General features: G+C 42.8%; 5 protein-coding genes across 5 annotated transcripts in view; 1 reads left to right on the forward strand and 4 right to left on the reverse strand.

Annotated features, from left to right (window-relative positions):
- Positions 1-4,068: 4,068 nt before the first annotated feature.
- Positions 4,069-8,106, reverse strand: hapln3 (hyaluronan and proteoglycan link protein 3; the record flags this gene model as incomplete). The annotated part of the gene is made up of 4 exons (XM_079223117.1): positions 4,069-4,911; positions 4,988-5,290; positions 6,130-6,528; positions 7,977-8,106. 4 exons carry the CDS (start codon positions 8,104-8,106, stop codon positions 4,634-4,636), a joined length of 1,110 nt encoding a protein of 369 aa, XP_079079243.1. The 3' UTR covers positions 4,069-4,633.
- Positions 8,107-14,212: 6,106 nt separating this feature from the next.
- mfge8b (milk fat globule EGF and factor V/VIII domain containing b) lies at positions 14,213-37,751 on the reverse strand (the record flags this gene model as incomplete). Its single annotated transcript, XM_079223055.1, has 10 exons — positions 14,213-17,166; positions 17,938-18,093; positions 18,181-18,383; positions 19,553-19,697; positions 20,053-20,208; positions 20,892-21,073; positions 21,643-21,789; positions 28,780-28,911; positions 29,195-29,317; positions 37,682-37,751. The coding sequence occupies 10 exons, from the start codon at positions 37,749-37,751 to the stop codon at positions 17,023-17,025; spliced, it is 1,458 nt and encodes a 485-aa protein (XP_079079181.1). The 3' UTR covers positions 14,213-17,022.
- Positions 37,752-43,626: 5,875 nt separating this feature from the next.
- LOC306740890 (monoacylglycerol lipase ABHD2-like) lies at positions 43,627-53,967 on the forward strand. The gene is made up of 10 exons (XM_079223130.1): positions 43,627-43,693; positions 44,163-44,393; positions 45,243-45,418; positions 45,840-46,007; positions 47,060-47,243; positions 47,375-47,467; positions 47,646-47,747; positions 47,895-47,964; positions 48,651-48,735; positions 51,904-53,967. Exons 2-10 carry the CDS (start codon positions 44,182-44,184, stop codon positions 52,164-52,166), a joined length of 1,353 nt encoding a protein of 450 aa, XP_079079256.1. The 5' UTR covers positions 43,627-43,693; positions 44,163-44,181; the 3' UTR covers positions 52,167-53,967.
- A 1,615-nt stretch (positions 53,968-55,582) lies between these two features.
- Positions 55,583-59,249, reverse strand: rlbp1b (retinaldehyde binding protein 1b; the record flags this gene model as incomplete). The annotated part of the gene is made up of 6 exons (XM_079223908.1): positions 59,121-59,249; positions 58,315-58,519; positions 57,181-57,359; positions 56,862-57,020; positions 56,226-56,336; positions 55,583-55,711 (listed from the first exon to the last, which is right to left on the reverse strand). Exons 1-6 carry the CDS (start codon positions 59,232-59,234, stop codon positions 55,583-55,585), a joined length of 897 nt encoding a protein of 298 aa, XP_079080034.1. The 5' UTR covers positions 59,235-59,249.
- A 5,285-nt stretch (positions 59,250-64,534) lies between these two features.
- The window catches only part of isg20 (interferon stimulated exonuclease gene), a gene marked incomplete at its 5' end in the record, with an annotated part of 2,804 nt that continues 649 nt past the window's right edge, over positions 64,535-66,689 (reverse strand). The window contains 2 exons of the mRNA XM_079223157.1: positions 64,535-65,390; positions 65,970-66,170. Of these exons, the coding sequence (XP_079079283.1) occupies positions 65,190-65,390; positions 65,970-66,170 (402 nt within the window). The 3' untranslated portion in view covers positions 64,535-65,189. The remainder of the gene's footprint in view (positions 65,391-65,969; positions 66,171-66,689) is intronic.

The raw sequence follows: 66,689 nt of genomic DNA on the forward strand, positions 1-66,689 counted from the left end.
CTGGATTCTCTGAAGTCAAACACAATGTTACGCAAACTTTTGCTATATTTTTAGGATATTTTTATAGATGTTTGTTTCTCTGTAGTTTTTATTTCTTTTCTCCGGTCTCTAAAGACTTTAATTGTGTGCTTTCAGACCGGCGAGACAAAACTGTTCCTCGCGGTATCGGCGAAGACGGTGGTTCTCAAACCTTTTGGGTCGTGACCCCTAAAAATACAGCAGCGAGCGCCTCTTCACGTAGAATATGGGGAGTGAAGTCAGGGGGGAAAAGACCTGCCGATGCATTGGTGACATGTATCGCCATCAAGGCCCCAAGTAATCTGGTCACGACCCAAAAGTTTGAGAGCCGCTGGGCATCAACGCCGCAGCAGTATCAGATATACTGAAATGATTGTGCTGTTCCAATCGATGATGAATAAAGAAATCCAAGTTCAAGACGGGATTATAGTCACCTGGATTGAAATAATCAGCACTCACGCACTTTTGGGAGTCTTCGGTCACTTCTGTGCTAATCATTTGAATCCAGTGCACCTTAAACATGAAACAAATAATAAACATTCCTCATCTGTAGTACTGAGAAACAAGTGATATCTACAGGATGACGCTGAGTTGGCACCCAGTTCTGCAGGTTTTGGGTTCGTGACTCAAGATCAACGACTTCTGTCAGCAAGAATCGTGCTTTTATGAGATTCAGCGAGTCTCACTGTACATATTCTCTCTACACAGCAGGATCTGTCGATAACTAACGCAGTCAGACAATTTGATTGTTTGTTTGATTAATTCATCATCCGCCCTGATTTGTTGGTTTAATCCGCCAGCTGAACACAAAGCCTCAGACATCCTGGCGTGCGTTTCATCAACAGAAATGTACTTCTTCAAACTTGAGAAATTACACAATTTTAGGGAGTCGAAATCATTTTAAACACGACGGAAGAAAGAAGATAGAGAAGGTGGAGGTGGAGGTGACGAAATGTTGACCACGACCTTTTAAAAAGGTAGAGATTTGCTTTTCAACTCTGAGAGCAGATACTTGTGTCCGTATCTGATTTCACACACACACACACACACACAGTCAAACTGGTACTCTCATGGACACGCACACACAATTCAGAGAACGTGCTCCAGAATATGAAAGTGGGCGAGTGAGTACATCTTTGTACACGTGAATGCTCCTGGTGTGTGCTGGAATTATTTTTGCTATCACGTTAGAGCGTAAGGACGCCGACATTTGAGTGATTATGTGTTTTGATTCTTCAATAAACCGATTCATCCCTCGACAAATCAACCAAAATATGTGTAACGTTGCACACAGTTGTGACTTTGTTCAGATCCCTGAAATCCTCATGTGAACACAGAGTGTGCTGTACCAAATAAAACTTGGAATCATCTGTCTCTGTGTAGTGAAAGTGTCCGAGTGTGCAAAACCGAGGAGTCATTGCGATTTCACCTTAAGGAACACGATCTAATTTGTGTGCGCTGAGATTTTCGGGGAAAATCATCTTTCCCCCCCCTGGAGCTGTTAAAGTTTGAGGTGAACTCTCTGTGCCGGGGGAACAAACCCGGCATTTAGTTTGTTTTCACCTTCCTGTGGAACCCAACCGTGAAAACACACACAGTAAATAGCTCTTTCATCGGCCTCTACAGCCTCCACCTTCATGCCTTCAGGCACCGCAAACAGATCTGCCCTGGCTGTGTGTTTAGGCCTGTATGTATAGAAGTGTATGCATGCATCTATGTTGTGTGTACATTAATCTGTGAGCGTGTGTGTGTGTGTAGGCATGTAATCCCTGTGTGTGGGTCCACTCATGCTTGACCAGCAGGTGTAAATAGGACGTGTTTATAAAAAAAAACTCCCAGCCTTATGATCACTGGGTCGTCTGTTCACGCCCGGATGCAGGAGGGCGCGTTGGACCCCGCTCATCTAAAAGTGCATCGCGCAGCCAGACAGAGCGACGCTGTGTACACACACACACACACACACACACACACACAGGGGCTGTTTGTGTGGGTCGGTAACCCGTCTCACCTCTCTGCCCCGGCATTCCTGTTTGGACTTGGAGGTGAAGCTGCATCGCACCTCGAGAGCAACGCCGACCAGAGGAGGTTTGTGAAAAGTGTTTCGCAGCTCTGAAGCGAGTCGAGCATATTGTTCATCTGACTGTAAGAGTCTGCTGAGGGTTCTGTCAGCGCAACACGTTTCCATAGAGAGATATCTCAAAAGTTTGTATGACACACTTCAAGGTAAATAAAAGTAAGATCCAAACTGTTCATGTAGCGCCACCAACAGGTCAGTTCTAGTCCGTTTCCAGACCTCCAAGTCAATCACACACATGTCTACGATTTGTACATCGAAAACAGACAATCAGGGTACAATTCATGACAGCCTGCCTCAGAAACTACTCTGAATTCCTGTCAGCTTCGGTTATTTAATAACTTTTGATTCCACCTGACATGTCACTTAAAGCTAAAATTAGTGTTAAATGGTTCAAATTCAGCTCTTCAAACAAGCTGTTTCAGCCCAGTAGCCTCACAGGAGCATTAGCATAGACTTGAAGTAAGTAGTCACCCACTTTGTGGACGACGTTTTTTTTAAGCTTCGAGTTTAGCATTTAAGCCTTCACCATCTTGGTTTTTAGCCGTGGCCATCTTGGCTTTTTGCAGAAGTTCTTCTTCTTCTTCTTTCAGTTTAATGGCGAGTTGCAAATGTTGCTTTTAAGGTGCACACATCCACCTCCTGTACGTATGAGATATTGTCCCGGATTACTATGTATATATTTAGGTAAATAAATTAATATTTAAATGGCAGTAATAATTGTTAAAGAAACCAATATTATATTATATTCGCCAAATATTCTTTAACCACTTTCTGGGTATCCTGCACTCCATCTCATGCTGCTGTAAGAATACCCTGAAGGTCCTTCATGCCTGTTTCCTTTGTGTAATATCTTCTTCGGTTGTTATCCCTGTCCCATCTGTCCTGTCATTTCTTAATTATATCTTTCATGAGCACCGCCTTAATTTCTCCTGTCCATGAAATATTTCAACCTGGTTGCATTTTGGGCTATTTTGTCTCCTTTTATGCCAATGCATGCCTCCATGAGCAGAGACACAGCAGAACCAAACTTCTACCCGCTGCCTATTTAATCTGAATTGAGTTGGGTTTCCAGCATTAAATCTTCCCTATCAGATATCATGACTTGTACACTCAGAAGGACTGCTGCCAAAGAGTTTGGGCTATACAAAATAAATGTAATTGAAACAAATTTAATTCAGGATTTACAGGAACTTTGAAGGTAAAATTGTTCTGTTCCGAAATCATCTGATTTTATTCAACAAATGTGTCTCATGTGAAAACTTCTTAACAGTAATGTTTTTTATTAATTTGTAGAAAATAATACAAATGCATAGACATATGTAAAGAAACAGAAGAAAAACTGAAAAACTGGTACATGTCTGAATGAAACACTGCTTCTTCTTCCACAATGGACGCAAACAAGGTAGTTTATATATTACAACAATACAGATATTCACTCCTTACTTCTGCTTTCCCCATCGCAGAGCCCTACTTCTTAATGAAAAAGAGATGAATGATACTTTATAAAACGGGATACACAGACATTTAAGGAGACCAGCAAAGACTCCAGTATATTTCACATTAAAATATTACATAAAGTTAGTGAGTGGACAGTCGTGGACCAGGTGGAAACATCTGACAGGAACATGATGAGAAACGCTCAAACATCAAAGTGCCCCTTAGCAAGGCACTAAACACAAAAGGTTTGAGCTGAGTTAATTTGAATAGTGAGTCATAAAGAGAAATGAATCATGTGTGAATAATAAAAACAAAAACCTGCTGCAAAATCATTTGAAGCTTGATTTGGTCTGTGAGGAAAAAGGTGCTGAAAACTAACAGAATCTAGGTACAGACTAGAAGATGTTCTCTGTTTCTGCAGGACGCTGTTGTGGTTGAGGCATTATACACCGTATGGCCAATAATATGTGGACACCGCTGTCCAGGCAATTCTAGTCTGTTTAGTTTCTAAGTACGTCCTCCAATTAAGAGTAACCCTTAATGCTACAGCTAAATATATGTGTTCTAGACAATGATGTGCCTCCAACGGTTTTCCTTTCCTGTTTCCACTTGACAATTCACAGTTTGGTGTGGAGGAACTAGACGGGCCTGCAGAGTCCCGACCTCGACACCTTCGGGGTCAACTGTACCGCCGACAGAGCACCGGGCCTCATGGCTGCATCGTCCAGTGCTGTTGTGACTGAATGAGGGCGAATTCATGCAGACTGGTTTTCTTAAATCTTGCAGCAAGCCTGGAGGCTGTTGTAGCAGCGTATTAATGCTTTTTTTTTTTGGAATGAGATGGTCGCGTGCCCACATACTTCTGGCCATAAAGTGTAGACATGTTGTTCGAGTGGCATCACGTGATGGGTGTACGTCGTTGTTGACTGGAAGTTAAGTCTTACGGAGGTGGAATGCGTTTGACCCAAATGGCCTCAAAAACAGCTCAGAAATGAACAAACTGGCTACCTGCTGATTCGCTCTCAGGCTACAGAGACTGGGAACCATCTCCAGCGGCGCTTTGAACGGTGCGTTTGTGTCGCGCGTGGAGCCTGAAAGCGTCTACCGGTAACAGTAGACGCCAAATCTCAGGTACAGCGGGGGGAACCCAAAACTACGCACCCCGGGTTCTGGCGGGCCGCAGTTAGCCCGGGCCTTTGTGACGGGATAACGGACGCTCCCATCGGACAGCCATCCGGCGTCACAGCGGTCCAACCCCATCAGCCTCCAGGCGGCGTACATCTGGCCCGCTTTGGCAATTTGACTCCCATCGCTGGCGCAGGCCTCGACCGCCTCTGTGAAGTTGAGCTTGGTCTGGTGCTTCAGGAAGTACACAGTTCCTAATGAGGAGAGAGTAACAAGTCAAGAGCATGCTCTGATATATGTGTCGTTCATCCCACGCATTCTTAAACTGACCCTTGACAGAGGCGGAGAAGCAGAAGGCGTCGTAGCGGTAGAGGAGGCGGTGCCGCTGCCCGTAGCTGCGCAGACCGGGAGCTAAGTCCACGCCGCCGCAGCCGGCGCGCGGCGCTGTGATTGGATACTGCACCGTGCCGTCGGCCAACCAGCCGGCGTTGCACCAGTCCAAGCCGTCCTCCCACGCGGAGAAGAGCTGCTCAAAGGTGGCCAGAGTGGCCTCCTGATCCCGGCACGCTTGTTGGGCCCCGAAGAAGTTGAAATGGTAGCGTCCTTTCTGGGAATAGTAGGGGAACACCACGCCTGCATAGAGGGGAGGAGAAGTGCATTGTGGTAGCTCGGCTTTTATCGCCATACAAAGAAATATACAGGCAGGCGACCTGGTGGTTAGAGAGATGCATTGAAGAGATGCAGTTGATGTTGCGTCTGAATGCATCTGTGATAAGCATGAGGAAATGTTGAGTCCTTTAAGGTGGGAACCTTCATTATCACCTTGTAGATGATGCACAATCCAAAATACAACAAACAAGTGTTTACACCATGGATATATCATAAAAACTGGATGCCAGACTCCCATCTGATTTATCTGAATGAAAATTCCCTGCACATAAAACTAAAAGGTTGTGATGCTTTCTGCTTTCTGCATTAGTGTTTCTCTCTCACAGGTAAAGACTTTACGATGCATGTATAGAAATAGCTTTTCTGTCTTGCGAACATGAGACCTCCATGGTTTAGAAATTGTATCCTGTCGATAGTTTTATGGACAGAAAATGCGTGACGGGCCAAGAAGGGACCTTCTAGATGCAGTACTGCATCTGGCCACCGGGGAGAATTCGGCGCCGTATAAGGCTTTTATTATACGGCTTTTATTATACGTCAGGGGTCCACAGATGACCTACTTCAAGTATTTAATGATGTATTCAAACTCCAGGAGGAAGCTGTTTTATTCGTGCCTCATCGTATGTAAACATTAAAAAGTACAAAATGAGGATTTAGCGGCGCCATCACAAGACTTTTCAGTAAATCTCTATTTCATCTTCAAAGGGATTTGAAATGACCCCTAGGTCAAGAAAATGTGCCTAAATTCCTCACAGAATTCACCCTTATCAATACACACACACACACACACACACGCCGCTCACCCCGGAGCTCCAGCTCCACCGTCACGCTCTCGTCCTCCAGGCCATCGATCACCTCGCATCGGTACCGGCCCGTGTCGTTGAGCTGCAGCTCGTTGATCACGAGGGACATGTCGCCCGGCGCCTCGCGGCGCAGGCGCACGCGGCCCCGGAAGCTGCCGTAGCTGCGGTGCCGGTTGCCCATGGCGACCATGACCTCGGTTTCCCGGGCGAAGGCCTCGGGGTGGGCGGGGACGCTGGTGGCGCCGGCGGGGACCCAGGACCACTTGACCCGGGTCCTGCGCGGCGCGGCCAGCTCCGGCTCGTAGTGGAAGTGGCAGGGGAGCGTGACGCTGCTCCCCCTGGTGGCCGACACCGAAAGCTGCGGGGATTCCACGTGGAGACGAACGCCGTTGAAATAGACTGAAAGACAAGAAAATACAACAGTTGAGCAGTCGGATCCTGGCTCTGTTCTCGGTGTTTTGTAGCGATGGGATCGGTCGTACTGAAGCAGTCAATGCAGTAGCATGGGATGCGGTTGGTAAATAAATCGGTTGCACTTTATAATAACTATACACTTTTTAGCATTAGTAAAGCATGAATAAACACTGAATTCATCATTTATGAAGCATTATTCCAACATGAATACATTAGTAACTCATCTTATTTTGTGGTTTAATCCATCCCATGATGAATCTTTTTAACAGCAGCCATTATAAATTCTAATAGCAGCCATTAAAACATGTAACCAACATTTATGACGACTCTGTTCCTGTAAACATGTCAGTGAGCCCCGAAGCTAAAACACATAGGATGGATTCTAATGTAAAAGTAAAGAAGTAAAACATGTTATGAGTAACACTTGTGCTTACTATGGTGTTTTAAACTGTCTAATTCTACAGCACATACACACACAACACGTTTTTTTCTTCTGTTTATGAATGATTAACAGCCATTTTGATAATTTCACTGCGGATTGCCACGGTCTGAACCCGTGTTTATTTTCTGTCGGCTTATGTCACTCATACACTGCAACAGGAAATAAACCGGGATGTTTACGTTTACAGCTGTGACACGGACACTGACGTACTGTGCATCGTCCTCACTCCGGCTCACTGCAACACAAACCACATCAATGAGAAGCAGACTTTGTAGTTGACTCTGGACTCCATTAATTATAGCGTCTCCTCCCGACTCATCCAGGTGTTGTGATGAACATGAAACATGAAGACACTTCTGTGTCTCACACGCAGGGTGGATGAAGTGGAATTCAGCTAGTAATGCAGTATAAACGCTGTTGTATAGTGTTTGTTTGTTTGTCTTATTCTATTGTACATTTTCATTGTTTTAATTTGGATTATGTCTCACACTAGTATTTATTGTCTGTGCTAAAATACTTGTTTCTGATTCTGAAAATATAGTAATTGAAAAGAAAACATTACATTCAAAATCTCAAAATATTAGCATCAAAAATATACTTAAAATACAAAAAAGTAAAAGTGCTCGTTATGCAGAATGGCCCATTGCAGGAAAAAACATATTTTATAACTGGATTATAATTAGTGATGCATTCATGTGTAAAATGGTAAATAAGCACATTTCAACTTTATTCAAACGTTATTTATTCTACTGTTGGAAGCCTAATCTATAATAATACATCATAACGTATTTGTTGATTATCTTTTGTAGCCCTATTATCAATTTGAATCTGCAAAGGAACAAGTAACCACAGGCGTCAAATAACTTGTACTTGTAGAAACTGAGTAAATGCACTTGGTCACATTCCACAAACAAACAACAGAGACACACTTCCATTGCCCTCCATGTGACACACACACGCACACGCACACGCGCACGCGCACAGGACCTACTCTCTCCTTCCCCGTTCCCGTTGCTGATGTCCTGGTAGTGGAAGCCGTTGCTGTAGCCGGGCATCCAGCCCTGCGCGCCGGGCAGCAGGTACAGGCAGGCGGCCAGCAGGGGGCGCAGCAGACTGAGCATGGTGCCTGGTGTCCTCTGTCCTCTGTCCTCGGTCCTCTGTCCTCTGATGAGAATAAACACTCTTTATTCTATTTATTCTGTCACGTGGGCCGTGAGGGACGCCGTGAAATCAGAGTCTGGCGGTTGTTTGGATGAAATTAAAAGCTCAACATTATTTGTCGCAGCGATTTTGTTCACGTTAGAAAGAAAGTGATGCATTTATAAATTAATACACACAACACTTCCAAAAAAATAACTACTTTAACTCCAATGTGGCTCGAGGGAGACAAGACGAAATGATGATTATCAAATTTCTCAATTATATTAAAAAAAGTTAGTTATTTAAACTATTGTTTTATCTCACATCTCCTTAGACAAACAGTAACGCATCTTCTTCTTTGTTTAAGTGTCCAACGTCATGCTTCAATAACAGCTGATATTATAATACATATCGTGTGTATTGAATCTTTCTCTCGTGCTGCTTCATGAAGTCTCCCATGAGCTTCATGCCAAGTAAAGTGTTACCGCAGCTCTAACTGAATTATACCGCAAAGCTTTAAAAAGAAGATTAAAAAAACAAGCAAGCAGAATTATCTCCGGTCTAAACGTCTTTCTTTGTGGAAAAAACAAAAGTCTGAAGTCGTAAGAAGTCACTCACAGATCCGCAGTCGTCCGTCGGCGCGTCCTCGGCTCATCTCCTCCTCCTCATCCTCTGCTCCTCTCTGCCGACGCTCGAGAGGAGCGCGCGCGTGACGTCACGGGACGAGGCATCCCGTTTGAAGTGTGAACAGTGACCTCATCGTCCACGAGCCCCAGCAGATGTGCTAAATCACTACTAGAAGACATTGGCAGAAGATTAATTGGCAACTTTTATTGATGATTCAAGTCAGTTTTTGATGCAAAACGATTCATGAATATGAGAATTTGCTGCTTTATTCTTTTGATTATTGGGATAATTTGGGATAATTGTTGGACAAATCAATCATTGTGGAGGTGATCACTTCTCTGGAGGTAACTGTGACGGATTTTAATCACAAACCAAACAAATAATCGATTAATGGGAAAATAATCAGCAGATTAATCCATTATAGAAAAACTATTATTATTATTAATTAGTTCAAGTTAGCTCCACCTCAACTACAAATCTAATAATCTAATGATTTAATCTAATATCTGTTATTATAACATTTTCTCCACTTTTACTTTTGATACTGTTAGAACAATTTACTCGACACCTTGAGGTAAAATCATAGATCAGGACATTTATTATTCGAAGAAGGAACAGAGTCAGAATCACAACATGATATGTCAATTGCGTATCCTGGACTGCTCAATGAATGAGCAGAGAGTTCCCTCTTAAATCCATTAATGACACAATCACAGAAGCTCTCATGACGTCTTCAGATTGGCTTGCATCGGCATGGTCATGATAACAAGGAACACCACGTTCTTCACACAGAGACATGTAGGCACATTAGGAGTAAATATGTTTTTCTTCTAACAGATACTTTACTTACTTACTTTTAATAACTGTGCTATAAGAAACCACGTCGTCACATCTTGCACACAGATGCAGGCTGGACTCTATTTGGGTCATTGTTTAAAATTAAAGGCGGTGCAGGTCAAACCTTTCTCGACCTCGTCTCATCCCACTGAAAGAATGTGGTCAAACCCGACGGATTATCAACCTTTTGTGTGCAATAACAAGACAAAAAAACATACATCTCATTTATCCAAAGTGAAAATATAGAGATTAAACTGATTCATGGAAGCAAGCGATAATTCACTGGTAATATTTACAAGGTTTTAGGTCATAAGAGGAAAGTCCTCATTAACAGTTAACAACGCAGGTGTATTTTACCACCTTTTGTCTGGATGATGCAACCCCGAATGTCTCGACTGCCCTGGATAGAAACGTGATTTAAACTCTTTTTGCAAAACAAAGTGTGAAAAGTGACACTGCCAGAGGCTGCCAACCTCTCTGTATTCCTGGCACGTTGACGCAGAGACAGAATATTCCGTGGCCTCGAGTAACAAAGCAAATATTGTCCCATGAACTCATATTTCAGTCATCACTTGAGATAATAGCGGCCGTGGTGGAAAACGAGAGCCATTCCAGTTGTCCGGCGGGGCGCCGGGAGAATGTGCTGCGTCGCCGCCCGAATATCTGAGTGAAGGCTGGTTATCAGGGTGCAGATGGAAGCTGCCCTCCTGACATCGAGCCCGTTGTGGCCCCCAGAAGAGCCACAACACTCAGAGTCCCCCGAACTCGAGCACGCAACGCTTCCCTCTGTGGCCGGCGGATGTTTTTCTCGTGACTGGACTAAGAAAAGAAAATGACCCAGGGTTACTGCTGCTTCAGCAGATCCCTGTTGTGGTCCAGGCCGGTGGGGCCAGGGCTCTTGGAGGGCCCCACCGGAGACCCACCCAACCCCGTGACCTTAAACACAGTGCGTGGCCTAAATCGCCTGAAGGAAATTGAATGCCGCGGCCCTCAGTGTGCGCAGTGCAAGCCGACCACTAGGGCCCCCTCGGGCCCTGGGGCTTAAAGCGTGATCTGACAAGTAGGGCCACGTGTGTGCACCTATGTGTGAGGGCCCCCGGGCCCCTCAGCACTTAAAGCATAAGCTGAGCACTGGGCGTGGGCCCCTGGTCAACGAAGCGCTTACAATGTGAGGCTTCATTCCTTTCTCCAAACCCGCTTATCCTATTCAGGGACTTGAAGTCCAATAAACAAGTTTCCATCAACAGTTTAATCGTGTGACACGATCGTGATCTCAATATCGACATATTTACCAATTTTAACTTTAATTTTTTTAATTTATTTAACCAGGAAAAGCCTCATTGAGATTAAAAATCTCCTTTACAAGAGTGTCCTGTCCAAGACAGCAGCAGCACATTAAACACAGTTTCAGACATACAACATAAAACAGTGACAGAACATTTTTAGATCACAGCATGAGTAAAACCAAAAAACACCTTTTAAAAACACCTATAATAATGAGGATTATGATTTTTGACAACCAAGCAGCCCTAAATTCAGCTCAGAGCAAATCTCATTTACCCTGAATTAACCCCATTCTGTTGTCCTGCTCCATCTCTGGTTTAAGGCTTTTGAATATTTGCATCTTTACTCATGTTCACGGCCGCAGAATTCCACAAATTCCAGCTTTGTTTCAGCTCCTTCTCTCCCCACTTCCCTGCAATGTCAATGCCAAGAAAACATATCTATAATGGTTTCCTGTTGCCACGACGCCAACATCTACAGACACGGCAAGGTTGGTCAGTCGGTCCACCACTTTGGTCCTCGCCGAAATATTTCAATGACGCATTGGTGGGACATGGAATTTGGTTAAAAAACCTTCATGGTGCAGAGAGGATGAGTTTAATCTGTTGTCTTTCAGCGCATGCAAACACACGTGAGCATGTTAGCAGACTGATGTTAGCAATAGCGCTCGGTTTATACTTGCACTTCTTCTAAAGCATTTTATTACCCACGCATCTCTCAATCAGACCATTAACAGGGCCATTAAACACAAAACCGACTCATATTTTCAATGTAAATAGCATAGTATCACGCAGTTTTCTTGGAAAATAGCTCCCTCCGCTCGGTTTCCTGGTGTGCCGGCTGGGGTTGGGTCAGAGGAGGCAGGAAACTCGAGGCGCTGCAGCGGGTTTTGAAACCGGAAAGATCCGCTCCTGGAAAACAACCGCTATTTTAGATCAGGTATGTCCAACGTCTCAAGGGACGCCATTCCAAAAGAGGGGAAATCCTATGTTATTTCTGCCCAAATAAAAGCTTAGAGCTGCCGATTTGACGGCGTGATGAATGGCTCCCATCGCAACCGCACCCCTTATCGTGGCCTTGTGTACGTTCGGTTGGCGCTGAACTCGCGTCAGCGACGAACATAAAAGGCGTGAAATTGCTGTGCGCGTTTATTATTACGGCTCATTTTTTATCCTCCATCTTTTAATCAAGCTGGAAAGTGTCACTCGGAGCCGGGCAGTTCCCTCTCCTGTTGGTCTGTTTGTCTTGAAGCCTTCGTCTCTAATCATTCTCACACACACACACACACACACACACACACACACCTTCTGTGACTAACACTCCACTAATGACAGCGTGTGACTTCACGCACTGACACGATCACCTGCTCGCCTCTTCAGTCAAAGCACACACACACACACACACACACACACACATCTCTTGGTCTTTCATGTGGTCTCTGGGCTCCCGGTCCGGGCTCCGCCGGCCTCTTCTGGACCCGAGTGTCGTTGCCTTGCAGAAATTACAGCCCTTCCATCGCCTCAGTGCACAGTGGTTCAGAGGGGCTGCTGGTATTTGAGGCCCCGGGCCAAAACCTTTCATCTGGGGCTTTGGGAAGAGCACTGGTCTGGTCTCTTCAAACACACTGGGAGATAATGGTTTAGAGACCCACAGGGAGGGGGACGTCTGTCACACTGGCTGAGAGGAGGAGGGGAAGGGCTGCTGTTAACAGACGCCGACGAGAGGAGGCTTCAGGCTTTTAGGAGCGGTTGATGACTCTTAAATCTTGTGATGTTTGGTTTTATTTGGGAATAAAGCATCGTCTGCTTCACTGTAATCCACAACTCGAGATTTGTTCTCCTTTCCGCCCGCGTGGGCCGGAGCCAGACGCTGTAAACAAACGGGGCTCGGCCCAAAACCCATGCAGGGCCGTCCAGGGGCCCCTCCCCCGCAGAGAGATTCGTTTCTTCCCTTTTATAGCAGCTATGTGCACTGTTTTTCGAGCCATTTTGTTAGAATGCCTAAAAATCTGTACAGTAGTTGGGAAAATCATGATAATTGCCAAAAAAATTATAAAAGAAAACATGTCTTCATCATGTTGAGGATGACTCATTTTCATTCCTGACAACTAAAAAGAGGCAAATATGGTCTGATGTTGGTATGATTATAAGTGACATAACGTGGGAGGAATTTGGCATGAACAGCTTTACTATTCTTGAAACCTATTTTTGTTTTAATAAGCTGGAGAAGACAGCTGACAACGTTGAATTGTATCTTTAAATAGAGCTAAATGGTGTTACTTCCATATTAAATCATCTTGTAGTTTAAGCCCTCCGACACTGGAACAGAAGGTTTGTTGTTTTTAAATCAGGTGTAGTATAAAAGCAGCCTTTTTTTGACAGAGAAAAAAGGGTATTCTTAGTGACTTCAATGTCCATCCAATGACTATCATCTGTTTTTAAAGTGATTTTTTAATTTTTTTTATGACAACTGAAAGCCTCCGAAATGTCAAGTAATACAGACCAAGTACCGATTTTTTCCGAGTCACACACCCCAAGTCTTATGTTCTTGTTCCAACTATTAATTAAATTTATCAGCAGGTGCAAACTTATCTATTCACTCTCGTCCTGTATCCGGCCTTGAGGAGAAAGCATTTAAAAAATAATTGGCTGGGAACCTGGTTTGTGTTTTCACTGGGAGTATTTGGGCCTTACAGTCTTAAACTATGGCAAGATATATTTTGCCATTACAGAAGACAAGATGGAGATTTGGAGTTTTATCAAACAACAAAGGAGAGAAAGAGGAGAAAGCCGTCAGTCGGTCCTCAACACTTTAAACACCAGCACCTCCGTGAGGGCAAACAGCTGATGAGGTCATCATGTCAGACAACAGTTGTCTTACGTCATCATTAGCTGGTATCTAGTCGAGCACAAAAAGGGATATAATCTGTTGGTACGACGGCCTTTTCCCCTCAAATACTGCTGCAAACATGCGGCTCCTCCATCAGTTAACCTTCACAGTGTCACAGTGTGACGGTGGTTCAAACCCAGACAGGAGGATTCCCCCTCTTTAGTGCGACCTTCACAGACTAATGAGGAAGAGGACGTGGCCTCCTCGGGTGAAGATACCTTTGGAAGATAGGATCGTGGCATAAAGAGAGATTAGGCCCCCGGGGTGTTTAAATGCTAAACAGGCGAGACGACCCTCGGTGCTTTTGCTCTTTTGATCCTCCACCTTTTTAAATGGAAAACAGCTCCAATTAATTCAGTGAGATGATATAGTATAATCTAAATATTCAACCCAGCGATATACATAAAAGTGCAGACTACATTTATTCAAGCCATTTAGAGTCCATTACAAATGTCTGTTTTAAGTCTTTATTTATTCTTCATTTTAAAGATACAAACATGAAAAGGAATCCTCTTAGAAACACAACACTGGAAATAAAAAATAAAAAGCTTTAAATCCAGTCAAACATCTATGAGGTCAACAGTCAGTAAAGCAAGAAATCATATAATAATAATAACACAAAAACACATACATTTATTTATCATCAATAGAAAACCTGAAGAGCGGAGAAACAAAAGATATCTACAATACTTTGAATGTTGATGAACATCGAGAAACAAAAGCAATGAAGCCGCGTCGCTAATAAAGTCAATAAATCGCATGCAGACGTGGAGAACGAGCGCGACCGCTTCAGGAATCGTCTGCAACAATAATAAATATTGTACAGTGTTTTGACGCCAACATCCATCCTCCTCGACCTCTCGGCGACGCCGCGATCCCCTCATGCATTTTTTTAATATTCATTGTGATCAAAAACTAAAAACGCGGTGTATTATTGCACGAGCCCATAATTCATAATTCATGGGGGTGGAAAGGTTTTTTTTTGAGGCTACTGTGACGGTGGGGGTACAAGCGGGTCGTGTCACATGTCCAGTGCAACCGTAAAGAATCAGTTTTGATTTGGTTTCCCTCCAACGGGCTTATCAGCGGGGCCTCAGCTTTCAACTGGAGGCTTAATGTTGGACCCTCAATAGACAGATAATAGTTAGTCTGCAGCGAACATTAATATCTACGAATACGGACAGATCTCAGTACAGCGGCACCGGATATACGCACGTCACATGTCACGATACAGCCAAAGCACGGGGTTTCCCTAGAGCTCAGTTTAATACAACAAAGAAACTGAAGTAGTAGCATTTTCATTTTTTTTGCCTTTTGCTTTTATTTCTACGTGTAATAATGAATATGTTTGTTCTTCAACAATGCTGTTTTTTTTAAGTTCTTTTTAGATATTTAAAAAAATGTCAAAACACAAACATCAAAGTGCCATAAAAAAAAGTGAAACTGTGTGAAGACAACTTGAAGCACAGCCGTGTGTGTGTGTGTGTGTGTGTGTGTGTGTGTAAATAGGTAACGTTTCGGTAGCATTTGCTGAACATTAGGAGCAGATCTGCTTTGACCTGAGGCGATAGCATCCATCATAAATTCTAAACTTGCAACCGCAACGCTATTGTCGATCTCTTCGTTTATGTCGCCAAACAACTAGTGATGAACATTCAAGAATTATCTTGGATTCAATTCGTTCAAAAAACTGTCGGCAAAGAAATGGATTTGAAGAGGAAGTTTCTGGATCTGAAGCGGTTCTGATGATGACAATCTCAACACGCACTTCTTTCTAGAATCTTTCCACTTCAAACAGCCTGTTTAAGATGTGACGAATTCACTATAAACTGACCAAAAACATGGCATTTTTTAAAAGATAAAACAATGTGCTGTAGCAGCCAATTATGTTTTAATACTGCAATAATAATAATAATAATTAATATTGTTTTAGTCAGATTTCAAAGTGTGCATGACGTCACATGAGCTGATGACAGCAGAGCGTGTAAAGCAGTGTCTCTTCTCTTTCACTCAACGAGGATCTCTAACTCTTTGTTGACAACGTCTCGTCTGTCCATGTGGGCGTCGCCTCCTCCGGCTTTAAGGCCAACATCTGCTTGGCTGCTCAACCGACTGTGATGGTTGATTGACTTTGTCGTCCCACAACAACTGGAGATCTGAGTGTGTCCATCGGTTCACCATAAACTGTTTTTTTTCCTCAAAATAAACCCACAGAAACAAAAATGTGAGGGTGAGTTGGCACAAGACGAGTTGATGACTTTACCCAGATTTGTCCGGAGGCTTCTTGGCTTTGAACAATGGAAATAGAGTAACTAGTGGCATGTTCGCGGCGGAGTGAATACTTTGTTGACATGTTGGTTGTTAAACCGCTAAAGCAGTTCAAACTAATGTACTATAGGAAACATGAACTGAGGATTTTTACTGCAGAGAAATATCAGGAATACTGAAAAGCACGAAAATTGAGATTTTGAGTCTCTTCTTATACTTTTTTTTTAAACAAATATATGGCAAATATGTTGTAAACTATTTGGTATAACTTGCTAGTTTTTCCAACTAAAGAGCAACAAGCATGTTTTTTTTTGTTTACCAGATTTAAAAGGCTTCTTGCCAATATATAAATAATACATTATGTGCAGATTAACTTTTTGGTAAAGAAGAAGAATCGACCGAAAGCTTCAATGCATCGTCAGAACATAATTTATATTCTGTGTGTCTTGAGGGGACGTGAAGCGTTTGGTTTGGACGTGAGCGAGCTGACAAGTGGAGCTTATGTACATCACCAGCCGTGGGTCTTGGAGGTTCAATGTTCCAGGTAGAACTGATCTAGGATCAGAGTCTAGGCAGCACCTACTGATACAGCAGCAGTCCTGTCACCCATGAGCGCAGACACAGGGATGAGGGCGTCAACACCTTTAATTTAGCCAAATCTGACCCCAGCTCTGCTCAGTGACAAAGAAGATATGCTGTCGTTTTCTGAAATGATCACAGATTTGGTTCAGGTGGAAAAGAAGAGCGATCAAGTCAGGAAACGGACAAAGAGCGGACGCTGCGAGCTGAACTCAATCAGGTCTCTGGTAACAGTGGTTTAGGGTAACATCGCCCACCTCCAACCAGCCAGGGTGAGGGTGGGGTCGTGTGCTACTCTGGTGTTTGCTGCCCCCTAGGGCCGAGAGCAAGGCAGTGCAGGTGTGGCTCAGGAGGGAAGGGAGGGAGGAGGAAAAGGTGGGGGGGAGGTAGAGAAGGGAGGAAGAGGGACAGCGCTACTCGTCACAGCCCAGAAGCTCCATGCGCAGGGTGATGCGCTCGTGCCACTCCCAGGGCAGGATGCGGACGTAGCGGCTGTAGAACGACGGCTCGAAGAGGTTCTTTTTGTGGACGTTGTTGTCGCTGTTTCCCGGGAAGATCTGGACAGAGAATAACGACACGGATCACATCTGCAGTCAGCCTTAAAAACATTTTTGGACAACTGGTTTACTTTTATTGTTATTTCTTTGTTTACATATTGTAAGTAATTTGTTTTTTTTTTCCCTTCACGATTAAAGCACACCTGAACAACTTGACTTCAAATGTACTGCTGTCCCAGCTAAATACAGACGAATATGTTTGACAATAAACTATATTTAGTTTTAGGATTCATTTCCTCTGGCTGTCCGATTACTGATAAGTGTGTAACAATGAGCATATAAATATGAAAACATTCTCCGGCACAATGAAATAAAGACTAATACCAGTGAACGCCTACAATTCACTGAGTTAAACTAAATTCTAATCATAAACTGAGCTTCAAATTATAAATGTTTCATCGATTGAGTCAGAGGAAACTGTTAATGTTCCACATCCTTGATTTAATGACCTCATTTGGCAGGTTAATAGATTTTTGGATGCACTATAAATGAAAGCACACAGAAAACTAATCAAAAGCAGTGACCACATAATTGGCTGCAGGTGTGTGGACCAGCGTGTCAAGCTCAACTAATAGTTATTTACTCTAAAACAATTATCATTTCTTTAATTAAGTACATATCTTTATATCGTCAATGGATTTTCCAGGTGCTATTTTCTTTTTTAAAGTTTTCCTTCAGTTTTTTCCCCCCCATTTGGATAAAATTTTCATTTTCTTTTGATTTCTTCCCCTCAACATCTGTGAGCCGGTTTCTGGCAGCAGCTGGACTGACCTTGTCCGTCCCTGTGGTCGCGTCCTTCACGATGGTCCAGGACTTCCCATCATCACTGTGAGCCACTTTGTAGGCGGTGACGAATTGGATGGAGCCAAAGTCTTTGGCCCCCTGTGTGATGACTCCTGTGATCTTCTTGGGAGACCCCAGGTCCACCTGAGGACACAGAAACCGCCTGGCTTTACAAACACAGAAGAGACAACAACAACAAATGTGCAGCTCCGTCCGGTCCTCCTCTCCCACCTGCAGCCACTCCGACTGGTTGTTGGTGGCGGCGCTCCAGGCGTTGGTCTTGCCCTGTTTGTCCAGCCGGGCGTAGCGAGGGTGCCAGGTGAAGGCCTCGATGCCCCAGGTGCGGAAGGTGCTGGAGGACGTGATCTGGCGGTCGGACACCAACCGGGACTTCATCCCCATCGGCTCCGAACAACCTGCAGTGTTTGAATACACTGTGGGGGTCAGACCAGGCAGAGAGACGGAGGGAGAGACAGAAAACAAGGAGGGATGGAAAAAGAGAGAGAAAGAAAGTATGATGGAAAGGAGACGGACAGGAAGCGGCCCAGGCCAGCCGTTGATGTGAAAGCAGCACACAACCAGAGATGCAGATGCAGAGGACGGAGAGGGAAGCCAGAAAAAGTTCATTTTCCGGCTTACCTGAGCTCACAGGTTTGCCATATTTACTCTATCATTTCACATGATTAGTAGGAGCAGAATTTTGAGGTAGAAACAAACTTGTGGAGCTCGTTGTGAAATCACAGACTTCTTGATGAGCGTGTGTTAGTGAAGCAGCTGCGCATGCAGAACGAACCGAGGGTCAAAGATGCAGGAAAAACTTTCAAAACGTTCAGCTGTGCCGTTACTGTCCAGCATCATGGAGCTGCTTATGCAACATCCTCTCCGTTTTCTAAGATAATTTTACACTTGAGTAGATTCACTCGAATTAATCGAGTTTCACAGTTTGACCTATAACCTTAAAAAGGAACAAACCGCCTCCTACAAAATATTATGAGTGATTTGCATTGACGCAAATGCACCATAAATGTGCTTCGGTGTTAAAAAAGCTGTGAAAACTCATGCAACTCATGCCTCTGATCTCATGTCACACTGACAGGAGACCCAAAAAACAGAACGAGCCTCAAATATAGCAATTTTAGAATCGTGCACAAACAGGGAAGCGCGACTGAGAGGACAAAAACAGACACCGATCCGAAGAATGAGGAAACAATCAACGAGACAAATATTCAACAGTGCAGTGAGGCCGGCGACTTTCAAAGAAGCACACTGGCTTTACATGAAAGGAACAGCAAGATTAGCAGAAACTTGCTGCAGCGCAAAAGACAAACAAAAATGACGACAAACGCTTTCCCCAGCAGTGAAAAAAACTAAACTCTAAATCATTAGCATCAATGTGTACAGTACGCTTGCCAGTATTACTAGTGGAACGTATGATCATATGGTTTTAATAAATGCGCCTTTGTTTTCAATATTACTAAGTCTGAGTGACATCCTTTGAAATATGATCCCAGAGTGTAGGGCTGAAAACAATTAGTGAGGGAACAGAAGAGATAAATACGTAAAAGCAGCATGTGTACGCTGTGCAGTTTCTGTGCGAGTTTACCGTTGAGTTCGCAGCCCACCAGCTCCATGCGCATGGTGCAGGCCTTGCGGCACACCACAGGGATGATGCGGATGTACTGGGCGATGATCGGGGGGTCGAACAGGTTGGTCTTGGTGCTGTCGTTGTCCACGTTTCCGACAAACACCTACAAGGAAAGGAGGCGTTAGAAGACTGTCAAGTGTGCAGTTAGTTTGTTAGTTTTGTAACTGAGTGATACTGATAATTGATTTTTTTGAATTTGCTGCATTTGCTTATCTATTAAACTTGGCCTCTATGTGTATAATATCCACAAACACAACTTCTCACTCTGTTTCAGAACTGATGTCCCAGTGAAGTTCCAGTAAAATGTATTGTGTGAACTGTGCAGTGTGTTCATCACTGCTCCCTCTAGTGGTTAATTTCAATCTTTTAGACACATACTAATGTTGTGTATTGATAAATCAGTGTAGAACAGACTCATGGACCACAGTGCAGTGTTTGTTGTTGATGCATCTCCTCACATTGTCCTTCCTCTGGCCGTCTGTCCTATAAAGGGTGTACGTCTTGCCGTCCAGGCTGGAGGCCACCTTGAAGGCCTTAATATACTCGGCTGTTCCAATACGACTGGCGCCCTGCATCACGATACCTGTAAAGCGCATCTTTCTTTGCATGTTGATCTGTAAGCAAGGAGAGAGAGAGAGAGAGAGAGAGAGAGAGAGAGAGAGAGACTGCATTAGATAATTAGAGTTTTGTCAGAGCTTCTTTATCCAAAAGTTTAACTGAAACAGTGACACAAAAAATAAAATAAAAAAGGCAGGAAATATGGGGATCAAGTAACCCACAAATAGGCTGTGTGATGGCTATGTAAATACACTAAATTCTCTCGAAGCGGGTGAAAACAATAATATGATTTTTATTTTAACACCTAAATCACCGAATACTATAAAGTACAATCAGCTGCAGGATTGTTTTTCATTGTGAAAACCTGCACTGATTGCATGCAATGCATCTCCGGGATGGACTGGCGCCTTGGAGAATCAATTTTAAACCACGATAAAAAACAAAGTACTTTAAAGTGATCTTGAGGTCTTATATCATAACGAGCCAGTTCCGGATTTGACTCCGAGATCATTGCGGCTAACCGGTCGGTCACGGAGCTTTGCGGGTGATACATTTTCCCATAACAAAAAAAAGGAGTTCAGATTATTTATAAGCAGGAAAATTATTTCTAAGCTGGTAAATCAAAAAAAAAAAAAAGGTCTGGATTTAGAATACATCCAAACATTTCCATCTATAAAAGTACAATATCTGTCTCCAGGTTTAGCAATCTACCCAAATAATCTTCATTTGGTTGCGTCACCTCTATCCACGGGTTCTTGTCGTGTGCAGCGGCGCTCCAGGCGTTAACCAGCCCCTTGTTGTGGAGGCGGGAGAGCTCGGGTCCCCAGCGCTGCAGGCCCAGCATGCTGTAACGGACTGAAGAGGCGGAGATCTGGGACTCAGCGATGCCTCCTCCCTCCATGCCGAGCAGAGAGATGCAGCCTGTGGAGGAACAGAGGTAGTTGGGGGGTTAACCTGATTAAACCGTTTTTAAACATTTCTACAGTATGGCTGTAGAGAAGAACTGATACGTCCAAATAAACAAAGTCTAATACACACCCTTTCCCATCTCACACATATGCTTCAGCTTTCACTCTCAGCTGCATAAACCAGAGTCATTGAGGATGCAGAGCTTTGAATCAGCTTCAATGGAGTATTGATTCCTCATTTGGTAGCCTCTCCACTTGGTGCCTATTGATCATCCTAAAATGCAGTAGCTTGGCCACAATCCCAATCCCATCATCAGTAATGTCTTCCTTCAAGTCTACGTCCTTTAGTTAAGATATTTATATAACAGTTGCAAGAGTACACCATCACAGATGGATGCGGTGTGCTTCAGTGAATAAATGTGAACTCACTGAATCTGTGAGAAACCCACACAGTTTATACCTAGAAGAATTAAACTGGCTTATATTTTAAGATGAAAGCAACGAGGGTGATTAAGATGACAGTAATCGGTCACATGATTTGTCCAACCATCCGTCTAGGAGCGTTTCGGGGGTCACACTTACGCAGTTGGCAGCGTTTGCCCACATACGGGGACGGGCATTGGCATTTGAAATCTCCTTCCAGGTCCCTGCAGGCGCCACCATTCCCACACGGCTGGCTGGCGCAGTCATTCACATCTACAGAGAGAGAGAGAGAGAAGCACACCGTCACTGACTGAAGCGGTAAACGTAAACAGATGACTATTGGGTCAACGGTCAGTCTGAAAGCAGATCACAGTTAGTAAGAAGTGTGAGTGACGATCACGGGTCATGCTTTAGAGACGGGGTTCGACATTTCCTCCCCTGCTCCACACAGAGGTTAGTTGAATTCATGCCAACAGGACGGAGCTGTAGTAGAGAAAAGACGTTGAGAGGGGGAGGGAGATAGTTTCTTGTCTATCAGCTGCACCGGGAGATCATGTGATCGGGATGTGGAGTAATTAATGAAACTGTTAAACGGAGTTAAAAAGGGTTGAGTGTCATGAAGGGCAATGTAGTGCATGCTTTCTTGTAACTCTTCGTGTTGCCTCTTGGAGGCGCCCTCGCCAACACTATCTCTCCAGCTGAAACAGTCAGAGGAGGAAAACAAAAATCAGCAAAACACAACTCCTTTTCATCTCTTCCCCCACAAGACCTGTCAGTGTGACTAAACTCGGCTTTGAAGGCTCTATATTGACCGCATAGGCGTTGGGAACAAGGCACACATTTAGCTGCTGGTAAAGACGGCTGCACACCAAAAACAAAAAAAGAGAGGAGGATTTCAAATCGGACTCGGAAGCTTTAATCCTCAGCGGCTGTCGTTATGGGAGGAAGTGAAAACACAAACAACCCGGGCGCACCGATGTTGTGTTTCCATCCAACAAACGCACACATGGCCGCATCTCCCTGCCCACATGCTCGCTCCGGAAATAGCTCCGTGTCCAAACGTTCATTTTCACACACAGTCACAGGAGGATTACAGTCATTTTGAAATGTGTATCCGCAAACTCTGGATAACGAGGTCCACAGTCAGGACCCTTCCGGCTCTGAGAGCTTATACTAAAAATCACATAAAACAGACTATTTCTAGCAGCAGCCGTGGAATATTTTGAACATAAAGCTGTGTAAAAAAAGCACTTTGATCAACTCACTGTCTTGAAACAAATGAATAGGTAGCAGCTACCTCAATCTGTATCCAGATATGCTGATTTATTCATAATATCAGGGTATCTTTGGCTTTTTTAAAAGCCACAAAAAAGTAAATATACGTTTATTTAAGTATGATAAAGTAGGATACTGACCAACAGGGAGTAAAATAAAACGCAGTTACGAATTATAATAAAAGGCAGTGGAGTACTAATTGGGTTACGTCAGCTTTGGATTAACACTTGGTGGTTAATCACCAAACACGGTTGAGTCAGTTAGCATTAACTAGAAGAGATCAAAGGGTTGAAGGTTACTCCTGTACTCACAATTTCTTTAAGTTTAACTACAATCAGACGGCTATTTCATGAGAGTGGTGGGAAAGATGAATTATTAATTTTCTTGATGGTGCACAAATATAAGAACGCTAAAGCGTCCCTGAATTCAGACGTTAAAGGTGCTCTACACGCCTTTGGGAGCATTTCGATTGCCTCTATATGGCTCTCAGTGCCGACAGAGCTAACGGTGTTTACCTGAGGGGGAAACTGAGGCTCCACGACGTTATCGGCTTAAAGTGCAGTGCAGAGCGGCAGCCGTGAGCTGGCCAGCGGGGCATGCCAACATGGGCATACGTGCACTAAAAGCATGCATGATGGGCAAAAGTATGATGTGAACAAAGTAAGAGAACGCTTGGACAACAACAAACCAGGAGAGCGACATTCTCTACTAGGTAGACGCTTCCCCATTTTACCTTTACATTAGGCATTAGTACTTTGCTGCTACGTAAATGCCCTGAACGACGTATATTGCACCTTTAAGAGGCTGAATGGATAAAATGTTGACATGCTCCATGATGTCCTCCTCACATTGTGGCATACAGACAAAGATCTCTCGACCACGTCAGAGAATAACCCCCGGTAGAAAATTCCTGTCACGAGTCAGCTGGAGTCCTTCACCAGTAAGAGGATTGGGCACCAGAAGGAGCAAACATTCTGGTCCGCTTCACGGTCTAATCTATTTATCTCACAGCCAGAGAGGGTCAAACATGCATTAGTCCCGAGTATGGTTGATATTTACGGGAACATTCAAGATGGATACTTTCCATGGGAATTAACAGGAATTCATGAGACTTAGCGGGAAATATTTGGAATAAAATGGAGCGTTTATCTGGACAGTCCTACTTTTAACCAACAGATGCCTAGTATTGCTTTTTCTTTAGTCTGTATTTTTCTCCAAAATAAGATTTCCAAGTTCTCAAACTCAACCCTTTACCGACCCTTAGTAAACCTAGTCCTGAGACGGGTAGGAACAGGTAGATGCATCGTGACTGCAAATGCTTGTAGGCTTGTTTATTCTGAAATGTATCTACTCTGACTCACTGCCCATTAATGAGATGGGTGGAAGTGTGAAAAAATTGTAGTTCTAAAATCTAAATCAGCTCAGCTGTTACATAGTTAGCCGTATCCGTTATCAGTACGTTGTTTGCATATCGATTTTGGGGAGGGGGAGCAAGTGCGAGACAGACCACCACTGCGTGGCTTCCATCCAACAATAATGGAAACCGCACACTATCAACATTCAGAGTCGATATCTGTCTCAGCATGAAGCGGAAGCCAATACAAAAATCACATGCGGCTCGTTTGAAACCTGATCCGAATCGATGCAAACAAAGGCCAGGTCAGCGGTGCCGTGCGTGTGGTGATCAGCAACGCTACACAGGTCCAGGATCTGTGCTGCGGCCAAAAGGATGTGGGCCACAAAATAAAAGGCTTCAGCCCACAAGGCACTCAGACAGAGTAAACCATGCGTGTTGTTTATGGTTGAAAACAAAGAGCAGTAACTGTGTGCGTGTGACAAAGCAAGAAAAGTTGGTTTAGAAACTTCTGTCCCCACAAATGTGATGTCAAATAACTGTAAGTGCTGTATCTATGGTTTAATTGAAGTGCCAAAATTGTGCTATAATTGTTACGAATATGATCCGTCCACCTTTTAGTCACACAATTTACTGTTGCACAGAAGAAAAGTTTTGTCTTTTCTTCCAGCCAATTACAGGAAATGAGGAAATTGCATATTTAGTCACCACTCTCACCGTTGCCATGGTAAAGCAACCAAGGGGGTAGCTCTAAAAGGCATTATGGCCACGAGATAAAACCACAACGGCATTATTAAACAGAAATAAAGCCCAAAAGGTTTCCAGATGTGTAATTTGCTGTGCACTGCCTGCAGGGCCCCCAGAATAGCTTTGAATCGGACGTCTGCCAGGGTGTCACTCTCTGCTGGAGGGACGCAGAGCGCACAGATGAAACTTCTGATGTCATAAAGTATATTTACAGAGCAGTCGTGCTTCCAAGCGCTCACTCTGAATAGATCAAGGCATGGTGACATCAGATCCTGTGCACGGACTGGTGTGCGACCGCAACGTCTGCAGCATTTCTAGATCTATACTGGTGCATTTCTGCAACTTGAACTGTGCATTTGTTATTATTGTAAGATGCTACAGTAAGTATAGATCCCACACATGTATAGATTGTGTAAATATGACCTTTTTTCCCCTCTTTGTATATAAAGACGGAACTTCTTAGTTAGAGATATAAAGTGTCATCAAACTGACAGTCATGACTTTATGTGCTTGTGGTTTAAATTAAAACGGGATAAAAAAAAAAAAAAAAAAAGGGATTCTTGGAAGTTTTAAAGTTGGACTTTCCCCTACTGAACGTGGAGTTCAACGCCACATCGTGGTTACATATTTACACAAATGTGGTGGTTTTAGTTTCTGAGGGATCTCAAGCAAAGCGCTCAACCCCCAACTGCTTCGTAGTCCACAGAAGAGGAGTCACAGACGTGAATATGCAGAACTCTATGAGTGAATACCAGAAGCTGATGAAAATGCTCAGCAAACCCATAAAGAGGAATTAATTAACCACATTTTTCACAATTTGCTAGTTCTGCAGAGCTTTTTCCCCCTCAAATATCTGCATAAATGAGTTTACCATTAGTCTTTTACAGGAGGATTATTTCTAATTTAGACCAACTTGACGGCAAGGCTCAATAATTAACCGTTTTCTTAAACACATATCCTTCCAGCTTCCACATATCAGCTGTATGCATTACACATGTGAGAACAACCTTGGTGGTGAATTGTTTTTACAGGCCGTATAAGTCTGTTGCTGAGATCTCTTTAATGTTTACCTTTGAAGGTTCAGCCTCACCAGTCAAAGCAACCAGCAGCTGCTTCTGTTACTTAAGACCGTGTTGGGATTCCAGGTCAGCAGCTTTAGGGATCTAATGGGACGATCTAGTTTGTTTAATGCAAACGACAGTAAACCTGGAAATGCAGATCCCACACACACAAGTCTGCCCTCTACCACATCCTAGGAGGAGCTCAAAACTCTCTACCAAAACAAGTGAAAGCGAAGCAAACTCAAAACACACACACCCTTAGGCGAACTTCCAAGAAGCAAATGACTGCTCTCATTCGTTATGAAAATCTGGGATTCAAGAGACCGTCACTAGAAAAAGACTCCTCCTTCCCTCTCTGTTTCCATCCATCTGCTTTGGCCCCAAAGTGAAGCTTACAGTGATTTTACTTTGCTCTCACCCTTTCCCTGCACACACACACACATACACACACACACACCCTTTTAGACCAATTTGACAGGACAGTCAGAAGTGCTGCAGTCAGACCTGAGTAGTGAGTGTGACATTGTCAGGAGGGCAGACTTAATTCCCTGTTCCGCCTCCACGCTTACTTTTCCGCCCGGCAACAGTAGCAGCGCTGACGTTGAGAGCGCTCAGCGCGGACCGCCCCTTTCTGTTGGCTGGACTGGAACGAGGGATGAACCGCGTGCGTGCGTGTATGCTAAACAGTCTGTATATGAGCTCAGAAGCCGCGTGCGGTTGTTCGTGTGGGCTGTGCAGCGCACACATGATTAATCTTTTTCCAGTAGAGATTTTTTTTTCCTTTTTGCTCCCTTGATCTGTTTTTCAGTCGGCTTTTAGTCCTTTAAGGAGAAATCTATTCAGCAAAGAAACACATTTGAACTACATATTAATACAAAAGTAATGTATTGTTAACTTTTTCCCCAAAACCCATCTTCCACTGCTGCGTTTCTCTATGTATAGTTCCTAGATGCAGTTGTTTGTGTGAGAACAACATATGCTTCTACATTGGGCTCCAGTTTGTCAACACCAACATGTCGGACTCTGCCGCTTTCTGATCTGTGAGAAGATTGTCGTGGCATTTCTGAACTTTTTTCAAAATCAACTTCTGCAGCCAATACGTCAGCCTTGATGTGCATTTCCATGTAGAACGTGGGTGAGAAGACGCTAGTTTAAATGTTTAACAACACTACGCCTCCCCGGCTTCACCACACTCGCTGGTTTTCTACAGTTCGTCTCCTCCGTTTCACACACTCACACACCAGAGAATCTGGCTGCCATGGGCTTCATTTCTTGCGCCCACACACACACACAAATTAGAGAGCACTTAAAGTGTCACAACACAGTCATCAGTAGCTGTGAATGGAGGGGCACCTCCCTGACCGAGTCACCCTCAGGGGGTTCTCATAACATGGTCTAATAAATTCCTCTCATTATCCTTGAGGCGTTATCTAATTAGTGTAAATGCCTCCTCTGGAGAGGGCTCTTATTCTGCCAGCTACGCTAACTGTACAGCCAAAGGACTCGTAAATGTATGGATATGGATGAGCTGCGATTCGTGGTCATTGGGAGTGAAAGAAAACACACAAGCAGACTGTTTGGAGCATAAATATGAGCTGGATTAAAATAGACGGTAACTTGGAAACAGCTTAATGGGCTCAGAAGGCAGAGAGTCACTGAGGGAGTGTGAGGGAGTTGAAAGACAACATTTTTGTGTGGAAGGACATCTTCCCGCCTTGGTGGGTGAACTGATAAAAAAAAGGCAGTGCATCTAAAACTGACATGATCTCACTGCCGGTTTTGCTGCTAGCCTTGACTCCTAAACAAAGGAGAGATAGTGTTGAACTCGGTCTGTGTGCGTCTGTGTGAATGTTGTGTGCGTGTGCCTCCGCATGCAGCGAAGAGAACAGAGAGCACCTGGATCTAAGAAGGAAAATAGACCACAGTGCAGAACACAAACAAACACACACACACACACACACACACACACACACACACACCCCTTTCCCATTTCTACTATTACCTGTTCTCGAACTTAACTCTGCCCCTTCGACACCTAGGATTAAAAAAAGGCATACGTGATCAAACAAATAGAAATGCACTTCGGCTTTCCCCAAAATGTCCCACTTGATTCCTGCTAAGTTACTTCTTTGTGCCACTGCCATTCTGCCGGCTTTCTCATGCAAACAGTAGCCATCTGTCTCCGTGTGCAGAGCCGCAGGCAGCACATGTTCCCACTGTTGCTGCTCTCCGGCCGACCCCGAGTGAACCAACCTGGTCCGAGTGACGCGTGAATGAAGCGCACATAAGGACGACAGCTGCCTGTCTGGTGGCCACTCTCTCCCCACAGCTGTCTGCATGTTAATGTGTCGGGTTGGACAGATTAGCCGGGACCTCATTAGACTTAGCCAATTAATTGTGTAGACATGTATACATCCACACGCCGTAAAAGAGGGATCCTACGCAACAGCAACAGGGAGGCTTTTAATTTGGCTTTCTGCTGGAGCTGAAGGTAGTGAGAATTAACTGTAGTTTCCCAGAGATGGGCAAGACCATTGATTGTGATTAACAGTTTTTTTTACACACTTTAAATACAACATGAAATAGCCCAAAGAGATGTTTTGTTGATAAAAGAAGATTCTGAGATATATGAGACTCATCCTCACACACATTTACAGTCAGCCGTCTCTCGTTTTACATTACACTTAAGTGTTAATCTGGAAAAACGGCCGACCAAAATGAAAATACAATGAAAATGTTTTAACTGGCCAAAACAAAAATACTTTCAAACAAAAAGAGAGAGAAACTTTCATATCCAGATGTGACCAAGTGGAACTGGTCTTGAATGGCTACTGATATAATCCTGATTAAAAGACTCACTGGTTTGGCAGTGGACTCCGTCGAAGCCCGGCTGGCACTTGCAGACGTACTCGCTGAAGACGTCACCTCGGCGGGAGTTGCCAGTCACCTCGCAGACGCCGTCGTTCTTGCACGGGTTGGGGATGCACGGCCCTGTTGGACGAGGAGGAAGATACAGGAGAGGAGAGAGGAGTTTGACCGAGGTTGTATGCATGAAGTGGTTGATCTATATACATTTTATAAAACGCAGTTAGTCTTTTAGGTCAGCTTCAAAGTTTTGTCAATCTGCTCTCATTTCAAATGACTGACTTTTTAAGATTCAGAGCTGCGGCAAGTCATTCATTTTCCAGTCTATATTGACTTTGTCTAACCAGCAAACTGAAAAAACTAAACACTCAAATGTGAAACTCATTTTGACCTCTGAAGATCGGCTTACCAGTCTCAGTCTCGTTGCAGGTGTCTCCAGAGAAGCCATCAGGGCAGATGCAGATGAAGGGAGCTCCTGCCCCGGTCACACAGGTTCCACCATTAATGCACACGTTCACCTTGCAGAAATCACCTGGAGTGGGAGGCAGAGAGAGTGGGATTTTGTCAAGTTAAAATAAAAGACATTGATCTGGTGGAAACAATACTCTTTTTCATTTCACAGAACCTCCTAAACGTGAAAAGTATAATTATTATTGAGTTCCAACACGTTTTTCATGCTGTCCCTACTGCAATCAAAGACAGATGTTGGGTGTTTGACTTTGGCTGGAAGACTCATGACAGATGAGATGTTTGTTAGCCAAGTAACGATCGTTGAGACCAAAGTAAACCAAAACCATCCATCTTTCTTTTTTCTTTTTATTCCCCCCACACACACACTGGTTTAGGTTTTCAATAAAAAGAGTGTTCTGAAAGAGTATCGGCTCAAGTTGTGTTTTCTCCCGTTATAAAATGTTCCACTCCGTTCTCTTGCTGTGCTGCTGAACAAAGAGTAATCAGCCTGCTGCAGGTTGGATGTGGCAGTCTGAACAGCTGAGTAAGCCATCAGGACATCCTAAAAACACAACACTGGACGCTTCCACTGTCATCCTGCTCGCTGCCCGGCTGGACCTCACAATCTGGCAGCTCTCTCTGGACACGAGGGACATCGTGTCAGCTCGCAGTGGGCGGGGAGAAAGGAGGAGAAGACCAAATGAGCTACGATTAAAAGTCAAATTGGTTTATTCCAAAAAAGGAGATTTCTGCCCTTTGGAAAAATAACTTAAAGGTTGCAGAATGTTCACTTTAGAAGATGCTCTAGGTCCTTTCTTCCTGTTGAAGTTGCACTTTAAAATGTGAATTATCTTCTAGGGTTACACAACAACAAGACCATAAATAATATTTATGGACTGAGGGCCTCGATGAAGAACACCAGGAAGAAGCCCCCGCAAACAGACAATCGAGACTTGTTTCTGGGGAAGATAAGAAACTGGTCTGACCTTCACCATCCCCTTCTGTTACTGTCGGTCACAGTGTGTACAAGAGAGGCTCAGAGATAGATCTTTGTGTAGCAACCTGGAGACATAACTTGGATGTGATTGCAAGAATAAATTTCCTGATTAATGATTTCCCACTATGACAGCATTGCTTACAAAATAATGTACGGCCCAAATTGGAAGTAGGACACGTGACAAGGAGGTAGCTTAGTTCTTGACAAAATTACATTTTAGCATCTATAGTGAGAAATAAACCAGCAATTACATTAAAATGTCATTACCATTGTCATATACATCCATATACACATGACATTTTGACTTCTGACTTTAACCCATCACTTCTACCCACTTATCCACCAACAGCCCCATTATTCTCAATATAGTGAAAGCACATGGCATTTTAGAATTGAAAGTTTCAATTATACCCCGTTTTGACACTTGGAATATAGAGGAAGTGCATAATTGGGCGACTTTTACAACAAAAACACGTGAAGTCGGGGAAGGCTTTTCAAAGTTAACACTTGTCATTTTGATAATTGTTAAGTGAGGTTGGACCCCAAGTGTGAAATTGATGGTTTAAGTGCCACCGTGTCACAGTGAGGCTAAAAAGGAGCTCCGACCCTGTTTTGTGCGTTTCAGCGGGGTACCTCTTCCCACCTCAAACTAAGTGGACCCGTGGGAGTATATAAATATTCTTTTTTAGACTTCTCCAGGACAAAAAAAAGTGGAGTTTTAGTCCCTCTGAGGGTATAATTCACAGAGGCCACAAAGTGGCATTTTGAAGAGACTTCCTGTGCATCACCGTGTCCTCTCCATCTTCCTCACCCTGAACTACACACTCGCACTAACCCTAATAACCCTCTTTTCCCGTTCCTTTAAAAACACTCACAACTCGGGACGAGAGCAGTCTGGCCATAATCTATTAATAAATCTGGACGCTCTGGATTTATTACACGTTAGCGTAGGAGAGATCCACTTTTCCAGCATCCTGTTTGGACATTTATGCGCTGGACTGCCCTTCCCATGGATGTCCAGTGTTATCTGTGCTGTATCCAGTGTCATGGCCTTCAAATGCTTTCAAATCTCATGGGAGTAAACTACGAGCTTGGCTGGCACCGCCAACACATCCTTATCCAAACTGTTGCCGCCCGTTTTTCTTTGGAATGAAACGCAGCCTCCCTTCCTACACAGGCAGACAGCTCTCCTTCAGGAAACGCTGACAAATAACAATGTTGAATAAATGACCTTACAAGAATATTTTAGTGGAACAGTCCGACTTCATTTAGCCCGCTCTGTAGTCGCTGCTCGTGGTCTGAAGGGTAATTCAGCCGCAAGGTTTATTGAGGAAATGAAATGAGTGACTTATTAGTCAAGGTGGTCAGCCAAGAGACAGTGGTCAGACCACAAGGGTCTCCTCTGAAATCCCCCACTGTCTGCAAAAAAACCACGTCCATAAAATGACATGCGAATTCAGAAAAGGGTTTATTTCTTTCCCTTATTCATTGTGTATTTAAAATACCATGCGATTTCAACCGGTTTTACTTTGCACGGGTCATGCGACACATTGAAAACTAAACTAAACAACGCTCAACCAATTAAAGAAGATTTGCAGTTGTGCGTTCTGTGGGTTTCCACCAGACATCAACCGTAAAGGAACTGCCGTTTGAGAGGAAACCAAAGACTTGTCCTGGCACGTTGTCTTCATGAACAGAGGCATTTAGTTTTCAGATGAGCCATTATTCTACACGAGAACTCTGCGGCTGTAGTTTCGGTTTAGTTTATTGAGAAATCACTCCAGAAAAATAGGTTTTGATTTATTCAAACTGACACACCACCGTTTAAAAAACACATTTCCTCATTAACCGCTAGTGATATTTAGGTTTTAAGATGTTCCTCTGACAATTTTAGCCTCCACCACAATACAGTGCAGGGGAAAAAAAAAACAAAAAAAAAAAAACACTGGACAGAAACAGAAATGTTGCTGTTGAGTTTTCTTTTCCAAATGCCACGATCACACCTCCATTGTCTTTTGGAAGTAACAAAAATCCCAGTGATGTACTTCTTATAACCTTGACAAATGTGCATGGCTAGATAACACTGGAGAAGTGAGAAATGCCCTCTCTTTTTTTGGCAAATCGTCAGTTACAGTTTACAAGGAAAATACCCAAAACTCAAGTTATCCAAAAAGACATCATGGGTGGACGGACAACCGTTTGCCTGAAGAAGTCACTTAATACAAGAACTACAACAGAAACAAGCCTCAGCATGTTAAAGTCTTGATATTGTTGTAAATGAGGGTGTAGGCTGAATTCCAAAAACAATACATCAGTTGTGTTTATATGAATACAACATTGCGCTACAACTACTGACGAAAGCATAATCTGAGGATAAAGCCACCAACGCATCCATTTTGCAGCCTTTACTAATGAACTAAAAAACACATTTACCGGTAATTAATTTGTCCAAATTACAGCAGCTCTAAAAGCACCCAACATGGTGCCCCACTTTGTCCTCGCCACAGTGACAGATTAGAACAAGTATGTGGAGTTATGTTTGGCAGGACAAGCCATTTCTCCAGGACATTGTGCTTTTCTCTCTCTCCCCTTATGAGTCATGGTCTGACTTTCCCATGAGGCCTCGGCCCAAGAATGAGATTCAAATACCAGGGAAAAGAACACTGAGCAGTTACAGCCACCATCACGTAATGAATCCGTCTGCAATGAGACAAACAAAGTGTCTGTGAATCCCATAAAAGCTTGAGGACAAAACTGGGTCTGGACATCATGGCAGTGGAAATCAATATTTCATTTCATGCAAACATGTCAACAGATAATCCAAATATAAATGTATTTTATCCATCTTGTTAGTACCTGTTACTATGGTTTTATGACAACTACTCAATGTGCATTCAGCCAATAAAGCAAGCTTGTAGTAACCTAATTATTATCTATGTACATACGTTTTAACACTGCCAAAATGCCTTAAATAAATCTCTGATGTTCTCTCTTCACGAGTCCGTCGGCTGGCCTGAGTGATGACTTGGAAACCAAATGAGCGGCAGCACAAAACATGGCGCAAATGTCTCCAGTAGGAGCTTCACAGAAGGATGAACTAATGCAAGCTAATTGGCTAATAAATCCAGAGCGTCAATCAGAGGTCGGAGGCAACACACTTGACCTCTGACCTTCTTAGAGACAAGGTGAACAGACCCTTTTTACACGGCTGCAGCAGACATCACAACAAGAGTAAAATACTTCAGGACCGTCTCCAGGAAGTCATTTAAGGGCTCTGTGCTGTGATGGAGGATGGAGACGAGGGAGTCATTTCAGGACAAAAGGGTGGGAGAGGACTCTTTGAGGACACTGCAGTCTGTATTAGAGGAACAGCGGCTGGTTTGGGACATAAAATATCCGTTTGAGCAAAAATCTTCTTGACACAAGTGAGAAGACGAGCCTTAATCAGTTTGATGAGACAATCCCTTCTTGGGACTGCATTTTTATGTTTTTTTTAAATGGGGTTCACTGACAAAGCACGCAGCTGACCGCTTTGGGAAAACAAACACACACACACACACACACACACACACACACACACACACACACACACACACACACACACACACACACACACACACACACACACACACACACACACACACACACACACACAGTGCACGGCCATGGGCAAAAACCTCTTTTATCTAAATTACTCTTGAGTTATCTAAAATGACGTGGAATAAATCAGCCGTATACAACAAATTTAAAAAAAGAGAATACGCCAAGACATTTTAAGGCTTCTTAGTAAGGGTTTCTGCTCCAGACCTGGTAGGGCAGATAAACACATCCATGTGAATGACTATTACATCAGCACTCATATCTCATGTGCCTTGAAAACAGTAAACACTCTGCCCTCTGCTCGGTCACACACACACACAGGCATGCTGGTGCGTAAAGGCTGGCAGGCGAGTGTGGGAACTCAGTGTTCCAGAAAGAAAAGCCTGCGCCACACACACACACACACACACACACACACACACACACACACACACACACACACACACACACACACACACACACACACACACACACACACACACACACACACACACACACACACACACACACACACACACACAAAACTGTTAAGATGTGCTGGAGCATAATAAGAAGGCTCAAGACCTGTAGAGTGCTCATTTAGTCTGAAGACTTGCTACAGACATTGAGAGGGGAACCCGGACATTTCAAACAGGAAGCCAACCCGAGTCCCTAAAAAACAAGAGTCTTTTCAATATTGAGATCAGCAGAACTCCAGGTGCAGGTGTACTTTATGTAATCTGCAACTGCTACTCCAAAACAACACAGCCATCTGTTGCTGCTGAAAAAAAACAACGGGCAGCCACTAAAAATACACACACACACCATCAACCAAACAACAAGCATGTCTCTTTGGTACTGTAACTGAAATAGAGCTTGGAGTAGTGTGACAACAACCGTCTAAACCGAATGGAGTTACATATCACGTACAATAAGTGCCTCTGATAAAAAACAAAAGATTTTGCGTGAACATTTCCGACTCTTGGATTGAGGTCCTGATTTTGGCCTCGGCTCAATATTCAAGCTCACATGACGGCGTGTAAAATATTCAACACAGCAGATTGGAAAGTGGGGCGACGGACACTAATAAAGTGGCCCAAATTAGAAGACACTCCATATTGCAATGAAACATTGATTAGGGAAGCCATTCAAAATTCAAATGGAGGAAAAAGAGCGCGTCATGTCCTGGAGGATTTAGTGTGGAAAAGTGATGAAGTCATCAGTGCTGAAGAAGACGGCGAACGGAAGATTCAATAAAAGCAGATGAACACAAACACTACGATTTCTCTCACAAATGTAACGACACAACAACACAAGGGCAGTGGCTGCCTCGACATTTGTTTTCTTTATCAATTAATACGTTTATTATTATTATTATTATTATTTCGATTAAATGATGATATTCACCTTATACATTTTTCAGAGCCCAACGTGACTTATCCAAATGCCTCGTCGTGTCCAACCAACAGTCCAAAACTCTAAAAGATATTCCATTTATTAAACAACATAAATATCTGTTTTCCCCATATTATTTGGGGAAGTTTTTCCTGATCGGATGTGAGGTCCCGGGACAGGGATGTCGTATGTGTTCAGATTGTAAAGCCCTCCGTGGCAAATTTGTAACTTGTGATTTTGGGCTATACAAAATAAACTGAATTGAACATCTAGAAATCTCAGATGAATGTGTTCTTTCATCCTTATCAGGATGGTTTATTAATTAATCATCTAATCCACCTTTCGGTTTAGTCTTCAATTTTTTTTTGTATATGTGTGACGGATGTATACTTTTACAAAGTATCCAATTATATTGTGCCAATATATTGTGCCAATATTCAGTATCTAATTTTCACCTCTTTTTACAAAAAGTATAATTCCTCCAACACATGACTAAATAAAAGTCACTGAGATTTGACTATTGCAGTGCAACTGTGGAGAGGTGAACGTCTGTCACATTAAGCAGGAAATTAAAGTTCTTGGTTAATTAAATCCTCCCCTATCTTACAACCACAAGTAAATTTGCACTAATTCCAACTGAAAACCTGCCGACATACAAAATATATACACAGACACGCATTCATGGCACGCCATTGGCCCCGCGTCCGGCTATATTTAGCCCCGGTTCACTCGGCTGCTCTAAGTGGTCTTGTTGTGAGAGAAGACGGCCTCAGCCCCGACACAGAACACCGTTTCCCACTTCTCTCTGCTCAGCAGCAACCGGATGAGCTACAACCTGCTGAATTGAGCCAAATCAGGTAAAAACACAGGGGGCAAAACCTTCCCTCAGCTCTTATACACGGCCCTGTAGACATTTTGCATGACACAGCAGCAACAAGTCCCTCCCAACTCCCTGACAGTGTGGAAAGGTCTTAGGGAGCGCGGTTGTGGGTGGAAGTTCACCGACGTGCCAGTGCTGGCGACTGCATCCGGAAAAGTGACTCAGCGCTCAGTAGGTTCAGTTCAGCCGCACCTTGTCTCCACGACTGTCCCTGAACTTTCAGGAACAAACAAGTTGGGATGTGTGCACTTTGCCCTCCTACTGTTTCGCTTTCAATTCAAAGTAAATGTGGATTAAATATTCATGCAAGTGACGCACCGTGAAAGATTTAGCGGCCTTTTGGTCACGCACATCTATAAAAAAGGACTTTACAGGGAAAGAAATGTAAATACAGTCCATATAAAAGTTAAGCACAGTTTATTGTTTATCTGTAAAATAAATATATTTGGTTCCAGGTTAAGTACCTGCGTTAATCTCCATGCAGTCGTTCCCTGATGAGTTCACATGCACCTGCAGTGTTTGTCGACACGGATCGACAAACATTTGAAAATATGTGTACACTACTACGAAATGTAATATTTATTGTCCTGTCAAATATAGGGCTTTAACAATGGCCATGTTTCTTAAAACACATTTTCAAATGTGGAGTCAATTCACAGATTTTTCTGATGTTATCTGTTACATTTGCTCATATCTAATGCAATAAGGTCAACCGTGTGCTTTATGCAACTACTTTATACACTTTCTTGCACATTTTCCAATAAATATCTTAAAGAGTGAAAATCCACAAGGCCCTTAAATGTTGACTGTTGTTGACTCCAGTTCGCAACTCAATAAGTCAACTCACATCTGCCATTCACACAGCACCAAGCCACACATTATTCTCTTTGTCAATGTGCAACAACAACACAATTCTCTAAAATGGAACAGGAGTACTTTGACATTTGGAAAATACATCATCATCATGAAAAACACTTGTGCGTCATGTGATGCTTTGACCCTGGTCTGTGAGCAGATATGGAGGCCAGGGAATCAGGTCGTTTTTGCCCTTTGTACGTTGCCCTAAATGTGTTTGATGCATGGAAACGCCAACAAAGCCCACTGCCACTGGCATGAGGTGAACACTGGACACGTATAATAGCGTATGTGGGTCGCACTCTGCACAACAAAAACTAAATGCCCTGAGGTTTTATTTCTGTCACCATCCAGACATAATAAGAGGGCCTGACCTAACATCACAAAACCTATATTATCGATTGTGAATGGTTATGTTTTATATATTGTGAATTATCTCCTAACCTTCAACCGTCTAATCTTGCAGCTTCAGAGCCAAATTTTCTCACGTTCCCACACGTCCCGCGTCCACTCAACGCTTACACACACACACACACACACACACACACACACAGACACACACACACACACACACACACACACACACACACACACACACACACACACACACACACACACACAGAGAAAAGTAAAAAAGAGCAACTCTTACGTAACGTAACCCCCCCTCTTACTCCCCCGTTTAACCGTAACGGACCGTTAACGGCGGTTTGAACTGTAAACAAAGCCAAAAGAGGATTTACCGTTCACCCCAAACACCAGGCAGGCTGTGAAAAGTTGCAGCCAAAGGACAAGACGCGTCTGCTTCTTCATGGCGGCCGTTTTGTGTCGGTTGCTGTTCGTGAAGTTCGCTCGTTAACGGACGGGACGACAGGAGGACGGCGGCGCGCGGGACTTTATCGCCTCTGTGGCTCGAGGAGCTTGTTGTGAGGCTCTGGAGCACGCGCAGGCAGCAGGAGTAGAGAGGAGCACGTGCGCCTCGGCGCTCAGCCAATCGCAGCCTGTTCTTTTAATTGTGACTCCGCCCCTCCTGTTCCCGCTGTTAGTGACCAAAAGGACACCCACGCACACACACGCGCGCGCGGGCACGTACTGAGGGCAGTAAATCACTCTGGAAACAAAGAAAGCGTTTATAGATAATGTGGTACATTTCATTAAATGTCTTGATTACGATCTTTGATATACAACCACTGAGAAGAATATAATTGCTCCTTTATTTTGGCAGTTAGTCACAATTAATCTGTGACTTAATTGGGGTTACTTTGGGAAAAGGCCCAATTTTCTGTGAGTGTCTACAATAAACCATTGCTGAAATGTCAAACTCAAAGTAGTATTTCCTCACTAAGTACTTTTACTTGCTTGTAGCCTACTGTAAAGATGATCTGACAGTATACTTTCTTGAGTATTTCAATTTCATGGCAAGAAGAGTGCAAATAAAGAGTGTAAATATAAAACTATTAGTAAACAATAAGGTGCAAAAACAAATACATACAATAATGAATGCCCTACATTATGGATCACAAAGATTTCAATGGGGTAGAGATCAATCTTTCTGGGTTACATATTGTATATATTTAGGTGTAAAAGTACATTGCATGTTAAAGATATTTATTTGATTGCTGTAGTTAGTGAGATTTAACATACAAAACATATGATGAGGGCATAAATCATTCACAACTTAACATTTACGGTGCATGACTTTGCCTTATAATAGTATTTATTTACTTCAGATGATGTGACAGAAATCCCTTATGGCGCATATGATTTTATTTTAACATGTTTATATTTCCCCATTTCACACTGAAAATATGTTTTTTTCTTCTGTTTATTACCTGATTAAGACTGACTTTGCATGTGTTTAATCACAATTCAAATTGAATCAAAAAGGCCAGTTACATCAATGTCTTTGAAATCCATAATGTGTTTGTGTGTTCTTTGCCTATATTCTTAAATTGTTGTGGGAAAAATTCCCATGCATGAAATCCTCCTCTGAAATGCAGATTAAGGCCGGTGTTTTATTGTGGAAAGCCCAAAAGAAAAAGGTTCATCTGTGGGCGTTTCTCGACCCGAGACCCAGCGGTGGGTCAGAGCTGGATGTTTGTGCTCTCGGGGGGAGTGGGCGGGAGGCGAAAATGTGTTTTTCATGGGTGTGAGTTTGAGTCTTTGACCTCATTCTTCTTACACGCATGAATATGATGTATTGTAATTATTTCATCCTGCTCTAAATCTAGGAGACTAAATCAGACTAAATATAACAACAGTCATGTGACACCACAATCAATATTTGTGGAAGTGTCTTTCTGCCTCTCATCTTTGCAATTCTTTCCCTGGGATTTACATGTTTGGCAGTGGCAGCAGCACTATTCTCAGATGAACTCCACTTTGATTGGCGGCGTGAAATGTACCCTTCTGTAGCCTAGTAACACGTCATAAATGCAGCTTAAAGTGGCAGAAAGGCTGCTGTGCTCTAATCACATCTGCATGCTTTGCTTGTCTCTGTTCTCTCTTTTGTGCCTTTAGATCAAACGCAGTGAAAAACCTCTTAAGACTATATGCTGTGTCAAACCTTTAGACCTTCTTCTCACATGCTGGGCCAAAAAAAAAAACATCCCCTAGATTACCTTTCTCACATCAAAGCTATATCTCAAGCTATATGGAGCGACATCTCCTCTCATAGTCCCACTCATTAGCTTGATGAGGTCAAACGGAGGATGAATATACTGAAGCACTCTGTGAAGTCAACGTCTACTTGATGAGGAGTGTAATGTAAGTACGTGAAATGACTGAGCTCTTGAAGGATGAAGAAGGCCTGGTGGTTTACATGGACGACATCCTTATTTATGCAGACTCAGAAGAAGTCCATGAAGTGAGACTCCAAAAGACTCTGGACACACTGGAGAAGGCCGGTTTGAAGCTAAACCACGACAAATGTGTCCTGCGTCAGCGACAACTCAAATACCTTGGACACTACATTGATGAGCATGACATTCGCCAGGTGAGGCTAAGGTCACCAAACCCCTCAACGACCTATGCAAAAATGACGTGGCATGGAGTGCAGTGCAGGAGGAGGCCCTCAAGAAGGTAAAACAACTCATCACAGAGTCACCTGTCCTAGCATTCTACGATGTCAATAAGCCTACCATTATCAGTGCAGATGCTAGTAGCTATGGCTTAGGTGGAGTCCTGCTTCAGAAACATGATGAACAGTTAAAACCAGTAGCGTTTTGTTCGAGAACACTCACTGATGCCGAGCAGCGCTATGCGCAAATTGAAAAAGAGTGTCTCGCTGCAGTGTGGGCCTGTGAGAAGCTTTCCAGGTACCTCTATGGATTAGATTCCTTTACTCTACAGAGTGATCACAAGCCACTTATTCCCTTGATAAACTGTAAAGATCTTGACACGGTTCCTATGAGGTGTCAGAGACTTTTACTACGTATGATGCGTTACAACCCTACAGCCGTGTATGTGCCGGGGAAACAACTTATCATAGCAGATACACTGTCTAAGGCTAAGCTGAAGAAAATCCCGGGCCGGGTCACTGGCCTCACCCCGCCCCTCTTTTCTTTTTTCTCCGCAGAGTTTAAAAATTAAAATATGCTTAAATAAAGCAAGAAAACAATAACACAAACACACGATTGTAAACGTATTTGTAATACGTCAAACACAAACATAAAAACAAGAAAACAAAAATACGTGTTTAATCAACGTATACGTGTATAATCAACGTATGTGTAATACGTCAAACACAAACATAATCAGGGAGGAGATACGTTTCTGATCAAACGTAATTGGGAATGCGTATTAGTTCTGGGGGAACGTAATTTTTAGGAGACAGGGTTGAATTGTGGCCTCCACCTCTACATTCAGCACTTTCCAGCTGTAGTTCCCAGGAGGCGGAGCCTCTACCACCAAGGTGTGCACAGGTGTACTGCATGCAGTGATTGGGATGTGATGTTTGTTTCTACACCTGTCATTCCAGCTGAACCCTGTACGCTCCTTTAGTCCAAAAGATAAAAATAAAGTGTTCTCTGCATAGATTTAGGAGGGGCCACGAGGGGCCTTAAGATAAAGTCACAATGCTGGTGTCACTTCAGGGCCCTTGTCGTTCAATTGTACTTTAGTGTTAAGATGTCATGTTGAAGTGCACTTCAGCAATGATATTTAAACCCCTCTTGGTTTCTTTTTCTTCCCCTCAGAGAAAAAAAATTATTCAGCAAAATCCCCTCAACGGGCAGAGATGTGCTTCATCCGTACAGTCCCGAAACCATAAGAATAGTCATGTGCACTTTGGGCCGGTTGACAAGAAGCAGCCGCCAAATGTGGTGAGACTCCACAATGTCAGCGTCCTCTGATGTTCCTCATCTACGAGACAAAGCCCCTTCTCATGACCGACCCCGCACTAAGTCTGGGCCGGAGGATGAGGCTGATGATGGAGCGTCAATGTGGCAGAAGCCTGTTTGATCCTAATCCTCCATGTGGAGCGCAGCATAATCCTGTACACTGGAGAAAAAAAACCTGTGAAAATGTGGTTTGCCTCCAAAAATGAAATGTGTCATGTATTCTGTAAATCTATAACTGTGTGTATGCATTTTCACTTCTGTCTCCCACACAGAAGCACAATCAAGTCCTCTTTCACTTCTGCCTCACCCATCTGGACGCACAGATGAGGATTCACACTTATAGACAATATTCCACTGAAAAATGATGGAGGGGAGTTTACGTCCCTGTGACGTTATTTCTTTGGAAGTAGAACAGAAGTTACTGATTCAACTGAAACCTCTATTTTTATATATATTGTTCATACACCTGTTTTTGTTCCCAAATTTCAGGGCTGTGCCCAAACCAAATGGGTGAAACAACATAAACTAAAGTGTAGGCTCCTTTTGTTTATTATGGACAAGTGATACTTTACAGTGTATGTACATGTAATACTGGATTGATTGGATGACAAAAACACACAAAAAAGTAATGTCCTTCATTTAATTGAGCATCTTACGGGGTTTTAATATGAGTATGCATCAACTTCACTTTAAATAAACGTAGACTTTTTGTGGCTTAACTCTTTCAAAGACGTGGTTGTATTTGCAATATTAAATAAAATAGAAAATAAATATATATTGACTGAGCTAGCGACACAAACCAAACCACTCACACACGTCATCATTTCCTCTCCATTATCCACATTTTTGTTTGACTATGTTATTTCTCACCCCTTATCACTAAATTCTATATATTAAAATAGTGGTTTGGTAATTGAAGGATGAATTGTGATGAAACAATGTGATGGTCCTGTAAAGGTTATTACTTACAATATCATATTTTCTCCTAAATACAGTGTGATAAACACATTTATGAAACATCTTATAGTTTATTTTAGGACGACCCTACACAAATATCAGTAAGAAAAACATTAAAAGCTTGATTAGGTCACGATGAACCACTCGTTGCGCTGCGTGTCCCATTAGTGGATGGCGCCCTCTAGTGGCTAGATTACTCATGAAAGAGCCTCTGACTAATCCATTGAAACTGAAGTGAAATTAATTACTGCCTGTTCCATTTTGTTTTAAAACCAACTTTAAATATGCAATAACCAAGTTGTTGTTGTTGTTGTTGTGAATCCTACATAGTCTGTACATGGTCTGTACTTCTGATATAACTATTTCTGAGTATCTAGTAGTAAGTTTATTTGATCTTAATCAACTATCAGGCTCTATAATATCCGTTATAAGGTGACTATTAGTGTGAGATGATGTCGATGTTTTGTATCTATATTTGTGTGGGACATCTGCGTGTTGTTGGGAAATGGAAGCTTATAATGGTATCAGACATGGATCTCCCCAATTAAACCACAGCATGTTGTTTCTGTAAAGTAGACGGTTACTTTCTCCGTAGTAGGAAGTTAGTCACCCGCTGTCTGTCGTGCTGCCTTCAAGTTCTGCCGGATTTTAAGTACAATCGACGAAAACGGACGCTCTAGTAGGTTAGGACTCAGAAAGTGGGAACTGAGTTAACACATACGCTATGATAGCTGATTTAATGTGTAAGTCACGGACACTAAAAAGACACATTCTTGTAAAGAACACGCTAAAATACGATATTTTGTACTGCTAGTTAAAACTCGGAGCTTTATAAGAGCACCTGAATGCGTCCCGAGCTCCCTACCGGTCAGTCGCTCCTCTGCTGTAAACAGACGGTGAGCTCAACTCCAGTTGGATCCGACCAGAACTCGGGCGAACTACCGGGAAACAACAATGGTAAGACCGGAAATGTTCCCCGTGTACTTTTGACAAAAACAACATGATGTACTTTGCGTAAAGTCCGTGTGGTGTTTGTGTTTGCTGAAGCCTCCAGCTTCACCGCGAGCAGTTTGAACGCTACCTGAGCGACAAAACTAATTCTTCAACGGATACTCGAACCAAGGACACTTGTTGTTGGTTTTATTTAAACCAACCGGAACACAGTTGGCTGCTTTTTGTTTTCCTTATGTTCTATCCTTGTCTACTTTGTGTAAGTTCCGGTCTTGTCGTTCATGCATTATAAATGCATCTAAACGGGACATATCCGCCACTGACATGCTTGTTTTTTTTAATACTTTCGTCTGTTTTTGTGTGTTGCCTTTTTTTCCTGAAAGCCTGAAAACAGTACGTATTTTATATTATTACAAGTGATCTTAACTGTTTGTTTTACAGCACTGAGTGAGCATCGCCACAGAAAAGGAGGGACCACGCACTGTATTTCCTACGAAGTCAGACAAGGTGGGTGAAAAACTTTTTTTTTCTTTTTTAAATCAATAGAGGGAGTGGCCAAAATAATTGATTAATGAGTTTACAATGGTCAATATCAGTGTCAATGCTTTGAAATGTAAGCTCCCAATACCCAATGGTGGAAATTCACAATATATATTATAAAAAAAAAAAAAAAGTATGAAGACTCCTGGGGCTGCAAAATAAAAGCATTTAATTCGATGTTATTCTAAAATGGGCCATCCTGCAAAGAGTACTTTTACTTTTCGTACTTTTGATGCCATCTTAAGTTAAAAAACGTTTAACTTTTACATACAACAGATTTTCTCTACACTGCATTGCTACTTTCATTTAAGTAAGGATCCGAGATTGGAATCTGCAAACAGGCTTCAGGCCAACACGAAAAAGTAAAACTTTCCAGATGAAAGATATTGTATCGCTTCACCTCCCGTGAGCTCATGCAAGTGAAATGCTCCCCTAGGTCCTCTCCTGTGTCCACAATGACTGCCCTCGAGGATGGTGCCATGGGCACCTTCGGCCCGGAGCTGCCGGCCATGTTCGATGGCGTGAAGCTGGCGGCGGTGGCGACTGTCCTCTACGTCATCGTCCGCTGTCTGAACCTGAAGAGCACCACAGAACCGCCTGAGATCGTCCACCAGGACACACCGCTCAGCCGCTACCTGTTCAAATCCTGCCCGATGCTGACCAAAGAGTGAGTGTTCACCATTGTGTAGTGCCAGCTTTAAAGACTTGTCGTGCACCTTGGACTGGAACACTGGAGGGCTAGTTTGGGCCTTGATCCCCTGAGGTATGGGTGTGAGGTTCACTTTCACTTTTGTGACTTGAACTGGAGATTGATGTGCCTTTTTTACATTTTAACACAAGAGGACCTGTGCATTGAGTTGGCTTCATTTAATTTTTATTCAAAAAATAAACAAATTTCAAAGCAGGAAATACAGCAGAGTGGTTTTCTCACACAGTGAGAGCAGACAACTAGCATAACGGAAAACATATGGAGAGCAATACAATTAAACGAGACAAAAACAACAAACCTATTTTTTTTTAAGTATTCAGAATATAATAAAAAGAAAAATAATGCATACAAAGGTGTTAAAAGTTGAGTAAGTGAACTCATAGTCATTTCAGGTATGTGGTCCGTCATACCTGTAAACTGCCCGGTATGTTGATGAATACCAGAGGGAGTTAGTCAGCGAGTGAACTGTACGGTGGCCTTCAGGTGACATAAAAAGGCAAAAGGCTTTCTCTGGAGCCAGTGTTTGGTTTGTCCACTCACTCATGCGATGCATCCTGTAAACCCTTGATTATTTACGACAGTAGGTCATTTTAACGTTATGCTAAACCTCGTGGGCTTGAGACGCACTTCTTTCTCACACATTTACAAGTACATGGGATTAAGGTCACAAGAGTTGCATGATTTTGGTGAATGAAAATTGTGTGACACCTCCTTTAAGCGGGAGTGGTGTATATACAGTATACGTTTGTGGTGCAAGACTGTGCTGAAACGCCTTCAGGGTGGATGTTAACTCTCGCGTCTCCACAGATACATTCCTCCCTTGTTGTGGGGCAAGAGTGGACACCTCCAGACGGCCCTGTACGGCAAGATGGGGCGTGTCAACACGCCAACGCTCTACGGGACACGCATGTTCCTCCCGATGCCGGACGAGGCCACCGCGACCTTTGACCTCTTTGACGCGCACGGAGATCACAGCACAGGAGGTCAGTGGCGAATATACCGGTCTAACTGGCGAAGCAGCGAAGCAGCTTTGGCTTTTTCCGCATGTTTAGGATTTCGTCACACAACCAACCAGTCTTCTGTCTTTTAAAGCTCATTTTTGAAAGAAGGTATCACTGATTTTTGATTTTTCTATTTTCATGTCTTTCCACCTGAGTTGTATGTGCTTTGTTTGGATCGGGAATACATATATCTGAAGTAACTGGCGGCTCATAATAACACAGTATCGCATGCGAGAGCTGGAAGACCACTAATGAATCCCTAGAGCGTGAAATGCCACGCATTTCAGCCGCCAATTAATTCGACGTTCGCGCACACATGGCGTCCACTTCTACGCCCACACATGACTCCACTTTGTATGTTTGTGTCCCCTCCTGTTTGTCTGTCTGTGTGTGTGTGTCACAGATGACGTTACCATGGTAATCTGCCCTGGGATCGGTAACCATAGCGAGCAGAACTACATTCGTACCTTTGTGGATCACTCCCAGCGGCAGGGTTACCGCTGCGCCGTCCTCAACCACCTGGGAGCGCTTCCCAACACGGAGCTCACCTCGCCCCGCATGTTCACCTACGGTGAGGAGGGGCGTGTCACATGGTGGTCACATGTGGTTAGATGAAACGTTACGGTTCTAACCATAAAGGGGAAGATCACCTCGTGGCTTCACTAAAGTGAGGGGAACTGAAATTAGGGGAAGTTCAGTCAAAGTTTGTGAGCAACATTGAAACAAGAACTGAATTACATAAACTTTTTTTTTCTAATGTCATACTGAAAAACACCGGGTTGGTAAACTTCTCTAAACACATTTTCAGATTTTTGTTCTCATTACATCCTTGAATTAAATGAAATCCATGAATTAAATGCTCAGCCAAAAAAGAAAGAAAAGAAATCCTAAATCTGTGGGTTCTTAAAAAGTCTGTCCAATCATTTTATCCGACCCGACTGTAATGACTAGACAGGCTACCTGCCAGTCGACCTGCCCGTCGACCTACCTGTCTACTGCCAGGCTACCTGCCTGTCTACCTGCCCGTCTTACCTGCCCGTCTTACCTGCCCGTCTACCTGCCGGTCTACCTGCCTGTCTACCTGCCCATCTTACCTGCCTCTCTACCTACCTACCTGCCAGTCTACCTGCCAGTCTACCTGCCAGGCTACCTGCCAGTCTACCTGCCAGGCTACCTGCCAGTCTACCTGCCAGTCTACCTGCCAGGCTACCTGCCAGTCTACCTGCCCATCTTACCTACCTACCTGCCAGTCTACCTGCCAGTCTACCTGCCAGGCCACCTGCCAGGCCACCTGCCAGGCCACCTGCCAGGCCACCTGCCAGTCTACCTGCCAGTCTACCTGCCACCTACCTGCGTTAATTCTGCACGGGTCCTCCACAAGCTGTACAATAGCCGTGTTTGTTGTTTACGTTCAGTATAATCATTTTTGGGGACGGGCTGTCAGTGAAGCCGACTTGTTGACTTCCTCACTAGATTTAGGGACTTTAGGAGTTGTGCTGCTTGCTACTTTTTTTGTTGGATAATCTTTTTTAATATAGCGTACTCTTGCTAGTTCCCCAAGATTACCAACCCTGCGTTATTGTTGTTGTACTATTTATTTATAAGTGTGTCTCCTTCCTTCAGGTTGTACCTGGGAGTATGCCGCCATGGTGGTCTACATCAAACGGGCTTTTCCTCAGACGCAGCTGGTGGTTGTGGGCTTCAGCCTGGGAGGGAACATCGTCTGTAAGTTCTTGGGCGAGAGCCCATCCAACCAGGACCGGGTGCTCTGCTGCGTCACCGTCTGCCAGGGGTACAGCGCCCTCAGGTTGGTGGCAGGAAGGGCAAACAAATGAACCGAACCGGGACTTGATATGGATATAAATGCATAGATTGGGATTATGGGAGGTGCAGTTGTTGTTTTTGTATGCTCATGTGTGTGTGTATTTGTGTTTGCAGAGTCCAGGAGACGTTCTTCCAGTGGGATCAGTGCAGGAGGCTCTACAACTTTGTGCTGGCAGACAAAATGAAGAAGCTCATCCTGTCACACAGGTGGAGAATGAGAATGGAAATTAGAGATGTGTTCATTATCACACATAAGTTGCAGCGTTGCTTTATTCTGACAGAGCAAGAAGATAAAGTTTAATAATATAAATAAAGAAAAAATAGGCTAATAGGATTTAGCTTCTTGCCCTGATTTGTCTAAATCCCTTCATTGTATTGTTTACAGGAGCAGTTTCCTTGGCCTGAACGGCAGCAACATCGGGGAAGTGGACCTGAGCAAACTGTACGCCGCCACGTCTCTGATGCAGATCGACGACAGCATCATGAGGTGGGAGGAGTTTGGGTGGATTTCATGTTGTGGTTTGGCTGCTAATTGCTTGCACAGCTCTCACCTCGGTACCTGGTGTTTTCTTACCTCGTTTCAATAAAGGTTTGATAATAATAATAATAAGTTATCACACGATTTGTCCTGCAGGAAATTTCACGGCTACAGCTCCTTGAATGAGTACTACGAGAAGGAGAGCTGTATGAACTACATCCACAAAGTGAGTGTACAGACAGCTTGATGGGTTTACTTTGATATACTGCTTATATTACTACAACTACTACTTATACCTCTGCTATGTCTTCAGTTCCTACTGTGTTTACTCCTGTATTACTAGTCCTACTTCTGCTACTGTTACTTCGATCACTACCTCTACTGCTTTTGCTGCTGGTGATAATACTGCAGTACTTCTTCCAGGGTTCTTACGGTCATGGAAAACCTGGAAAAGTCATGGAATTTTAAAATGGTTATTTCCAGGGCTGGAAAAGCCCTTGAAAAAAAGAAAATCTCAAAGGTTTTGGAAAAGTCATGGAAATGTGTTATATTCATGACGTTCATTTACGCTGAGTTTGAAATAATGAATATGCTTTTAAAAGAAAGATGCTCAGAATATAAGCAGGCATACGCTCTCATTCTCATTCTTAGTTTAAATATTACATTTTCTCACTTTTTCATGTATACACCGAGATTTCACAAAATGTTTGGTCATGGAAATTTGGTTTAAAGTCATGGAAAAGTCATGGAAATCCATTCGTCAAAATGTGTATGAACCCTGCTCACTAGTTTTCTATCATTAGACCATTTATTTTACTAATACAACTACCTGGTATACTACTGGTAAATTACTACTATTACTACAATGTACTTAGTATTACTACTATAAAACAGCACCTGTCTCATCTCCAGGTCACTGTGCCTCTGTTCCTGGTCAACTCCTCAGACGACCCACTCGTTCATCAGTCACTACTGGAAATACCACGCACGCTCGCAGGTTTGTGTTCATTTATAACGATAATAATTATTGATATTTGGGGTTTGATGCAACGGTGTCATTGGCTATAATATATTGCTTTGGTCAGGAGTTATTCAATTACAATATTTCCTGTGTTTTATCCAAATTAATGTCATTTTCATTCACATAAAAATATATGTTTTGGTAGAAAAGCCTTGATCGGAGTCTGATGAAGAAGCGACAAAGGCTCTTAAAGGGATAGTGTTTATTTTTTTGAAGTGAGGTTACATGATGTACTTTTCCATAGTCGGTGTATTACTTACCGTGGATGACGGTCGACTCGTTCCCAGTTTGCAGAATCGGTTTAGGAGTTACCAAACAGGAAGAAAGCAATGTACTGCTGTGGACGGGGGCATTTTAGCCAACAACAAAAAAAAGAAGAAAAGGGGCCACTTAAAAAAAAAAAAAAAAATCCATATCCGGTTGAGTGTACACTATATTTAGAATATTTTCACAGTTTTACCTTGCCGCCAGACAGCCGCTTCTGACAGGGGAACGTAAGCCGTTGGATCCATCTGTGCTCACCAGAGCCCACTGGAAAAGAAACCTGTCTTTTAACCGGGCAGAACCACTGCAGTGGCTCGTCCACCGCTGAGTTTATCAGTTGTTTAATTTGGCTCACTTTGGCACACCAAAGTCACACAATAACTCAAAATAACCAGCTGCTTGAGCAACTCTTGTGTTCTGAGTTACGTTTTTAGTGTGGTGGCTTTGGTGAAAGCATTGAAAACGGCTTCAGTTCCTCCTCAGTAACATAGACTGTCGCGCCGGTGAACCAGCGGAATTATTGAAACTTCTATTCATTGGTTTCGGAGTGCCTTTGTCTTCGGTGGCTAAACTACATTCTGCTGCTCTTGTTGCCAACAGCACATTCCTTCTCTCCCTGCAGTCAGCCCAAACTGTATCTACTGTAGGAAGTAATTCACTGACTAGAAGCACCATAAACGCCTCGTATAGCCTCACGGAACGATTCCTTTCAGTAGCTTTACAAACCGCCTTCGCAGACCAATCAGAAAACAACACGGAATAAAACAATACCGTCGGCTGGAAGAATGCAGTGTGATCTCCTCTGCAGACTTCACTATGCAGCAGAAATGCGGACGGGGGGGAAGTTAACCGAACCGTCGCTATGGCGACTCGTGTTTGTTTGTTTTGCGTGTTTCCTAGAGAATGACTGACTACAACAGTCGAACATTGTCTCCACAGCTTAGCGTTTGAGTGAAAAGCCCCCGTTGTCCTTCCCTCTGGAGCCGGACTCTTAAGTGTTGGTAAAGTCTTGTAGCAGCTATCTGCTCGACAACAACACCGCCCAACCCAGACTGTCTTGTTGAATTTTTCAGGGCCATGTGATACGACTAGGCTGTTGGATTACATATAGAGAGGTGTGTGTGTGTGTGTGTGTGTGTGTGTGTGTGTGTGTGTGTGTGTGTGTGTGTGTGTGTGCGTGTGCCTGTTGCCTTGTCTTGTCACATGCACTGACCCCTATGTGTTTAAATCTGTGTGAGTAATCACCTAAACTTGTCTTCGACTTCAAGGGAATCTGTACGCATGGCTAGTTTTTTTTTTTTTTCCTTCACATGCTTATTAAGTTAAAACTGATTCATATGATTCATTTAATGATCATACTTTCCTGCATAGACCTTGTGCACACGGGAAGGAAAACCGCTGAAAACCCACGCAAAGAACAAACGTTGATTCAGAAGTTCTTTGTTCTTGAAACTTTGCCTTCTAGATTTAGGAAATCTGGGGACAATATTCTGCGCAACCCCCAGTGTTGTGTGTGTGTGCGTGCGCGTGTGTGTGTGTGTGTGTCTACAAAACAAGAGTTCAGGTAGAGTGTGTAGTTGAAGTAGAGGAACAGACGGGAAAGCAGGGCGGCATATTTCTGTGTGTTTAGACAAGGAACGTCTTGGCCAAGCAGGAGGGCTGAATCATTAAACATCACGAAGACAAGATCAGGGCCTTTAACTAGTAAATGCCTGGAGGAGCTCGACCAGAAAATAAAATAAAAGTGACATCATTGAGTGCAAAAAGCTAAAAGTATCCTAAAGTACCCTTTTCATGTTTTAAAAGGTCAACACAGTTCACACTCTTATTTGACAGGCGCTATAAAACTAGAGGCTTTATCTTTGACAAAATTCCTTAATTGTCACTTCATTAATGAATTACAGCTCCTTGAGTTCTGAGCCTTCAGGAGCCGTGTTGTACAGTTTGGTGAATATGATTTGTTGGCTTGGTTCTAGTTGGTGAATTTTAACTCTACAAACCAACGAATGTCCCGCTTGGCTCTGTTCCCTCCACAAAAAAAGCCAATAGATACGTAGAGTTATTGAAGAAAGATAACCTCTGCTGTAAACACAAGTTTATGACACTTAAAAGGTTTCGTTCATCAAGATAATCTTCACAATCGGCACCACTTTTATGATTTTTGAAACGTGAATGAAATCCCCAGACGTAGAAAACAAACTCCACCGCGTCGCATTGGAGTAAACTCGTCTTCTCGGTGACATTTGTAGTGTGATTCAAATACTTAGAGGGGTATTTACTGACGTATTTTAGATCGTAGAACAAAAATGTTCAAATATCTTCCACTCGTGTTAATCACAGGCTTTATTTTTAGACATCTAACCAAAAGAAACATAAAAACGTTCCTTTTTAATGTTGAGTTCTTGAGTCATTTTTTTAAATCTTACCTCTCCTCGTATTTGTAGGGTCATTTAGATACTTAAAGGGGTATTTACGGACATATTTTAGATCGTAGAACAAAACATAGTCTTAATTTATGTTGTCTATATGTTATATGTTGTTGTTTTTTACTTTTAAACAGTTTTTTTTTTTTTTTTTTTACTTTATTATTACTATTGCACAATTCAATCTTCTGCATGTTTGCACATTGCACAAAATTGATAATGAAACTGACTTTTTGACTTTGAAAATGTTAAAATATCTTCCACACTTTTTAGACATCTAACCAAAAGAAAATAAAAAAATGTTCCTTTTTAATGTTGAGTTCTTGATCAGGAAACAGGAAGTGCAAAAAAAGCGGCCTCATTTCTGGGTGTTAAGGACTCACTACTTCTCCTATGTGTGCCCAGCGCTCCGTCACCGTCACATTTTTTAAAGCCTTACCTCTCCTCCTATTTGTAGAAAAGATGCCCAACGTGATGTTCGCCCTGACCCAACACGGCGGCCACCTGGGCTTCTTCGAGGGCGCCATGCTGTACGCTCAGCCGCTCACCTGGATGGACAAGGTCATCGTGGAGTACACCAACGCCGTCTGCCACTGGGAGAAGAACCGGCCGGCCTGTCGGAGGAGCGGCCACCGGGACGTGAACTCCTACCTGAAGACAACGGGGGTAACGATCAGCGGGCCGCGTAACGCTCATAGGAGTCTGGAGACTAAACAATAGACCAAAAAAAACTACACCAGCACACGCCTCTGCTTTCGCTCTACTTCCGCACTAACGGCCTCGACGTTTAGCTACGTTGCTCCGGGACACGTAGGAAGTCTCTAAAATGGAAGAGGTGAAGTTCAAGTGGCCGTGCTAAATTATGTATCGGAACTCGTGGAAGATACCTGAAAAGGTAACACGACCCCATGTTGAACTGGTCCTTCCTCTTGTTCCCAGTTAACACGAGTTCACCCCCCTGCTGGTTTTTGGCAGCTTCTTGAGTCTGGAAAGCAGGGTGATATAATTAGTGGTGTGGGGGTGGATGTGACCTTTTGACCTGTGTGTAGTAAGAAGAGAAAAGTGTGTTTCTCTACATGAATAAATCCAATATTCATACGCCAGCTCGCATACAAATAACACAACTAGAAAAACTTTAATCGCAATTTTTAAAAACTGGAAATTGAACGCCTTAAACCTTTTTAACCATAATATACTTTAAAATACACCTGGAGACCCGTCAGTTATATTTCGAAGCATATTACAATCTATTTAAAACGTCATTGAGCTACCTCTAATAAGCAGCAGTGTGATTTACGGTTGTGATTTCCACGTCTGTCGTGTTCAGTCAAACTGGAATTTTAATTTAATTGATATTGATGTAATATGACCTTGTGTGTGTAAATTAGCAGATTTTTTTTTTGTAGTTTTTATTGCAGGAAATAACAACCCCCGTTCGGTTTATATTAGCGAGGCATAATATTTTTGCTCGACTTGATTCCAGTTTTTCCTCTTTGCATTTCCATTGTGATCAGTGGACCATCAGCTGTTAATGTTGCTGCTGACCTTCTGAAAAAAGAGTCTATGTTCAGGACAGAATTGGGTCAAACTGTGTTTACAAGAAAAAGGAGAGAAGAGAGATGGAACGGGGCACAAACGGTAAGCGTATTGGATCAGAAATCCACCTGTGGATTCTTAATTTATGCACTTACCAAGCAAATGGACCAAAGCACGCTTCACTTTTCTATATAAAAGTATCTCAACGTTCTATTTTTTTATGATTTTGCTGCATTTTGCTCCTTAAAAACAGGCTCAAACACAATAGAAGTCTCATATTAGACTCACATCTCATGTTAACGTTGAACAAGGGCTAGTTGATACGTTTCATATGTTGTTTTTTTGGGTGGGTGGTTTTAAGCTGTTTATTGCTAAACACCAGACGGGCGGAGTTTGTCACGTCAACAGAAAAAACATAAATGCAGGGAAGAGAGGAGAAAAGACAACAGACGCACGAGAACTATCGCACAAAACGTGCCTCTTATTGTGTCTAATCACACGGTTCATGTTTTAATAAGGGCTGTACTGATAAAGGTCTCGTTGACGATGTAAGAGCCGGATTTTATGTGAAGAAATCGTTCTTATGCTGCGGTTTATTCTGGGCCTTTGGTGTGAATGTTTGGTGTATTAGTCACCGTTTCCTGTGAGCAACATCCTGCCAGACACTGTAAATACATGCAGGAGACTCCCTGCACACAAGTTCACACAAGCCTTATTATTATTATCATCAACATATCAAGCGTCAGATTTAACACAACTTTAATTCTCTCTCCTTTTTAAAGCCGAATATAACCTGCAAAACAGCACCGCCGTTGTGTGTCCGGACTGAAATGGTCGGCTTTGCTTGCACTTTACTGTCTTTACTGTTTTTCTTTATCAGCATCTGGGTGTAACATTTGTAATCTAATCCGAATCTGTTTCGTTCCGATGTGTTGCACAGTCATGACTGATTAGTCATATTTGAACTCGCCCATAATAAAATGTTTTCCACAGTTTTTTTCTTTGCGGTCTGTTTATTGTAAACCTCTCTGGGTGTAAAAATTCCACCACTTTGGTCCAGACTGAAATATCTCAACTACTTTTGATGGATTACGATGTAATTGTGTGCAGACATTAATTTGTCTTCAGTCGATGACTCCCACTGACTTTAGAGGAACAGTTCCTCTAAATGAACTCCAGAGCCACCATCTGGTCAAAATGTAAAATGCTCTAAAAATAATTTTGACCAAAAAGCTGGAAAGGTAATGACATTTCTGCCGGCTTCAGCTTTAGTTTAAAGGGAACGTACTGTATGCCCACCGAGCCACAAACTCTGAAATAAAACAACCCCCTTAAAGAGACAGGCACTAAAACAGAGTTTCAATCAGAAGGTGTATAAAGGTTAAACATTTAAGCATGTAAACCTGTTCTGGTAGAAACCCCAAATTCAAGTTTGAACGTTTAAATTTCGTACTAATTAGAAAACATAAGCACGCTAAACTAAGATGGCGGACGCATTTAGCTCAAAGCACCACCTGAGTTCAGTCCCTCAGAGCCGCTAACATGGTTTAGATTTGCTTTAAATTCATTCAAAGACTACAACTTATATTTATATACAGTTTATTGTACATTTTTTGGTGCACCAGGTAGCACAATGGGTGAAACGTCATAATATTCATGTTGAAGAACAATCTGAAAAACACACGAGAGGCAGGCACTTGTTGGAATATCAGCCTTGTACTGGAAGGAGAGACGGGGGACCAGAGGGAGGACGACTCGGAGAGCCGGGAGCTGCCGGTGAAACAAGCTGTGTGGTGAACTATACGGTCCAAACAAAGCACAGACTGATCGGGTGAGAGACAGAAAATGTCAACGCCAGGCGGTAAACACTCATTTGACTTGACGTGGGTCGACCCTGAATGTTTTCTGAATGTATCCTTCATGAAATGACATTAAAAGACTGGTTAGAGAATCAAACTGGAGCGTTTGTATTATTCGCTCATTAACTACACATCATGTAAACTTGGACTAGATTAAAGGCCGCCTCCCAGACAGCCACTCACTTCATTTATTTTGGAGTTTAGTATGAAAATCAACTCGCGAAGCCTTGAAATCTGCTTACTAGGTGCAATCCGCCACAGAAGGAACACGTGGTCCCGGTTATTATTTGATTAGCTACAGTAATGCTGCTGTGGGCATGAAGACTTGTCCTTGTTGGTGTACCTTCAGCGACCTCTGAGATCTCGTGTTCGCAAATCCGTTACAACGGACACTGAAAAGAACATTGAGAATTGAACACAACAGCAAGGAAGCATCCAAACACTGCCCCCCAAAAACTGCTTTAAACTTCAAACTAAGACGGCTGATTTTCACACTATTGGTGTGAAGTGAAGTTAGTGGTTGCCTACAAGGTAGAACATCTTGCATCTTTTAAAACAATCTGCAAATATTAAAGCATATGCAGTCTGAAATTAATGATTTAAAAGTGGAAAGGCTACCAGTGTCTCCAGTCCCATAAAGAGAACGTTGAACTCAACATGCACTCCACACTTTCATACATAACTAGATGTTGGGTTGTGGGGTTTGTGATGCATGACCCCTTCGGGAGGCCGCAGGTTCTTTTAGTCGAACAGCTTGGCAGCTGTGGCCTTGCCGTCGTACTTTGAGCCTTTTCCATCGAACTCAGAGGGGAGGATGTCGGCGTCAAACTCCTTGTAGTAGTTTTCCAGCTCGTCTCCGTGGACGAACACCTAGAGCGAGGACGGCAGCTGTTAGAGGAGTTTGAGGCTCTGGGTATTTTCATCACCCGACTGTCACACATGGAGATATCTGTAATACCCTGATGAGGGAAGTCTTTATAAAGTCAGTGCAACAGAGCGTTAAATAAAAAAAGTAAAATGGCATTTTAGTGTGTTACGGGTATTAAGATGTATTTTTGCAGGCCTGCAGCAAGCACCACCAAAAAGATGTACATGAAATATATGATTTAAATGAAATAGTAAAAAACATCAATCTTAAATTAAGATAATACGTATTGCATACTTTTACTGCTGAAGCCATTTTATTCCACAGCCTGGTCTGAAATAAAATGGTGTCATGGCCTCGGAGCTTTCAGGATCATTTTACGTGCAACGTTTCAATAAAATTATTAAAGTCCTGCACTGAAACCGGTTCAGACTGTTTCCTCTGTTGCGTGTGACGGACTGAAGGAGCAGCAGTGTTGCAGTCGGCCATTAAAGACTTTGTCGTGTGTGTCTGACTCACTCTCTCCAGCAGCTTGCCCTTCATGAGCGGCTTGACCACGTTGTAGGTGGTGGTGAAGTACCAGGGCTGGTGGATGAAGTGCACCGCTTTGAAACGAGCGGGGAACGAATCCTGGAAGAACAAGCAACAGGGTTTGGTGATATATATATATATATATATATATATATATATATATATATATATATATATAAAATAAGATAATCATTTATTAGTCCCGCAGCGGGGAAATTGCAGGATTACAGCAGCAGTGCACACAAGAGACACATAGTAAAAATAAGAAACAAGTAATATAAATAAACAGTAATAAAAAACGTAAAGAAGAAAATAATCCACAATAGCAATATTATATATACAGACGGAAGTGGATTTTGGTGGTCTACTGCGAGCTGGTTGTGCAGCCTGACAGCAGCAGGAAGGAAGGACTTCACACTCCTATAATGCCTTGCTCAAGGTGTGAAAAACACATTCTCTAACCAATCAGACGTAAGGGAACAATCTACACAATCTTCTGACTAATGTGGTGAAAATAAGACAAACAAACCCATATGTTCTACTTAACTCCATACATAGTTATGTGTGATTTACAACCTTTTAAAAAATAAGGTGTTTCGCTTTTAGAACATCCGTCCCTCCCACCTGCAACATGTCCACCATCTTCTTGAGCTCCGTGGGTTTGATTCCCGCCGCCTGCTGCATGGTGAAGCCCTTGAAGTTCTCGATGATGCAGAACCCGTTGATCTGAGTCTCCTCGTTCTCCAGCAGCTTCTCCAGGATCACGCAGTAGGCACGCAGGATCTGAACACACACACACACACACACACACACATAATTGAGTTCTTCCTCCACCATTGACAAGGTGACATTGGTTAAACAAATAAACCCTTGACCCATTTAAATGAAAAGTGAGAAATGTGCTTTTCTCGGTGCATTGTGGGATATGAAACCACCAGCGTACCTCATCAAATGTGATCTCCTCGTAGTCCCAGTTCTCAATGTTGAAGAGCAGGACCACGCGGCCGTATTTGTCTCTGCTGGGCAGGATGCCGGGGTATCCGGCCTCGATGGTGCTGCGGACGGCCTCGGGGGTCAGATTCTCAAACAGCTCGGGGTACTCCTTCCTGAAGCGCACATAGCCTGGGAGGAAACACGGGAGCAGTCTGGGGTCACACCGGGCCGTACGTACAAACAACATATTATTTCATCTTGTTCAATACCACTTTAGTGTATTAATTCACAATTTAAAAGCCACATTTTCGTGTTTCTCCTATTAAAAAGTTAGGTTGGGTCACACAGTATCGAAAACTTTTTAATCAGTTTGGGTCTAAGTATATATATATATAAGTATATATATATAAGTATATATATTATATACATACTTATATATATATTCTATATATATATATAAGTATTATATATATAAGTATTATATTACTCGAATAGAATATCTACTCAAGTACTGTACTTACATGTTTTAGGTACCTATATAGGGTGAGGTGAACCTGAAACCTCTATTTTTGCTATGTTTCAATCTTTATTTACTCTTAACCAGTAACATATATACACACATCTGAACAAAAGCTCACATGGGTTGCCTTTATTATAACACCAAAAGTATTCAAATAGCCCCTGTGGTTGCAGAGATACACCCTTTTTAGTTCGGGTGTGTTATTTCGAGCAGAATCCTAAAAAAATAAAAGGTTAAATTACTTTGCAGATTCAGTTTATTAAAACTAAATGAAACTCAACTCAGAAATGATTATGTTTTATGATGGATTAAGATACCCAGCAGTAAATAAATAGATGTAAATGGAATTACAAATGAATGCATCACTAATTATAATCCAGTATAAAACATATGATTCTTAAATTCACCATCCTTCATACTTTAAGTGTATTTTGATGCTAATACTTTTGTACTTTAAAAGTAAGTAACCTTTTCAATGCAGGACTTTTACTTTACTTTCCCACCGCTCATATTAAACATACAGATGAGCATGTTTATTATTGCTTTGTGTGTTGGATTCATGATATAACTGAGTCAGAGCTTCTCTGCTGCCAGTATCATCCCTTCAACCTGTTGCTCCCGTACCCTTCATGAGCTCGAAGGCTCTGGGAACGTCGTACTTCCTGGCCCGGATGAAGCGGACCAGCAGACTGTCTGGTTTCTCCCCGAAAGTGTCCTGCACCCCTTTGGCCAGCTCGTCCCCGGCATCGGCCTTCTCCTTGATGATTCCTCGCAGCTCCTTCACCGCCGACACCTTCTTCTCGTCGGTCTCGTTCAGCTCGTCCTTGGCCTGCAGGGGGAGCCAGACCCGACCGTTAGGTTTAACAGCATTAACAGAAGTAAGTGTGTTGTCCTAGCTTTTCCCCTTTTTAGCTTTTTCTCTTTGGCTGCTTGTGTCTGCTGATGTTACGCAATACAGTCTCTTAGTTTAGTTTCATTTCTGTAGTAATCCTGGTCGTATAGTTTAAAGGAGCATTGTGTAGGATTGAGCGACATCTAGTGGTGAGGTTGTAGATTGCATTATATGAATATGTGAGTACAGTAGATTGCATTCGTATTCATTGAATGTGCTGTAACTCTGTTACGTTCATTCTATACACGGGACATCTATTGCTTCTGTCCATCGGGGATCCTCCTCTGTTCTCCTCAAAATAAACAAAATTTAACTAAATTGAAATTGCAACCAACTGAGTACTCCTCCGCTCACCCTCCCTCTCTGAGCGTATAGGAAAACTAAGATTATTGCAAACTGTTATGAATATTATATTCCATTTCCGCTAATAGATCCCCTGAAATGCTGCGCACTGGCCCTTTAATACGCCGCAAAGCGATATCTTGCAGCACAGTGATTAAACTCTTGACCGTGAACTACTCGTTGTCGGTCTGGTCACCTTCTGCTTGGTGTGGTCCGGCAGGCTGGCGCAGGGTTCAAACACTGGCCCGTGGTCCTTGACGGTGAGCCGCTCCAGCTTGGCCCTGAGAGCCTGCTCCTCCTCCGACACCATACGGTAAGTTCCGCTCTGAAAAGAGAGAGTACCGTGAGAGCGGCAGCCATTTTGAACCTCGAGGGTCTCTTTGTAATGTAACGGCTGGAACAGAAGGACGTAGCATTGTAATAGGGCTCTACATATGTTTGATTCAGATATGATTCAATATAAACAAGATAATAATAGATAATATTTTTTTTTAACTCTTTTGAAAGAAGTGGAACGCGCCTGTTTCATTCTACAAACAGATAATTGAAGTCAGAGCAAAGCAGCTCTAATCGTCATAGAAATGATCTCTGCTCAGCAGGCTGTTGGCCACACCTGAATAAGTCATGTCCACAGTAGTTTATCACAGCAGGAACGTTTTTTTGTTAATTAATACCATTAATAATGGCTGCATTCCATTTAGCTGTGCCAGTTTCAGGGCCCTGACGCTATGGGTACTCATGCATGCTTTAAACATGTCTCCATAGAAACACTTGTTCTCCGTCCGGCTGTTCCTTGCATGTTGCTTGTTGGATGGATGTCAACATAATTCACCTGTTTGTGCCGCGTGAGCATTAAAACACGTTATCCACGTAAGACGAAAGAAAAAAGCCTGTCCACCGGTGTTGCAGCAGCCATGATCAATAGGCCTCAGTGTTTGATTAATCTCCCTCGCGCCTCACGAGTCCAGTAAAGCCTGTAAATACACGGCGAGGACTACAAGTAGAGATTAGCGGCTAAGGCTACTGTTGGCGGGACTCGCAACACAATGGGCTTTGGTCTTGAGAAATGTTGAGCTAAAGCTTGAGTCCATGCTACTGGAGGACGAGCGGGGGTTTGGCGAACAATCACAGGCCTTTGCTCCCATTACAGCCCAGAAATCCATGTGAAGCATCCATATTGATTAGTTCAAACTTACACAGTTTTGAATGAGTAAAAGTGCAAATACTTACAACCACAGCCATATCTTCTGCTGTTTATATCAGCGTCGTATTATCTGGAGGAAAAAGATGGAGATGGGGGATTAAGAAAAACACAAAAGAAACAATTGACACTCTGTACTCCACTTTAATCCCCTTCATCGCCTTGATTCGGTTATATTTAGCGCTTGACCATTCCTGGATGGTTTATCAGGGGATTTGAGGTCGACAGTCTTTTGGTTTCATAATCAACCGGCTCACCGTTGATGATTAAGTTCAGACTCTTTCTCAGTATCATGCCGACAAATCCTGCGCTGAAAAATTCAGTATGTATGATTTGTGAAATCAGTTAAATGTACTTTTAAAAACAGTAGATTTTAAACTCTGCACATGTCATGAGTTAATCTAAAGATATATATTTGGCTTTTAGACACTTTGAAGGCTTTAAGCTGTTTAGATTTTCACTCCATTAAACTTTTTTGAGCAAAATGAATGAAAGCTAGCAGATTAATCGATGAGGAAAGTATTTGTTCAATGTACATTTGTACGACTGCAACATTGTTTTAGGTTTAAATTCTCACGTTTCCCTGTAATCTTTGGAAACTTTGACAAATGTTCTCATGGGTTTGATGTGCAGACGCGCATTCGTGACTCTTTTTAAAGGACATTTACATTTGCCGTCAGAGGTTTGGAGGAACTAAAAGACCTTTTACCTGCTGTCCTGTGTCTACATCATATTTATAATAAAGATTAAAGTAGATCCAAAGCGGCAGAGCTTTGCTTTGCTGGGATTGTTGTCACAGCGGGCATGCAGCTCTGAGCCGAGTCAGACTTGGTCCCATGATGCACCGACTGAGACTCACTTACTTACATTTAGCACTGAAATAGCTCGAGACACAAGAAGAATGTTGTGTTTGAAAGTCAAAGGCAGCCAGATGTCCAGGTTTCTTTTTCAGTTTCATTCCACTTTAAGAAACAGAAACCCGAGGAGCCGCAGACAGCAACACAGAGAAAGAGTCGTACATCATCTGAGGAAGAAAAAAGAGGCGAAGCAAAGAGGAGTCTCACCTGAGGCAGATGTGAAGTCGTTGGCGGGGAGTCCCGGGACGTCTGTGTGGAGCGAGGTGGACGGGACCGGTGATTTGTAGCGTTGGGATTAGCGGCGTCACACCAGATTACATCCCACTTCTTTTTTTCAATCAGCATAAAAAGCGGCGGAGGGTGGGAGGAAGTGATGGCGATGGAGACGTCGGCCAATGGGGAGCGAGGCTCCCGTGATGAGAGGCAGAGCCGGTGCACATTTTGGATGAGGTCATTTTTGAGTACATACTTTAGGTAAGAGGTGGTTTAAGGGGGGTGTGAGGGGATTTGATTGAATTCCAAGGAGACTTGCGTGAAAAGTGACCATTGTGACTGTTTAATTTCTGCAACGTGATCGCACTCGAGTCACATGCTCAGAGGCGTGACGTCGAGTTCAGGTTCATGTTGAGATATTCCTCAATGGGACCAGCAGCGGTAGGAAGGACTTTCTTTAATTAGTCTTTCATTTGTTTTTAAACTCTGCAAACAAAAGAGCTGGGGTTAATTATGCCAGAAGCTTATTCCGGGATTACAACAGAAGAATAAGAGAGTAAAAAATGAACATAAACAATAAAGTATTCAATGTTAAGCAGAAGTAAATATGTATATATGATATATTCAGACTGAGAAAAGGTTTTGTTGTGTGTGTTGTTGTTTAGTTGACCATCGGATTTGGTGCACAGACATTGTGATCGTAATACTTTCACAGGTTTGTGTTTTTATTTGTTTTACATTTCATAGACAAAGCAATTAATCAAGAAGATGCAGACTAGTCTATTACTAAAGTAACCAAGTACACTGCTGCAAAAAGAGAAAAAGCGGTTATTTGGCAGTTCACTGAATACGGAAATCTTCATAAAAAGGTTTCAGACCATTTTTATATTCTGGACGCTTCAGAAATCACATGAGATCTTTGCTTTAAAACGAGAGATCCGTCATTCTGATTGAGGATGAAAAGCTTCAAAATCTACTTAACACAGGTTTTCATCAACACACACACACACACACACACACACACACACACACACGCACAATGTTTTGGGATTTAGACTTGGCTGCGTTCATATCAGTAAACATGGGCCCTAAACTATTCCCTGTGATCAGATTAGTTCTCACACACACACACACACACACACACACACACACACACGCACACACACACACACGCACACGCACACATACATCCACACACATTACGCTCAGCGTAATGTAAAGGTTTATATTTATATAATGTGATCAATTCTGTGAGCACTTCATCTAATCGGACACACATGAACATTGAGGGGGGAAAAATCTCCAGATTAATCTCAAGCAACAGAGGTGTGTGTGTGTGTGTGTGTGTGTGTGTGTGTGTGTGTGTGAAAACTAATTAACAAAGAGCCACTGGACAGTAAACACAACAGGGTGCTGTAATAATAGTTTTTTGCTTTTGAGCCGAATGATTTTTCTGTCTCATCATCAATAAGTGAAAGGTGGAGATCAATCTCAACATTTGATTTTAAAGGACGGTATCTAATGATGATCACGTAACAAGTGCAACTCAGGATGAGTGAGGATTACTCAGGGAATTAAAACACAAAGGTGTTTTTGAACAGAGAATAATGTCTGAAATAACAGAAAATAACCAATCATAATCTTAAAACTTCACATATGTCTTGTATTTTATAACTTTAATATACATATTTTGTTCTGGTAACGTGTCAACATCACTTCCAAAACTGACATGCATGCATACCCACCGACATAATGTAAAGCACACGGTTTTGCACTCAAATTACCGCAGTTTCACAAGCGTGTGTGGAAGACGGTGGCCGTCAGGTAATGCTCTCTTGAGCCTTGTGTTTGGTTTGTCCCTTCTGGGCTACGGTAGAAACACGGTGGGTGTGTTATCTATGTAGATCATGTTAGTTCCAGGTTATTATACACTAATGAAAACATAGTTATGAGGATTATATTCTCTTTTTGCCAATACATCCCACCCCCAAAATGCTACACACTGGAAACACAGTTAGCACAAAACATAAATACATGTCAGTGCACAAGAGATCCACAAAAGGGCTTTTTGTTGGCCATTGGTTTTTAGTAGGTTCTTTATATCTTTATTTTAAGAGTTGATAAGTCGGCCATCTTCCTCTCGCTGACCCTGGCCACGCGTTTTCCTCCTGATGCGACGGCGAAGGAGCAGGCAGCCAGCTGGTAATCTGCTAAATCAGGCCTGATCTCAATAAAGCGATTTGGGGAACAAAATTAGATGGATTGGGCAAAACAATGCAACAGTGTGTTTCCTCCCTATAGCCTGAGCTGTGGGGCCAAGTTCAGGCTTTACGTGTGTGTGTGTGCGTGTGTGTGTGTGTTTTTGAGTTCATGGGTTCACTGTTAAAATGTCCAGCTCCACCTGCAGCTTGTTCCATGTTTAGATAATACATTTATAATAATAAATACAATATATTGTAATCTAGTGTCACGCTGACATCTTTAGACGTTTCCAGCGCTACGTAAAGCTGTGCAGCACTCAGCTCTTCACTGGGATTTATTAACTGGGAATGCTGGGAGAGAATCCATAATTAAAAGCTGTTGACTACAAATCTTCACGCTATATACATTCTTTTTTGGTCAGAAATTTCAGATCCCAAATATGCTACTGCTACTAACAATGGATGCTTGTATAGCACTTTTCTAGTCTTCCGACCACTCAAAGCGCTTTAACGCTACATGACATCATTCACCCTTTCACACACTGATGAGGAGCTGCCATGCAAGGTGCCACATTATTATCAACCATTCATACACCGCAGGCGCAGCTACGGGAGCAATGTAGGGTTAAGTGTCTTGCTCAAGGACACATCGACGTGGGCTAGCGGGGATCGAACCGCCGATCCTCTGATTGAAGGACGACCCTGCTAACCACTGAGTCAGTCGTTAGCAGCAGCCACAATTATCTGGCACTGGATCAAGTGTGACGGCGTTTCTGTCCACCTGATGAGTCCAATATTCACTCTTTTAGCTCCATTTTTGGCCTCTCTGGTTTCATCACTACAATTTACACTTTATTATAAAAATATAGCCTTTTTAATACTTATTTCAGTGTCATACAAAAACACAGCCTATACAGTCATCTCCCCTCCATCTACAAACCTTTTTCACCCAGTGAGAAAATCAACCAAATTACAAAATGTTATATTTTTTGTGCATAAGAATGTTGTGGTCATATGATCAGGTGCAAACTGAAGCTAAAGAGGACTTTGAACGTGACATTAAGAAAAACTGTGTTAATATGTGAGCTTTCAGTGTCGACACAAAGCAAACAGTCAGTTTCATTTGAACCAATGCCTTTTGTTTTTATTAGGACATTTAGGAGCAGCTTAGAGGTAACGAAATACCAACATTACAATCCACACTTGTTTCAACCTTAAAGGCCACATATACGTCGAGGCAGCTTTGAATAATTTTAAAAAATGTGTTTCCCTTCTTCCTCGTTGAATCTGAAAAAAACATCTCAAAAACGTGAGACCACAGCAGCATTTTAAAAAACATCTGAAAAATACAGTTTGTGTTTTCCAAAACAGTATCTGTGGCTCAAGATCAGTTCCGTGTCATATTGATAATTACATTTTACTTTTCAAGTCAGAGCCGATACTGTTTGAGAACTCCTAACTACTAATATCAGAAGTTATGAACCTCCACCAACATGAAACTCTAAACTTCGTAACCAAGACGAACAACCGTGCCGGTAAATATCTGGCATCACAGCAGAAAAGGCTCCGTTATGAAATCCAATCATGTCAAACATGTTTAAAAGTAATAAGTTAGCATTTCAGGCAACAAAGTTAAGTCCTCCAACGTGATGAAGGACATCTCGTCAACAGACGACCTTTTTTTATAAATCACATTATTTATTAGTTATCTGAATGATGACTGTAAATAACCACGTAACGTGATCTGTTGAGGTATTTTCCAACCGCACGCGAGTGTTTTGAACACTCTCCTCTCATTGGCTGTCAGCGATGACATCATTCGGCCAGTACTCGTCCTGCATGTAGTGGTTTGAGGCGGCGAAGCTCGGCTCTCGCGGCGCGTCGTCGTTCCTCAGCTTGCTCTGCAGCTCCCGCTCCCACTCGCCCTCCACCAGCTTGTAGAGGTCGAGGGAGGTCAGGGCGTCCTCCACCGAGCTGTGACCCATCCGGCCCACCTGGACAGGTACACACAGGCGAGGGTCAGCATATTGCACGAGTCAAACGGAAATCATTCTCAGATACGCTTCTACTTAAACCGTTTGACGACCATGTTTTCTAAATTGTATTAAACCAACTAAAGCTCAACCAACACTGAATTGTTGAATGAAGCCAAAATTGCATAATAAGCAAACACACATGCTTACAGCTCACTGGTTCGTGAGCTTTAACAGGTTTATGAAAAAGAAAAAAAGATCATTACTGTTTGATACTGACTGTATGAGTTTGTGGTACGGGTCTCTTTAACATGGTACTAATGTAAAGCTCCCTGACAAACCACACACAGCTGGTTCGGTCCATTACTGATCAAATAAATAAGATAAATATACCAGAAAAAACCAGAGTTGTTCTTTATAAGCGTCTTAATTAGAAACATTTTCTTTGCAACTTTAATTAACTCCAAGAAAAGAAATCATAATAAGATAGATTCAAGTAGTTTCAATTAATATAGTGTTCGTAAAGCATATAATACCCGAGATAAGCTATTTTACAGTTATATGTAAAATAATATCACATGTTTACAGTGTTTGACTGACCTGTATCTTCCTGTTCAGCAGCCGACTGGCCAAGATTTTGAGGGAGGAGCAGCGCTCTCGGGGGAAGCCGGCCAACCGGCTGAGGAGGCGCGTCGTGCACGTGTCCCTGACCATGTGACTCGGGTGGCGCGCGTCCAGCGCCTCAAAGTCGTTGTAGACGGAGTGGCCGACGACCACTTTGCCCTCAAGTATACGGAAGATCTGCAGGAGAGGAGACATGAAAATGGACCTGCCGTTAACAACCATGATGTGTTGTTATTGGGGTTCATACACATTCTGACCAGTGGATTTCCATGACTTAACATGTTGTGAAATCTCGGTGTAAACATGAGAATTCCAAAGCATACAGTAAACCTTAAATGACAAATGAATGGGAGACAATAGTTTGATTAAAAGAATGAACATTTATATAGATGCCTGTATGTATGCCTGCTTTTATTTTGAGTCTTTCTTTTAAAAGCATATTCATTATTTCAAACTCGGCGTAAATGAACGACATGAACACATGAATACAACACATTTCCATGACTTTTACAAAACCTTTGGTATTTTATTTTTTTTAAGGACTTTTCCAGGCTTGGAAATAACCATTTTAAAATTCCATGACTTTTCCAGGTTTTCCACGACCGCAAGAACCCTGTGTTATCGTGTCGATTACGGTTTGAACCAAACGTTTTAGTCAAACTAACCGACGACTACTTCATCCGTTCTTGGACATTA

Source organism: Taurulus bubalis, assembly GCF_910589615.1.
Source record: "Taurulus bubalis genome assembly, chromosome: 9".
Classification (NCBI taxonomy): Eukaryota; Metazoa; Chordata; class Actinopteri; order Perciformes; family Cottidae; genus Taurulus; species Taurulus bubalis.

Bases quoted from the DNA above. Each gene is read 5' to 3' on its own strand.
- LOC306740890 (XM_079223130.1), top strand. From the start codon at position 44,182: ATGACTGCCCTCGAGGATGGTGCCATGGGCACCTTCGGCCCGGAGCTG. The intron at 45,419-45,839 runs GTCAGTGGCGAA...TGTGTGTCACAG, and splicing joins CGGAGATCACAGCACAGGAG to ATGACGTTACCATGGTAATC. The intron at 48,736-51,903 runs GTTTGTGTTCAT...TCCTATTTGTAG, and splicing joins AATACCACGCACGCTCGCAG to AAAAGATGCCCAACGTGATG.